The sequence below is a fragment of the Helianthus annuus genome, chromosome 8, assembly GCF_002127325.2.
Source record: "Helianthus annuus cultivar XRQ/B chromosome 8, HanXRQr2.0-SUNRISE, whole genome shotgun sequence".
Taxonomy (NCBI): domain Eukaryota; kingdom Viridiplantae; phylum Streptophyta; class Magnoliopsida; order Asterales; family Asteraceae; genus Helianthus; species Helianthus annuus.
In genome coordinates, this window is record NC_035440.2 from 30750718 (window position 1) to 30822806 (window position 72089).

The window sequence follows — 72089 nt, forward strand, 5'->3', positions numbered from 1 at the left end:
TCATCGTTTGGTGCATATCAGCACGACATTAGCGGTGATGTCGTTTGATAACACTCAAAGGATTTTAAATTGTTGTCTTTTAATTTCAAAAATGCCAAAAAGATTTTGTTTCTACTTTATTTTCGATCGTACGATGTTGGAGCTCAAGTCTTCGTTACCTGAAACCTGACTGAAAACCGAATTGACTAAATCTTCATAAACGGTCGAAATTTGCATGTTTGAAAGTTAAAGACTAAAATTGAAAAATTTATTAAACTTTCAAATTGTCGGACGGTGTTTGATTATGACATGGTCATTCGTGTGTCATTTGTTTATGCTATATTCCAAGCAGTTGTTCTCATTACGCGTTTAGATTTCTTGCATGTGCAGATTCTAAAGGCTAGGAGAACATGGTCGATGACAAGCTTTGGAATGAAGACACGACGAGAAGGCGCTCAAAAGATGAAGATGATCGAGTTGCCGCTGGCCATCATCAACACCACAAGGATCTCACTTCATAAAGATAAAGTCTTTTCACGAGCATAACTCAAGGGGGAGCTTATGTTAAGGGGGAGTTTGTCAACACACTTCCTACATGATACGGGTAGTTTGTTGATACACTCTCTACTTTCAAGACGTGAAGACTTTGAAGATCCTCCGGCATTGAAGACATGATAGGACATCAGAGTCTTGAAGACCTGAAGACCAAAGACTGTCGAAGTTCCAGACAAGTCTACACTTTTAGAAGAACAAGACAAAGCTTAGAGATCAAAGACAAAGCTACAGCCAAGGGGGAGTTTGTTGGTGCACTTGTGTCTGTACTTTGTCTGTATTCGGTCTGATATAAACGATGTCCTGATTTGTGTTGTAAGTTGACCAAGTCAACCATCCTCCGGTTTGACTTGGACAACAGTTGAAAGATGTTCTGATCGAAGGATAGCCTCGAAGGATACACCTGATCCTTCGAGGTGATCGAAAGATATGGTTCGACCATGGTTCGACCATTAGACCTCGAAGGATGATCCTTCGAGGTCCACGCTGATCTTTCGTGTAACATGTGGTCGACAGATGATCCTTCGGACCATCTGTCGAATCCTTCGAGCAGACCTGCTGAGCTGGGTATATATACCCATGCATGTGTTGAGAGTTCCAGAGTTCTGCCATTCCCACACACCCGAGACATAGAAGCTTAGAGAGCATTCTGCCCAGAACTCACTCACACACTTAGAGAGTTTATAGAACACTTCTGTAAACATTGAGCTTGTAACCGAAACCCTCATTGCATTAATACGACTAGTGTTAATCGGTGAATCTTTGTGTGTTTGTTTCTCTACTTGCTACTAACTCGGTTTGCTTGCTAGCTTGGATTCCGCACTCGCTAGTAGGTTTGTATAACAAGGTTTAGGTTCGTAATCCTCCGCGAAAAGGGACCTACAGTAATTAACTCTATTTTTAAAACTGAATTAATATATAGAATGCATGATAATTAACTATAAACTAGGGCATGCACGGTTCGGTTCCGTTTTTAGTCTCAACCAAAACCGAAACCGAAGTCATCGGTTAGTTTTTTTATTAACCAACTAGTTTTCAGTTAATTGGTTCGGTTTATGCGGTTAGTTTGTCGGTTTTGGTTCGGTTAATTTTGGTCAATAACCAAAGCCAAACATGTGCTAAAATTTTTGCTTAGAAACACATGAAATGGAGGCATAAAACATGAAGTACATATATGGAAGTACAAACCTGAAATTAAATGAAAATATGAATGGGTTGGTTTGATTCAGTTTAATCCGGTTAACCTAAAAAAACAATAGCTGATTTTCGCTTAATTGATTTCGCTTGTGGTTTGTGAGAAGTCGAAGGGGAGGATTTCACATGTTGGTGACCCATTGTACAGGTACGTACGTTTATTACAGTAATTATTGTGATTATTATTATTATTATTATTATTATTATTATTATTATTATTATTATTATTATTTATTAGTTTCTGTTTCTATATTTCACTAACACTATCTGCAGGTATCTACATAGGATGCTCGCTACTTCTATTACAACTCGCGGTCATAGCCGTGAGTGGTCTACGAGCACGGACGTTTTTTTTCTTTTATTGTTTGTTGTACAGGAGGTCGTGCGCACTAGCACACCAGTACTTCACCTCCGCCCATCACCGGTAGCAGTACGGATTTTTGTATGGCGGGGCGTACGTGACCGTCATTGACCGTTCATTGGGCCTCGTACCAGAGGAGGACCCACAGTTACTGCCGCCCATAACGCCGACGCGGATGGGTTTTCAGATGTTGTGGGGGATGGGACTGATTAAGAGGTTCGACGTCCTCGGCGAGCAGTTTAAAACCCGCGCAGGTCTTTTATTTCAACCGCAGGACCTATCAGAGCAGTTCGATCTAGCCTATCCTCCGCCAGATCTTGCTGCAGCGGTCGTGCAGGACCCTCCGGACGGTCCAACGATGCCACAACCACCACCACCTCTGGGGGTGCCTCATTTTCCACGACATGTTATTCCAAGTCATGCCCCGAGAGCTGCAGTACATCCGCAGATACGAGCCGAGCTTGACAGGCTGAACGATTTGATAGGTTGGTTGGTTCGGGAGGCGGATGATAGACGAGAGGGAGAGGGGTTACCCCCATACCGCTCCCACCACCTCGAGCACCAGATCAGAAGCAGTAGCCGGATCTAGACTCGGACTCGTTCCCGGAGGCATAGACCAGCTACGTGAATATATTTTGGTATTTAGTGTTCAATTGTAGTTTTTATTTTTGTTATGGATGTACAAACTTATCTTACATATTTTTGTTATGGTTGTTCAAATTGTCTTATATATCTCATATTTAAGTTTGCTTTCAGTTATTCGGTTACTTAATGATTGTTTGTCTTAAATTGATATAATACGGAAACAATACAAGTTTTGAATATAATACGGAAACAATATAATTTTCAAAATGTTAAATAATATTTAAACAAGATAATATTTTAATGGTAGGATAATATTTAAAAAATAAAATGTTAAAAACAATATAATATTTAAACGATCGAATATATTTAAAGAGCCGATCTTGAAAACGGTAAAATTTTTTATAGTGCAAAAAATAACTCTTTTTTTAACAAATTTTTTCACTCAAAAAAACATCACCTCCAAAAACCATTAAATTACCCCACCAAAACACCACTTCTTTCAACCAAAAAAATACCCAATACCTATACGCCTCGTATAAGCCTAGACGAGGTGTCTAGGTTTTTTAAACTTTGTGTCTGACATCTCACAGAGACCCTTTTGAATTCCGTGCCTAGACAACTCGTATAGGCCTATACAAGGCGTCTAGAGTTTGCAAGGTGTCTAAATAGGCCGGATGACTGTATGAATAGATCCAGCCTTCAATAATAAAGTTTAATTAACATAGGTACACAAGGATCTATATAATTAACATTTGTTCTTACTAACAATTCAAGTATTTTTCTGACATCTCGCCAAATCAGGTATTTCTGACAGGTATGAATAGATCCAGCCTTCAATAATAAAGGTATTTCTGATTTGGCGAGATGTCACAAGGGGGGGTATAATCAGGAAGAGGGGGGGTGTGTATAGAATTAGCCTTTTCTAACAATTCAACCCATTAAAATTGAATTTGAAATGGTACTTCTGACATCTCGCCAAATCAGGTAAAGAAGTACACATACAACACACATTTATGTAATTGATATGGATACATCAGTACACAAGGATCTATATAATATTACATTCATTAATGACTACATTTATTCTTATAATTAACAACATTCGTTAATTAACATAAGTACACAAGGATCTATATAATTAACATTTGTTCTTACTATCTACCATCTACTTGACTTAGTGTTACTCCATTAACTGATGACGCCGGTAGAGGAAGAACTGAGGTGGAGTTGATTTCACTTTCTTGTATATAGAAAGCTGGTTTTTTGGGTGAAGGAAGTGATCCTTCACCACCCAACATTGCAACCACAGTCTGCGTGTTAGGTCTATCTTCTACTCGTTGTTGCACACACAATAAGCCAACATGTACTGATCGCAACACTTCACAAGCAGAATAGGACGTGCGTAAACATTCATCAATCAGACTAAGAGACTTTCCTTCTTTGTAAAGCCTCCATGCCTATATGGATCCAGATAAAAACATATCAGAAGGTGCACCTGTCTTCCCTAGTAGTACAGTTTAGTTCTATTTAAAATAGGTGTATTTTAGAGCTTCACTAGGCTCATTGGCACATACATGGAGGGAGGTTAAAGTAAGAACCTCATCAATAACTGGAACAAAAGAAACCACTCTTTAGCATTTGATCATGAAGCACACGAAAAGGCAGGGGTAATCATGATTCATGAATTGAAGCAGACATAACAGAGTAATATTTGAGTGAGTGATTCTTGTACCCTTGAATCAATACACACAAGACATATATAAATTACAAATGTAGTTTCTTCGGTTCCTCAATATTAAATGGTTCTCGTATGAACTCACACTTACATACATGAATGTATATTCTAAATGGGTGCATAGTATATTTTCATCAACAAATATTATAATCAAACCACTTACATGTCCAAGAAGGTTATCATCATGGTTTTCGTTAACAAAATCTCTATTTTTTATCCCACTCACAATCTCCAACACTAAAACTCCAAAGCTGAATATATCTGACTTTACCGAGAAGAGACCTTTCATTGCATACTCTGGAGATATGTATCCCCTGAATCAATACACACAAGACATATATAAATTACAAAATGTTGTGTACAATATGATCAAAGTTCAGGAATTCTTACAAAGTTCCCACGACTCTCTTTGTCGTTGCTTCACTCTGTTCCTCTTTGAACATTCTGGCCAAACCGAAGTCTGATATCTTTGGATGCATCTGATGATCAAGTAATATATTCCCTGCTTTTAAGTCCCTATGTACAACTTTAAGCCGGGAATCCTGATGAAGATAAAGAAGACCTCGAGCAATCTCATGAATGATCTGGAAGCGTTGTGGCCAATCGAGTAACAACTTTCTCGATCCATCTGCTCAATATGCAACAACTTGGTTAAAAAAATTTATTCCTTAGCACTTGCATTTAATCTGTATTTGTAGGATTGTAAGAGAGCCCAACCAAATAAAAAACTGTCAAGACTTTTGTTTGGCATGTATTCATAAATTAACATTTTGTCATCCCCTTGAATGCAATATCCTAAGAGCTTCACAAGATTTCGATGCTGAAGTTTAGCTATGCATATAACTTCATTCTCAAACTCAAGAAGACCCTGTCGAGAGGACTTTGATAGCCGCTTCACAGCAATCTCTTGTCCTCCTTCAAGCACACCCTGGTGGATCCAGATTTTGCCATTATTAATTGTACATACATGAAAATCCGAAGGTTTTAAATATGTACTTATTCAATTGTGTCACGAGTTTGAGTTGGTGAATTGGATGGTTAATCCTGACCCACATACTAATCCATGTCAAAGACATCAACCCTAAACTAGTATCACTTAAAACTTTGTAGCCCAAGCATGAAACCCGGTTAGCTAAACGTGTGAAACGGGTTGGTGGGTTGTTGTAATCCAGTTGTAAATAAGTTAAACATGTTGGTGGATTGAAATAAATGGGTTAAACGGTCTGGTAAACATTTTTTTAAAAGATAGGTTCGCCGGGGGTCCACCGTTTAATTAAATATATAGATCAACTCGAACATGGCCAATATATATACAATGGGTTAGATATGACAACCCAATATGTGATGTTGTGTAGGAAATGGTCACCCATACAACTAATTCATATTAATCAGTTACCTTGTACACCGGTCCAAACCCACCTTCTCCCAGCTTGTTGTTGACTGAGAAATCGTCGGTAGCCCTAGAAATTTTAGACAGGCTAAACAAAGGAACCTCTGCGCTTCCCATCTGGCTGCTGCTCTCCACGTCTGATCTCTTCTTCCATTTTCTCTTAATGTATACAAGGCCCAACAAAGTCAACACAGCTGATATTGACAAAGTTACTACCATAACCTGTACCCGTTTCTTTCTGTGGAACCTGGAATGGAGGCCTAAAGATGTTACAGAGTTAAAGGAACTACATATTGTCTAGCTAATTCATATCAACAAACAACATGTATGTTTCGGCTACATATTGCTTACAAACGGCTGTTATTTTAGTTTATAGATCATATTTATCCAATACAAACATGTATTGATAAACCAATATGCTGTAAAAACATTGTTAATAGACTGGAATGGAACAAATATAAAATTGGCTTGCCTGAATTCTGAGGCCGCAAGTCTAATATATAGATCTTGTCCGTTTAGTGGGAACACTCGAACATCGATCAAATCCCCAAACCATAGCAAGCACCCAAGTCCACCTGGAGTGATGTTTGGATTTGCATAGGCGGTGCACGAGCAATTATTCTTGCAAGCTGCCTCGCAATCTAGTAGGCTCATGTTGCTACTATAGACAGCATTCTGAGTGTCTGGTAATTTCATGCTTGAAAACTTTTGAAATCTCTCTCCAGGCCCACAATCCAAGGCTGTGCTTCGTGTACAAACACTTGAATCATTCTCAGAAGTCGTTTCATCTAAGGATTCGCGTTCAAATCCTTTCAAGCACCCACAATTAGGAGAAGTGGCGGTATTACAGATCCCATATGGGCCACATACCCCATATATGTCACAATAATCTACTGGTAAGGTGGCAATTAGAATCCATTCCGGGTTTGGTAGTTTTCGCTGCAAGATCTCAAGCTTACCATCAGGAGTCAATACTGTTCTTAATGTAGTGGTGTTACTTTTTGAATTATAAGCGATATACGTCTCGTTCTGATTCACAATCACGATAGAAGCGGTCGCCGGATTAGCATCAGTTGCATAGTTTTCCCGGCCAGAAAATGATATGCCATTATAGGGCCCAAGCCTTGTTTCAATAGCAGCGCTTTTCCTAATATATACTTGTTGATATTTACCCTTAATTGCTAAAAGCTTTAATGTATAATCACCTGGGGAAGGATCATCTGTACTCCTCCACGAGGACAGATAAGTTTCTCTTCCAGTTATGAAGTTCTTGCCCAGCTTCATTCCTGGTAAGCTGGTATCTCCAGGGTAATCAAAACTTTGCCAAATAACAGTATCATTGTTGGTTTTATTTCCGATTTTAATTACCAGATTTCCTGTATCCAAAAGTTGTGCTACAGGATTGATATTTGTACCAGATGTCGAGGAGTTGGATGACCAAATGATTTTGCCGCTACCATTAACAAGAGCCAGGTTCCCTTGGCTATCCAGTTTGACGGTACCTGAGGTGTCTGTAAGTGGGGTTTCCCGGTTTGCAACCCATGCAATCGTTTGTGGTGAAGTGTTCTTATACCATATCCCCAGGTACCGATTTTTGGAACTGCCCGGGCTAAAGAAACCTAGCTCAAATTTTGCGTTCCCTAAAACAATGTTTTGAGCATCTGTGATGTTTTGATGCACCGCTATGGTGTCTGATGATCTACAAATTCCTAGCACTAGAAAGAAGAAGGTGATATAAGGGAATAACATTTTATTTTGGCCTTCCTCACAACTTGATGGCACTTTTATGGATTATGAAAAAACTCAAAGTGCATATACTTTCAGTCGTTTTTATGGTCAAAAGAAAAACAATTAAATTAATACTTCATGTTAACGAAGACCTTTTAAACGCCAGCTAATCATATTTAATAAGGCTAACACTAGATTCATATAATCTTTGTATGATCTCACATGGGACACTTGGCACATTTGTGCTCTTTATAGTAGAGCCCACAGATCTAACCAATAACTCATTGACAAGTTAACCAAATTCATTTTGACCTTCAACCAATTTGAATAATATATTTTTTTTTTTTGGATTCAAACACTGAATCTTGCCAACAGGTTTTTTCTTTGAGTGGGTCAAACATTAAAGCTTTTCCTCTAGAGAATCCCCACTAAAGACTAATCAGATCAATACCCGGGCATTCATCGAACAGCTTAAAGGCAGAGTCACAGGATATATACAATATAAATCTGCAATCAGTGGCGAAGCCACACTTTGAACGACACCATTGAATTTTGTTTAGCAAACACAACGTATAATAGAAAAATTCGAGCGACATCATTCTTTTTTTACGAGCGACACCGTTGTCTCTTTACAAACCACACTATTGTTTTGTTTTCTTCTAAAAGAATTAAATAATAAACAAATTTATATTTTAAAAATTAAGCCAAGTTACTTGAAATTAATTAGTATACTTTAAATCATTAAAGGTCCATGCTTAATTTTTATTTTTCTAATCCAGTAAGCATTATAGCCCCATGTCTAATTGGTTTAATTTGTTTCAATTGTTCAACCTACCAGAATGTTTGATGATCATTGCGTGCACTTGTTTGTTATAAAGAAAAAGAGGTTTTTTTTTTTTTTTTTTTTTTTTTTTTTGCAAGTTGCCATTGAAAACATTATGAATCGTTTTCAAAACATGAAAATGCTTATAGAGCAAGTATTAAATGCATTTTTTATATATTTCAAATGACTTTGTAATTTTATTATGTGTTTTTATTCAATGACATTGTACTTTTACTGTGATATTTGTTTTTATTATGTTATTTGACTCGACTAGATCCGAACTGATCCAACGGCAGGTTATTAGAAACCGGGGTATCCATATAAAATGACACCATAAGAAAAAATTTCTGGCTCCGTCACTGTCTGCAATCCATGCATTTGAGTATGTCCCAAGGTATATTAATATTAACTGTAAACATAGAGCATACGCATATAGTCATATACATACACGGAGACAGAATAACTAGAAACATACTATCTAAGGGGGTGTTTGGTTCGCGGAATGATTTGGAATTAGAATTGGAATTTGTATAGGAATTAAAATTTGAAGGAATTGGATTTGGAATTTAAACATTTCAATTGGAATTGGAAACTGTTGTAATTGGAATCTCAATTCCCTTTTTGTTCTGTTTGGCTGTCAAATAAATTGGAATCCATCACCCCGGCACCCAAAACCACCGGTTCGGTTCGAAACGGTTGGGATTGAAATGATTTCGGGTTGAAGCAGTTCGATTCGAAACAGTACGGGTCGAAACGGTTCGCGTTGAAACGGTTCTGATCGAAACGGTTCACGTCAAGTGTTTTCTCGGGGATGGCTTAGACGCAAATGTAGCACACACTAGTGTAAGAAAAAAAATTCGACCTTTTATATTACACTTGTAGTAAAACCCGTGTGTGCACACGGGTGGTTTTTAGAATTTTATTCCAGAGAGTTTAGTGATAGCACATATGACCTGATTGACAAAAATTGTCAATTTTAGAACTAACAAAGACGCTCCATCCACTTTGAAGCAGATGCGTTGTTGGTTGACCTAATATTGACAAAGTATAAGTTACATAAAGGGCAGAGGCATACTTAGTTGAATACTTTATGTATAATAACAAACAAAAAATAGCTCCAAAATTCAATAGTTAGTTGATTCAATCTGCTAAATATAAATCAAATTATACGAAATCAAACTCTACAAGAAGTTGCCTATTAACTCGAAATATGTGCCTGAAACGCCATTCTTTTCCATGCAAATCCTTGGCTTCCAGCTCCTGTGTTGGAGGCTGCCTTGACATGTCCTATCACAAAACCAGATGATCATTTTTAGGTTTTTGAAATTCAGAACAAAACGGAATTTAAACAAAATAATTTAAACCTTTACAGGGTAAGGTACTAACCAATGGTGGAAGACATTCATCAGCATGGTGTCTCAAAACAGAAAAACCACCATGAGTACCAACAACACATATACATACCAAATTGATTAACCGCCCAAAAGGTAAACAACATAAGCAGCCGGAGTAGCGACCTCTCCGTCCTTCCCGCAGCTCATGGCGGCATTCTCCGGCGGATCCACTGTCACACCCCCAAAATCCACCATGCGGAGTATCACCGCTTGGAGGCGTGACATGACCAGGATCGAGCCACCAATTATATTGAACAACGTAATAAGTAAACAAAATCAACCACAATACAATTGGTGACCAAAGCTAGTTAACCAAGTTTTTAAATTAAAAAGCGGAAGCATAAACGTAAATCCAAAACATAAGTCCATAGTTTATAAGTTTAAAGTCCAAAGCGTAAGTTTAATAAGTTCATAAAGATTTAAATATTAAGTACGGAACATAACAGTCTGTATCCCACAACGACTCCTTCCTCGTGCAAGCTCCAAGCATTTAACGACCTGTAAGGCATGTAACAACGAGTCAACAACAAAGTTGAGTGAGTTCACGGTTGGTTGATTAGTTTTAAGTTGTTTCTGAAAACGTGGTTTGTCTTTCGTTGGTGTAATTGCCATGGGGGTTACCCCGTAGTTGAAAGCATGATTAACCAGTTCATTCTTTATTACCCAAACCATATCCATGATCAGTGGGGGCTTCCCCATGTGAACCACTAGACCGTTACCATATCGACTACTAACGCAAATAAGTTGTGCCCTACATTAGTGTCTATCATCAATGACAGTTTGCCATAGTCCATTAGTACACGCCCGTCCGACTGGCACGGTGTGAGGTTTGTTAAACCCAATAGCGCTATTAACTATTGACCCGCTCGCCATTGGCCTCAGCGATTAAGTCGATATAAATTGAGGGACTTCATGATAGAGTTTTGTCTACTAAGTTTTAAGGTTGTTGTCCTACCCAAGGAGGACGAACGTACGTATTCTACCCAAGGAGAATACGCAGGATTTATATTGGCATCCTACCTATGGAGGATGGCTGTACATATCCTACCCAAGGAGGATATGTAGGTTTCGTTTTAATTCTTTAACCCATTCCCAAACCACCAGGAATCCCATGCCTTAGAAAGTGTGTGAACTCACCTCGGTTTGCTCGGTTAGATTGTCAAATAAAGCTAACAGTCAAAGTCGGCCAATCACGTCCTAGTAGGATTACCACTTAGTTTATTAGTGACTTCAAATAAGCACAAAGTTCCTACACGCGTCTATCACATAACAACCATCACATCAACAGTTCATGCTCATATCAACATTCCACCTATAGCTACTCAAGAACAGGCATACGATATTGCACATATTACTTTCATTGACATATGACATGTTAGATCATCCTCAGATAATATACTCGTCATTTAGACACGCAAATTACTACTTCTGTCATTTCAACTTAAATATCCAAAACTGGGCTGTTTTCGGGCATTTTAATAAAATAGTTATCTTACTTAAAAAATTCCCAACTTTTTACAGAAGGTGCTAAGAGATCCAAATATTATTGTGTAAAAATCTCGGGGTCCAATTCATCACCAATATTTTATAAAAATTCATTTTCCGGACTGCAATCAGATTCATTACTTTCTGACTGCAGTCCATGGAATAATTAATTAAAAATTCATTGTAAGTCGGATTGACGAAATTCCAGTGGGACAATTACTACGACATCAGTGTCCATCTACAGTACCAATTTCGTGACCTAGTTCTACTCAGGTTTCAAGTTATGATGAAGAATATAACACATATTTTCAGCAGCAAAAAATGCAGCTTTAGCTGCTGTTACAAAACGACACTTTAAAAATAGTAAACGAAGTCCAAAAATTATGATTCCAGTGCCATTAGAACCGTATTTCATAATACATAAATCTAGGCTTCAGAAAATACAGTTTTCGTGTTATTAAGGTCCTGTTACATCCAACTGAAGTTGGCTGTAATCACCAAACAACCTTCTGTTTTCAGTTTTTAACATTCTAAAGTGCGTTCGATTGATTCCGTCAACATGTTTAGCGATAAATAACGATACTTACAGCAGATTATAAGTCCTTCATATCAGCACATAATCATCATACACCAAACAACATCATTCTAACATCATTTCTTCATGTATTATCTTGTTTAAGCTTATGTTCAAGTTTTAAGTGTAAGATCTTATGGTGTTCATATAATTTCTTCATAATACATCTATTAACCACCAAAACAACATGTAAAATGCAAGGATCTAAGTTCTTACCACTAGTTCAAGACTAGGGAAGTTCAAGTGTAGAAAAGTGATGGTTAATAGCAAATGGAGAAGGTCCTTCCACTTCCGAGAACACCGAGCTTCGTTGTGCACCTTGTATCACCTATGTATGGCCTTGGAAAGCTTGAAGGAAAATCGAAAAGGGTGGTGGTGACAAGAGGGGTGTTCGGCCGAGAGTAATGGAGGGAGAGAGAGAGGTGTTTGTGATGAAGAAGATGATCAAGAGTGAAGGACTTGTGGATTAAATAAGAAAACTCCCAACACTCATTTGTCCAATGTATAACATGCTCCCTACTTACCAACATGATTTAATAAAAAAAATAAAAGAAATCCATGGGTGAGTTACCCATGGTAACCGTCCCAAGTGGGGGGGGGGTATAGGGTTGGTTACTAATGGCATAGTTACTATCTAGTTAGAGAAACAAATGTTGAGTTACCCATGGTAACCGTCACGAGCGAGTAGTGGTTTGAGCATCTCAACTGGAATTTCTTCACTTTCTTCTATAACCAACACCATTATACTTCCCATCGATGGAAAAACGGAGTCTAAATGATAGTCCCTGAAATTCAAAAATATATAATTACATATTGTTACGAAAATGAAGCATAACTTAGCACTAAGAACTCTATAACACACCTTACTGATTTTAGAAAATGCTCAAACATTTCCACAATTAACGCATCACATTCAAGATCAAGCATGATGACACATGACCTGACTTTCGAAGCATTTTCAAGAATTGAAGCTCTTTTGGCGTAAGCTCAGCTGGACTGGTCAGCTAAACCCTCAGACGTAGAAACAATTAACTTAAATACATCCTGTGCATAAAAAAAGTTTAGAATACAATACAATATACATAAACATATATGTAAATATCAAGTTGTGTGTATCATGTCATGGTATACCCTCATTTGGTTATCATAGTAAAGTGCATCAGGAGCTGTAATTCTCGTTATTTCGCTTATGCAGGAAGCAACTGCAACCTTCACATCAACATCAGAATGTTTTGAAAGACCGTCTTTAATCAACGCCCTCATCGACGGCCTAAGCGCATCAATCATCGACCTTTTCGGCGACCGGTCAACCTTCGATAAAAGCTTCTCCACTTTCTGCAACCCACAAACCATTACACACAATCACACAACCCAAACACAAGCAAACAAACATCAAACATTCACTCAGGCATTTTATCAAACACCTTGTCTACACTCAACCAGTAACCACATTCCTAATCCCACCGTTTCTAAATTCTAAAACCCATGAATCAGAATAACAACTCGTTGTTTAGCTTATATTGGATTATGGAGGAACATAAACATCCCCCGTTATCTTAACAAAATAAATCACAGAATTAATCGATTCAAAACCAGAAATTAGAAGTTGAAAATTAAAAGAACTTACCATCTTTATTGAGATCTAGGGATGATGATTCACGGTTGAAGGTGGAAGATTAGTGTGTTTATACAAGCAAAGAAGATATTTATTCCATTGATCAGCGAGATATCTTCACGTCGCCGGAGAACTAAGGCCATGCTTTTGACATTTTCGGAGGTAAAGAAGCCGTGATTCTTGGAATCGGTGCTTCAAAGACATGTTGTGTTGCCAGAAATCGATGCGCAATTGGATAGAGAGCGATGGATGGAGGGGAATGGGGCAAAAATGTAGGTTTAAGACTGCTTTAAAAGGAAGTGTACATGGGAAGTTATAGGAACGTGGGTAGGAGACGACGTGGGAGAGACTAAATCAAGAAAACCGTTCAAAACTTCCTTTTAGGAGAGAGAGAGAGAGTATAACTTTCCTGAACTGCCAATATTACGGTTTTTTATTTGAGTTTAAAGGGTCAAGATCAAAAGCTGATAAGTTTAGATGGCTAAGATTATTCTAAAAGTTGGTTAGACTTAATGGGTTCCATATATATATATATATATATATATATATATATATATATATATATATATATATATATATATATATATATATATATATATATATATATATATATATATATATATATATATATAAAATTAACTATAAATTAGGGCATGCACGGTTAGGTTCCGTTTTTAGTCTCAACCAAAACTGAAACCGAAGTCATCGGTTAATTTTTTTATTAACCAATTAGTTTTCAGTTAATTGGTTCGGTTTATGCGGTTAGTTTGTCGGTTTTGGTTCGGTTAATTTTGGTAAATAAACAAAACCAAACATGTGCTAAAATTTTTGCTTAGTAACATATGAAATGGAGGCATAAAACATGAAGTACATAAATGGAAGTACAAACCTGAAATTTATGAAAATATGAATGGGCTGGTTTCATTCAGTTTAATCCGGTTAACCTAAAAAAACAATAGCTGATTTTCGCTTAATTGATTTCGCTTGTGGTTTGTGACAAGTCGAAGGGGAGGATTTCACATGTTGATGACCCATTGTATAGGTACGTACGTTTATTACAGTAATTATTGTGATTGTTATTATTTTTTATTAATTTCTGTTTCTATATTTCGTTAACACTATCTGCAGGTATCTACATAGGATGCTCGCTACTTCTATTACAACTCGCGGTCACAGCCGTGAGTGGTCTACGAGCACGGACGTTTTTTTCTTTTATTGTTTGTATAATACAGGAGGTCGTGCGCACTAGCAAACGGTCTAGCCCAGTACTTCACCTCTGCCGGAGGAGGACCCACAGTTACAGCCGCCCATAACGCCGACGTGGATGGGTTTTCAGACGTTGTGGGGGATGGGACTGATTAAGAGGTTCGACGTCGTCGGCGAGCAGTTTAAAACCCGCGCAGGTCTCTTATTTCAACCGCAGGACCTATCAGAGCAGTTCGATCTAGCCTATCCTCCCCAGATCCATATCCTGCTGCAGGGGTCGTGCAGGACCCTCCGGACAGTCCAGCGATGCCACAGCCACCACCACCTCCCGGGGCGCCTCATTTTCCACGACACGTTATTCCAGGTCATGCCCCGGGAGCTGCAGTACATCCGCAGATACGAGCCGAGCTTGACAGGCTGAATGATTTGATAGGTTGGTTGGTTCGGGAGGCGCACGATAGACGAGAGGGAGAGGGGTTACCCCCCATACCGCTCCCACCACCTCGAGCACCACATCAAAAGCAGCAGCCGCAACAGTCGGATCCAGATTCGGACTCGGACTCGTTCCCGGAGGCATAGACCAGCTAAGTGAATATATTTTGGTATTTAGTGTTCAATTGTAGTTTTTATTTTTGTTATGGATGTACAAACTTATCTTATATATTTTTGTTATGGTTGTACAAACTTATCTTATATATGTCATATTTAAGTTTGTTTTCAGTTATTAATGATTGTTTGTCTTAAATTGATATAATACGGAAACAATATATGTTTTGAATATAATGAGGAAACAATATAATTTTCAAAATGTTAAATAATATTTAAACAAGATAATATTTTAATGGTAGGATAACATTTAAAAAATAAAATGTTAAAAACAATATAATATTTAAACGATCCAATATATATAAATAGCCGATCTTGAAAACCGTAAAATTTTTTAAAGTGCAAAAAATAAAACTTTTTTAACAAAATTTTCACTCAAAAAAACATCACCTCCAAAAACCATCAAGTTACCCTACCAAAACACAACTTCTTTCAACCAAAAAAACACCCAATACCTAGACGCCTCGTATAGGCTTAGACGAGGTGTCTAGGTTTCTTAAACTTTGTGCCTGACATCCCACACAGACCCTCTTAAATTCCGTGCCTAGACAACTCGTATAGTCCTATACGAGGCGTCTAGGGTTTGCAGGGTGTCTAAATAGGCAGGATGACTGTGTGAATAGATCCAGCCTTCAATAATAAAGTTTAACATAAATGACAATCTGGGCCAAGCCCCTCCCACACGTTTGAAGCTCCAAGTATTTTTCTAAGGGTAAGGGGTATGGTTAATCACTCTAGGGTGATTGAGTGATTCTCTACCCAATAATATTATGCCATGTCAACTCCATATTCCACTGCCCATTTTGCACTCAATCACTAGGTACTGTTCAATCACTCTAGGGTGTTTGAGTTATATATTTTTTATTTTCTAGAAATTACAAACTATGCATAAATAAATAAAACATATTTTAAACTAAATAAAAGTACTTTTAATTAAAAAAACAGATTACATTTAAAACTAAAAAATTAAACCATAATAAACCTAATATTTAGAAATTGCATGGCCAATTATATTTTTTTGCGATATCTCGTTTCCTCGCCAGAATAAACGGCAACATCTCGGGTGAAGCATGGTCGTGTGGCTTAGTAAATGTCTTCAAAAATCCCGATCATACATAAGTTGTTTCACCGCCTCGCGTTGTTCCGCCACTAACGCTATGGTGTATTCCTCGCGTTTCTTTCTTACATTCGTCAACTCTATCGCCCGTGCTTTTTTTTTCATCTTTCATAAGAATGTATTGCGCGAGCTTCTCGGTGAGGGCCTCTTTGCTATCGTTTGATGATGTTGCGGGCCTCTTTCCTTTCTTTTTTTGTCTTGTTGGTGAGGGGTCTACGTTTCCGGTATATCGCTATTGAACTCAGTTCCCGGTGTACCCGTATTGTAGTTATCCGAATCAGACGACTTTCTTTTTTGTCCTGAACTTCCACTATCTTCACCCAACAATGGTACTGGCGCCCATTTGTCATATTTACGAACGACCTCCCATGCCTCAATATGTTGAAAACCACTCGGATATTTGGGTTTGAAATCACTTAAAGACCTATTCATGACGTCGAGGTCGCTATACCCACTACGACGAATACGATCCTACATAGATAACAAATATAAAGTAAAAAAAAAAATTAAACATAAACAGTGTTATCGAAAATATTTTTTAAATGTTCAAATAAAATATTACCTCTTGATGCCAAAGACGGTTGAAGTGGTTTATCTTAGTCAACATAGGCATCCATTTTGAACGTACTTGATGAACTGTTCGAGTACTTCCGCCAACCGTTTCGTTGTAATGGTCGAGAACTTTTTCCAAAAACTGTCCCCCTTTTGTTGGTTTCCTTGTTTCTTGTTTAAAGAACAATGAACCTATGCCTTGGCTAAGGCCTCTTCATGTTTTTCGTCCAAGTTTGACGCTCCGCCTTGACTCCCTTTTGTTTCGGCTCACTTGCTTCACCAATATCATCGTCTTCATCCTTATATTCTTCTTCGTCCTCGCCACTATCTACATCCAAATGTTGTGTTTCGGGGACAACCTCTAAATCTTGGTCTTCATTGTAGATAGGAAGTGGGCGCTCGACATTCTCTCTTGGTGATTGAATTGGCAGGGTTCTAAATGCAAATGGATCGAACTCGGTTGTGAAGTTTGGGTGTGAAAATATTTGTGGTGGAAAATTAGGTTGGGTGCTAAAAAAGTTGGTTGTGAAGTTTGGGGGTAAAAAAATTGAGGTTGAGAGGTTGGTGAATATCCGTAGGAGGTTTGAACCGGTGCAGTCGGATCTTGTCTCGTTTGCGGAACCTTTTTTCTTGAATCCGATCCTCGGCTAGCGGAACCTTTTTTCTTGGGTTCACCTTTGTTTTGTTTATCCATGGTGTTTGTGGGTGTAGAAAGAGAGATGTTTTGAAAGAGTTGTGTGTTTAAAATTGATTAAAAATTGTGGGTTTTATATAAAAAATGCAACGGTGAAAAAAATTATGCAATGTACAATATGGCAACGGTAAAAAAAATAACCAACGGTCAAAAAAATATATTGCAACGGTCGAAAATGGCACACCTTTCTCATCAATCAAATAGGTGACTATACACCGATTTCATTCACCGAAACACAACTCACCGATTGTCTTCATCACGACGGTGTGGTCACCGATCGGTGACTCCACTTCCCCGAATGAGTCCCCAAAACCATACCCCCCACCCTAACAATTCAACCCATTAAAATTGAATTTGAAATGTTACTTCTGACATTTATTCTTATAATTAACAACATTCGTTAATTAACATAAGTACACAAGGATCTATATAATTAACAACATTTGTTCTTACTATCTACCATCTACTTGACTTAATGTTACTCCATTAACTGATGACGCCAGTAAAGGAAGAGCTGAGGTGGAGTTGATTTCACTTTCTTGTATATAGAAAGCTGGTTTTTTGGGTGAAGGCAGTGATCCTTCACCACCCAACATTCCAACCACAGTCTGCGTGTTAGGTCTATTTTCTACTCGTTGTTGCACACACAATAAGCCAACATGTACTGATCGCAACACTTCACAAGCAGAATAGGACGTGCGTAAACATTCATCAATCAGACTAAGAGACTTTCCTTCTTTGTAAAGCCTCCATGCCTATATGGAACAGATAAAAACATATCAGAAGGTGCACCTGTCTTCCTTAGTACAGGTTAGTTCTAATTAAAAATAGGTGTATTTTAGAGCTTCACTAGGCTCATTGGCACATATATGGAGGGAGGTTAAAGTAAGAACCTCATCAATAACTGGAACAAAAGAAACCACTCTTTAGCATTTGATCATGAAGCACACGAAAAGGCAGGGGTAATCATGATTCATGAATTGAAGCAGACATAACAGAGTAATATTTGAGTGAGTGATTCTTGTACCCTTGAATCAATACACACAAGACATATATAAATTACAAATGTAGTTTCTTCGGTTCCTCAATATTAAATGGTTCTCGTATGAACTCACACTTACATACATGAATGTATATTCTAAATGGGTGCATAGTATATTTTCATCAACAAATATTATAATCAAACCACTTACATGTCCAAGAAGGTTATCATCATGGTTTTCGTTAACAAAATCTCTATTTTTATCCCACTCACAATCTCCAACACTAAAACTCCAAAGCTGAATATATCTGACTTTACCGAGAAGAGACCTTTCATTGCATACTCTGGAGATATGTATCCCCTGAATGAATACACACAAGACATATATAAATTACAAAATGTTGTGTACAATATGATCAAAGTTCAGGAATTCTTACAAAGTTCCCACGACTCTCTTTGTCGTTGCTTCACTCTGTTCCTCTTTGAACATTCTGGCCAAACCGAAGTCTGATATCTTTGGATGCATCTGATGATCAAGTAATATATTCCCTGCTTTTAAGTCCCTATGTACAACTTTAAGCCGGGAATCCTGATGAAGATAAAGAAGACCTCGAGCAATCTCATGAATGATCTGGAAGCGTTGTGGCCAATCGAGTAACAACTTTCTCGATCCATCTGCTCAATATGCAACAACTTGGTTAAAAAAATTTATTCCTTAGCACTTGCATTTAATCTGTATTTGTAGGATTATAAGAGAGCCCAACCAAATAAAAAACTGTCAAGACTTTTGTTTGGCATGTATTCATAAATTAACATTTTGTCATCCCCTTGAATGCAATATCCTAAGAGCTTCACAAGATTTCGATGCTGAAGTTTAGCTATGCATATAACTTCATTCTCAAACTCAAGAAGACCCTGTCGAGAGGACTTTGATAGCCGCTTCACAGCAATCTCTTGTCCTCCTTCAAGCACACCCTGGTGGATCCAGATTTTGCCATTATTAATTGTACATACATGAAAATCCGAAGGTTTTAAATATGTACTTATTCAATTGTGTCACGAGTTTGAGTTGGTGAATTGGATGGTTAATCCTGACCCACATACTAATCCATGTCAAAGACATCAACCCTAAACTAGTATCACTTAAAACTTTGTAGCCCAAGCATGAAACCCGGTTAGCTAAACGTGTGAAACGGGTTGGTGGGTGTTGTTATCCAGTTGTAAATAAGTTAAACATGTTGGTGGATTGAAATAAATGGGTTAAACGGTCTGGTAAACATTTTTTTAAAAGATAGGTTCGCCGGGGGTCCACCGTTTAATTAAATATATAGATCAACTCGAACATGGCCAATATATATACAATGGGTTAGATATGACAACCCAATATGTGATGTTGTGTAGGAAATGGTCACCCATACAACTAATTCATATTAATCAGTTACCTTGTACACCGGTCCAAACCCACCTTCTCCCAGCTTGTTGTTGACTGAGAAATCGTCGGTAGCCCTAGAAATTTTAGACAGGCTAAACAAAGGAACCTCTGCGCTTCCCATCTGGCTGCTGCTCTCCACGTCTGATCTCTTCTTCCATTTTCTCTTAATGTATACAAGGCCCAACAAAGTCAACACAGCTGATATTGACAAAGTTACTACCATAACCTGTACCCGTTTCTTTCTGTGGAACCTGGAATGGAGGCCTAAAGATGTTACAGAGTTAAAGGAACTACATATTGTCTAGCTAATTCATATCAACAAACAACATGTATGTTTCGGCTACATATTGCTTACAAACGGCTGTTATTTTAGTTTATAGATCATATTTATCCAATACAAACATGTATTGATAAACCAATATGCTGTAAAAACATTGTTAATAGACTGGAATGGAACAAATATAAAATTGGCTTGCCTGAATTCTGAGGCCGCAAGTCTAATATATAGATCTTGTCCGTTTAGTGGGAACACTCGAACATCGATCAAATCCCCAAACCATAGCAAGCACCCAAGTCCACCTGGAGTGATGTTTGGATTTGCATAGGCGGTGCACGAGCAATTATTCTTGCAAGCTGCCTCGCAATCTAGTAGGCTCATGTTGCTACTATAGACAGCATTCTGAGTGTCTGGTAATTTCATGCTTGAAAACTTTTGAAATCTCTCTCCAGGCCCACAATCCAAGGCTGTGCTTCGTGTACAAACACTTGAATCATTCTCAGAAGTCGTTTCATCTAAGGATTCGCGTTCAAATCCTTTCAAGCACCCACAATTAGGAGAAGTGGCGGTATTACAGATCCCATATGGGCCACATACCCCATATATGTCACAATAATCTACTGGTAAGGTGGCAATTAGAATCCATTCCGGGTTTGGTAGTTTTCGCTGCAAGATCTCAAGCTTACCATCAGGAGTCAATACTGTTCTTAATGTAGTGGTGTTACTTTTTGAATTATAAGCGATATACGTCTCGTTCTGATTCACAATCACGATAGAAGCGGTCGCCGGATTAGCATCAGTTGCATAGTTTTCCCGGCCAGAAAATGATATGCCATTATAGGGCCCAAGCCTTGTTTCAATAGCAGCGCTTTTCCTAATATATACTTGTTGATATTTACCCTTAATTGCTAAAAGCTTTAATGTATAATCACCTGGGGAAGGATCATCTGTACTCCTCCACGAGGACAGATAAGTTTCTCTTCCAGTTATGAAGTTCTTGCCCAGCTTCATTCCTGGTAAGCTGGTATCTCCAGGGTAATCAAAACTTTGCCAAATAACAGTATCATTGTTGGTTTTATTTCCGATTTTAATTACCAGATTTCCTGTATCCAAAAGTTGTGCTACAGGATTGATATTTGTACCAGATGTCGAGGAGTTGGATGACCAAATGATTTTGCCGCTACCATTAACAAGAGCCAGGTTCCCTTGGCTATCCAGTTTGACGGTACCTGAGGTGTCTGTAAGTGGGGTTTCCCGGTTTGCAACCCATGCAATCGTTTGTGGTGAAGTGTTCTTATACCATATCCCCAGGTACCGATTTTTGGAACTGCCCGGGCTAAAGAAACCTAGCTCAAATTTTGCGTTCCCTAAAACAATGTTTTGAGCATCTGTGATGTTTTGATGCACCGCTATGGTGTCTGATGATCTACAAATTCCTAGCACTAGAAAGAAGAAGGTGATATAAGGGAATAACATTTTATTTTGGCCTTCCTCACAACTTGATGGCACTTTTATGGATTATGAAAAAACTCAAAGTGCATATACTTTCAGTCGTTTTTATGGTCAAAAGAAAAACAATTAAATTAATACTTCATGTTAACGAAGACCTTTTAAACGCCAGCTAATCATATTTAATAAGGCTAACACTAGATTCATATAATCTTTGTATGATCTCACATGGGACACTTGGCACATTTGTGCTCTTTATAGTAGAGCCCACAGATCTAACCAATAACTCATTGACAAGTTAACCAAATTCATTTTGACCTTCAACCAATTTGAATAATATATTTTTTTTTTTTGGATTCAAACACTGAATCTTGCCAACAGGTTTTTTCTTTGAGTGGGTCAAACATTAAAGCTTTTCCTCTGGAGAATCCCCACTAAAGACTAATCAGATCAATACCCGGGCATTCATCGAACAGCTTAAAGGCAGAGTCACAGGATATATACAATATAAATCTGCAATCAGTGGCGAAGCCACACTTTGAACGACACCATTGAATTTTGTTTAGCAAACACAACGTATAATAGAAAAATTCGAGCGACACCATTGTTTTTTTACGAGCGACACCGTTGTCTCTTTACAAACCACACTATTGTTTTGTTTTCTTCTAAAAGAATTAAATAATAAACAAATTTATATTTTAAAAATTAAGCCAAGTTACTTGAAATTAATTAGTATACTTTAAATCATTAAAGGTCCATGCTTAATTTTTATTTTTCTAATCCAGTAAGCATTATAGCCCCATGTCTAATTGGTTTAATTTGTTTCAATTGTTCAACCTACCAGAATGTTTGATGATCATTGCGTGCACTTGTTTGTTATAAAGAAAAAGAGGTTTTTTTTTTTTTTTTTTTTTTTTTGCAAGTTGCCATTGAAAACATTATGAATCGTTTTCAAAACATGAAAATGCTTATAGAGCAAGTATTAAATGCATTTTTTATATATTTCAAATGACTTTGTAATTTTATTATGTGTTTTTATTCAATGACATTGTACTTTTACTGTGATATTTGTTTTTATTATGTTATTTGACTCGACTAGATCCGAACCGATCCAACGGCAGGTTACTAGAAACCGGGGTATCCATATAAAATGACACCATAAGAAAAAATTTCTGGCTCCGTCACTGTCTGCAATCCATGCATTTGAGTATGTCCCTAGGTATATTAATATTAACTGTAAACATAGAGCATACGCATATAGTCATATACATACACGGAGAAAGAATAACTAGAAACATACTATCTAAGGGGGTGTTTGGTTCGCGGAATGATTTGGAATTAGAATTGGAATTTGTATAGGAATTAAAATTTGAAGGAATTGGATTTGGAATTTAAACATTTCAATTGGAATTGGAAACTGTTGTAATTGGAATCTCAATTCCCTTTTTGTTCTGTTTGGCTGTCAAATAAATTGGAATCCATCACCCCGGCACCCAAAACCACCGGTTCGGTTCGAAACGGTTGGGATTGAAATGATTTCGGGTTGAAGCAGTTCGATTCGAAACAGTACGGGTCGAAACGGTTCGCGTTGAAACGGTTCTGATCGAAACGGTTCACGTCAAGTGTTTTCTCGGGGATGGCTTAGACGCAAATGTAGCACACACTAGTGTAAGAAAAAAAATTTCGACCTTTTATATTACACTTGTAGTAAAACCCGTGTGTGCACACGGGTGGTTTTTAGAATTTTATTCCAGAGAGTTTAGTGATAGCACATATGACCTGATTGACAAAAATTGTCAATTTTAGAACTAACAAAGACGCTCCATCCACTTTGAAGCAGATGCGTTGTTGGTTGACCTAATATTGACAAAGTATAAGTTACTTAAAGGGCAGAGGCATACTTAGTTGAATACTTTATGTATAATAACAAACAAAAAATAGCTCCAAAATTCAATAGTTAGTTGATTCAACCTGCTAAATATAAATCAAATTATACGAAATCAAACTCTACAAGAAGCTGCCTATTAACTCGAAATATGTGCCTGAAACGCCATTCTTTTCCATGCAAATCCTTGGCTTCCAGCTCCTGTGTTGGAGGCTGCCTTGACATGTCCTATCACAAAACCAGATGATCATTTTTAGGTTTTTGAAATTCAGAACAAAACTGAATTTAAACAAAATAATTTAAACCTTTACAGGGTAAGGTACTAACCAATGGTGGAAGACATTCATCAGCATGGTGTCTCAAAACAGAAAAACCACCATGAGTACCAACAACACATATACATACCAAATTGATTAACCGCCCAAAAGGTAAACAACATAAGCAGCCGGAGTAGCGACCTCTCCGTCCTTCCCGCAGCTCATGGCGGCATTCTCCGGCGGATCCACTGTCACACCCCCAAAATCCACCATGCGGAGTATCACCGCTTGGAGGCGTGACATGACCAGGATCGAGCCACCAATTATATTGAACAACGTAATAAGTAAACAAAATCAACCACAATACAATTGGTGACCAAAGCTAGTTAACCAAGTTTTTAAATTAAAAAGCGGAAGCATAAACGTAAATCCAAAACATAAGTCCATAGTTTATAAGTTTAAAGTCCAAAGCGTAAGTTTAATAAGTTCATAAGGATTTAAATATTAAGTACGGAACATAACAGTCTGTATCCCACAACGACTCCTTCCTCGTGCAAGCTCCAAGCATTTAACGACCTGTAAGGCATGTAACAACGAGTCAACAACAAAGTTGAGTGAGTTCACGGTTGGTTGATTAGTTTTAAGTTGTTTCTGAAAACGTGGTTTGTCTTTCGTTGGTGTAATTGCCATGGGGGTTACCCCGTAGTTGAAAGCATGATTAACCAGTTCATTCTTTATTACCCAAACCATATCCATGATCAGTGGGGGCTTCCCCATGTGAACCACTAGACCGTTACCATATCGACTACTAACGCAAATAAGTTGTGCCCTACATTAGTGTCTATCATCACTGACAGTTTGCCATAGTCCATTAGTACACGCCCGTCCGACTGGCACGGTGTGAGGTTTGTTAAACCCAATAGCGCTATTAACTATTGACCCGCTCGCCATTGGCCTCAGCGATTAAGTCGATATAAATTGAGGGACTTCATGATAGAGTTTTGTCTACTAAGTTTTAAGGTTGTTGTCCTACCCAAGGAGGACGAACGTACGTATTCTACCCAAGGAGAATACGCAGGATTTATATTGGCATCCTACCTATGGAGGATGGCTGTACATATCCTACCCAAGGAGGATATGTAGGTTTCGTTTTAATTCTTTAACCCATTCCCAAACCACCAGGAATCCCATGCCTTAGAAAGTGTGTGAACTCACCTCGGTTTGCTCGGTTAGATTGTCAAATAAAGCTAACAGTCAAAGTCGGCCAATCACGTCCTAGTAGGATTACCACTTAGTTTATTAGTGACTTCAAATAAGCACAAAGTTCCTACACGCGTCTATCACATAACAACCATCACATCAACAGTTCATGCTCATATCAACATTCCACCTATAGCTACTCAAGAACAGGCCTACGATATTGCACATATTACTTTCATTGACATATGACATGTTAGATCATCCTCAGATAATATACTCGTCATTTAGACACGCAAATTACTACTTCTGTCATTTCAACTTAAATATCCAAAACTGGGCTGTTTTCGGGCATTTTAATAAAATAGTTATCTTACTTAAAAAATTCCCAACTTTTTACAGAAGGTGCTAAGAGATCCAAATATTATTGTGTAAAAATCTCGGGGTCCAATTAATCACCAATATTTTATAAAAATTCATTTTCCGGACTGCAATCAGATTCATTACTTTCTGACTGCAGTCCACGGAATAATTAATTAAAAATTCATTGTAAGTCGGATTGACGAAATTCCAGTGGGATAATTACTACGACATCAGTGTCCATCTACAGTACCAATTTCGTGACCTAGTTCTACTCAGGTTTCAAGTTATGATGAAGAATATAACACATATTTTCAGCAGCAAAAAATGCAGCTTTAGCTGCTGTTACAAAACGACACTTTAAAAATAGTAAACGAAGTCCAAAAATTATGATTCTAGTGCCATTAGAACCGTATTTCATAATACATAAATCTAGGCTTCAGAAAATACAGTTTTCGTGTTATTAAGGTCCTGTTACATCCAACTGAAGTTGGCTGTAATCACCAAATAACCTTCTGTTTTCAGTTTTTAACATTCTAAAGTGCGTTCGATTGATTCCGTCAACATGTTTAGCGATAAATAACGATACTTACAGCAGATTATAAGTCCTTCATATCAGCACATAATCATCATACACCAAACAACATCATTCTAACATCATTTCTTCATGTATTATCTTGTTTAAGCTTATGTTCAAGTTTTAAGTGTAAGATCTTATGGTGTTCATATAATTTCTTCATAATACATCTATTAACCACCAAAACAACATGTAAAATGCAAGGATCTAAGTTCTTACCACTAGTTCAAGACTAGGGAAGTTCAAGTGTAGAAAAGTGATGGTTAATAGCAAATGGAGAAGGTCCTTCCACTTCCGAGAACACCGAGCTTCGTTGTGCACCTTGTATCACCTATGTATGGCCTTGGAAAGCTTGAAGGAAAATCGAAAAGGGTGGTGGTGACAAGAGGGGTGTTCGGCCGAGAGTAATGGAGGGAGAGAGAGAGGTGTTTGTGATGAAGAAGATGATCAAGAGTGAAGGACTTGTGGATTAAATAAGAAAACTCCCAACACTCATTTGTCCAATGTATAACATGCTCCCTACTTACCAACATGATTTAATAAAAAAAATAAAAGAAATCCATGGGTGAGTTACCCATGGTAACCGTCCCAAGTGGGGGGGGGGTATAGGGTTGGTTACTAATGGCATAGTTACTATCTAGTTAGAGAAACAAATGTTGAGTTACCCATGGTAACCGTCACGAGCGAGTAGTGGTTTGAGCATCTCAACTGGAATTTCTTCACTTTCTTCTATAACCAACACCATTATACTTCCCATCGATGGAAAAACGGAGTCTAAATGATAGTCCCTGAAATTCAAAAATATATAATTACATATTGTTACGAAAATGAAGCATAACTTAGCACTAAGAACTCTATAACACACCTTACTGATTTTAGAAAATACTCAAACATTTCCACAATTAACGCATCACATTCAAGATCAAGCATGATGACACATGACCTGACTTTCGAAGCATTTTCAAGAATTGAAGCTCTTTTGGCGTAAGCTCAGCTGGACTGGTCAGCTAAACCCTCAGACGTAGAAACAATTAACTTAAATACATCCTGTGCATAAAAAAAGTTTAGAATACAATACAATATACATAAACATATATGTAAATATCAAGTTGTGTGTATCATGTCATGGTATACCCTCATTTGGTTATCATAGTAAAGTGCATCAGGAGCTGTAATTCTCGTTATTTCGCTTATGCAGGAAGCAACTGCAACCTTCACATCAACATCAGAATGTTTTGAAAGACCGTCTTTAATCAACGCCCTCATCGACGGCCTAAGCGCATCAATCATCGACCTTTTCGGCGACCGGTCAACCTTCGATAAAAGCTTCTCCACTTTCTGCAACCCACAAACCATTACACACAATCACACAACCCAAACACAAGCAAACAAACATCAAACATTCACTCAGGCATTTTATCAAACACCTTGTCTACACTCAACCAGTAACCACATTCCTAATCCCACCGTTTCTAAATTCTAAAACCCATGAATCAGAATAACAACTCGTTGTTTAGCTTATATTGGATTATGGAGGAACATAAACATCCCCCGTTATCTTAACAAAATAAATCACAGAATTAATCGATTCAAAACCAGAAATTAGAAGTTGAAAATTAAAAGAACTTACCATCTTTATTGAGATCTAGGGATGATGATTCACGGTTGAAGGTGGAAGATTAGTGTGTTTATACAAGCAAAGAAGATATGTATTCCATTGATCAGCGAGATATCTTCACGTCGCCGGAGAACTAAGGCCATGCTTTTGACATTTTCGGAGGTAAAGAAGCCGTGATTCTTGGAATCGGTGCTTCAAAGACATGTTGTGTTGCCAGAAATCGATGCGCAATTGGATAGAGAGCGATGGATGGAGGGGAATGGGGCAAAAATGTAAGTTTAAGACTGCTTTAAAAGGAAGTGTACATGGGAAGTTACAGGAACGTGGGTAGGAGACGACGTGGGAGAGACTAAATCAAGAAAACCGTTCAAAACTTCCTTTTAGGAGAGAGAGAGAGAGAGAGAGAGAGAGAGAGAGAGTATAACTTTCCTGAACTGCCAATATTACGGTTTTTTATTTGAGTTTAAAGGGTCAAGATCAAAAGCTGATGAGTTTAGATGGCTAAGATTATTCTAAAAGTTGGTTAGACTTAATGGGTTCCATATATATATATATATATATATATATATATATATATATATATATATATATATATATATATATATAATTAACTATAAATTAGGGCATGCACGGTTAGGTTCCGTTTTTAGTCTCAACCAAAACTGAAACCGAAGTCATCGGTTAATTTTTTTATTAACCAATTAGTTTTCAGTTAATTGGTTCGGTTTATGCGGTTAGTTTGTCGGTTTTGGTTCGGTTAATTTTGGTCAATAAACAAAACCAAACATGTGCTAAAATTTTTGCTTAGTAACATATGAAATGGAGGCATAAAACATGAAGTACATAAATGGAAGTACAAACCTGAAATTTATGAAAATATGAATGGGCTGGTGTCATTCAATTTAATCCGGTTAACCTAAAAAAACAATAGCTGATTTTCGCTTAATTGATTTCGCTTGTGGTTTGTGACAAGTCGAAGGGGAGGATTTCACATGTTGATGACCCATTGTATAGGTACGTACGTTTATTACAGTAATTATTGTGATTGTTATTATTTTTTATTAATTTCTGTTTCTATATTTCGTTAACACTATCTGCAGGTATCTACATAGGATGCTCGCTACTTCTATTACAACTCGCGGTCACAGCCGTGAGTGGTCTACGAGCACGGACGTTTTTTTCTTTTATTGTTTGTATAATACAGGAGGTCGTGCGCACTAGCAAACGGTCTAGCCCAGTACTTCACCTCTGCCGGAGGAGGACCCACAGTTACAGCCGCCCATAACGCCGACGTGGATGGGTTTTCAGACGTTGTGGGGGATGGGACTGATTAAGAGGTTCGACGTCGTCGGCGAGCAGTTTAAAACCCGCGCAGGTCTCTTATTTCAACCGCAGGACCTATCAGAGCATTTCGATCTAGCCTATCCTCCCCAGATCCAGATCCTGCTGCAGGGGTCGTGCAGGACCCTCCGGACGGTCCAGCGATGCCACAGCCACCACCACCTCCCGGGGTGCCTCATTTTCCACGACACGTTATTCCAGGTCATGCCCCGGGAGCTGCAGTACATCCGCAGATACGAGCCGAGCTTGACAGGCTGAATGATTTGATAGGTTGGTTGGTTCGGGAGGCGCATGATAGACGAGAGGGAGAGGGGTTACCCCCCATACCGCTCCCACCACCTCGAGCACCACATCAAAAGCAGCAGCCGCAACAGTCGGATCCAGATTCGGACTCGGACTCGTTCCCGGAGGCATAGACCAGCTAAGTGAATATATTTTGGTATTTAGTGTTCAATTGTAGTTTTTATTTTTGTTATGGATGTACAAACTTATCTTATATATTTTTGTTATGGTTGTACAAACTTATCTTATATATATCATATTTAAGTTTGTTTTCAGTTATTAATGATTGTTTGTCTTAAATTGATATAATACGGAAACAATATATGTTTTGAATATAATGAGGAAACAATATAATTTTCAAAATGTTAAATAATATTTAAACAAGATAATATTTTAATGGTAGGATAACATTTAAAAAATAAAATGTTAAAAACAATATAATATTTAAACGATCCAATATATATAAATAGCCGATCTTGAAAACCGTAAAATTTTTTAAAGTGCAAAAAATAAAACTTTTTTAACAAAATTTTCACTCAAAAAAACATCACCTCCAAAAACCATCAAGTTACCCTACCAAAACACAACTTCTTTCAACCAAAAAAACACCCAATACCTAGACGCCTCGTATAGGCTTAGACGAGGTGTCTAGGTTTCTTAAACTTTGTGCCTGACATCCCACACAGACCCTCTTAAATTCCGTGCCTAGACAACTCGTATAGTCCTATACGAGGCGTCTAGGGTTTGCAGGGTGTCTAAATAGGCAGGATGACTGTGTGAATAGATCCAGCCTTCAATAATAAAGTTTAACATAAATGACAATCTGGGCCAAGCCCCTCCCACACGTTTGAAGCTCCAAGTATTTTTCTAAGGGTAAGGGGTATGGTTAATCACTCTAGGGTGATTAAGTGATTCTCTACCCAATAATATTATGCCATGTCAACTCCATATTCCACTGCCCATTTTGCACTCAATCACTAGGTACTGTTCAATCACTCTAGGGTGTTTGAGTTATATATTTTTTATTTTCTAGAAATTACAAACTATGCATAAATAAATAAAACATATTTTAAACTAAATAAAAGTACTTTTAATTAAAAAAACAGATTACATTTAAAACTAAAAAATTAAACCATAATAAACCTAATATTTAGAAATTGCATGGCCAATTATATTTTTTTGCGATATCTCGTTTCCTCGCCAGAATAAACGGCAACATCTCGGGTGAAGCATGGTCGTGTGGCTTAGTAAATGTCTTCAAAAATCCCGATCATACATAAGTTGTTTCACCGCCTCGCGTTGTTCCGCCACTAACGCTATGGTGTATTCCTCGCGTTTCTTTCTTACATTCGTCAACTCTATCGCCCGTGATTTTTTTTCTTCTTTCATAAGAATGTATTGCGCGAGCTTCTCGGTGAGGGCCTCTTTGCTATCGTTTGATGATGTTGCGGGCCTCTTTCCTTTCTTTTTTTGTCTTGTTGGTGAGGGGTCTACGTTTCCGGTATATCGCTATTGAACTCAGTTCCCCCCGGTGTACCCGTATTGTAGTTATCCGAATCGGACGACTTTCTTTTTTGTCCTGAACTTCCACTATCTTCACCCAACAATGGTACTGGCGCCCATTTGTCATGTTTACGAACGACCTCCCATGCCTCAATATGTTGAAAACCACTCGGATATTTGGGTTTGAAATCACTTAAAGACCTATTCATGACGTCGAGGTCGCTATACCCACTACGACGAATACGATCCTACATAGATAACAAATATAAAGTAAAAAAAAAAATTAAACATAAACAGTGTTATCGAAAATATTTTTTAAATGTTCAAATAAAATATTACCGCTTGATGCCAAAGACCGTTGAAGTGGTTTATCTTAGTCAACATAGGCATCCATTTTGAACGTACTTGATGAACTGTTCGAGTACTTCCGCCAACCGTTTCGTTGTAATGGTCGAGAACTTTTTCCAAAAACTGTCCCCCTTTTGTTGGTTTCCTTGTTTCTTGTTTAAAGAACAATGAACCTATGCCTTGGCTAAGGCCTCTTCATGTTTTTCGTCCAAGTTTGACGCTCCGCCTTGACTCCCTTTTGTTTCGGCTCACTTGCTTCACCAATATCATCGTCTTCATCCTTATATTCTTCTTCGTCCTCGCCACTATCTACATCCAAATGTTGTGTTTCGGGGACAACCTCTAAATCTTGGTCTTCATTGTAGATAGGAAGTGGGCGCTCGACATTCTCTCTTGGTGATTGAATTGGCAGGGTTCTAAATGCAAATGGATCGAACTCGGTTGTGAAGTTTGGGTGTGAAAATATTTGTGGTGGAAAATTAGGTTGGGTGCTAAAAAAGTTGGTTGTGAAGTTTGGGGGTAAAAAAATTGAGGTTGAGAGGTTGGTGAATATCCGTAGGAGGTTTGAACCGGTGCAGTCGGATCTTGTCTCGTTTGCGGAACCTTTTTTCTTGAATCCGATCCTCGGCTAGCGGAACCTTTTTTCTTGGGTTCACCTTTGTTTTGTTTATCCATGGTGTTTGTGGGTGTAGAAAGAGAGATGTTTTGAAAGAGTTGTGTGTTTAAAATTGATTAAAAATTGTGGGTTTTATATAAAAAATGCAACAGTGAAAAAAATTATGCAATGTACAATATGGCAATGGTAAAAAAAATAACCAACGGTCAAAAAAATATATTCCAACGGTCGAAAATGGCACACCTTTCTCATCAATCAAATAGGTGACTATACACCGATTTCATTCACCGAAACACAACTCACCGATTGTCTTCATCACGACGGTGTGGTCACCGATCGGTGACTCCACTTCCCCGAATGAGTCCCCAAAACCATACTCTGGAGATATGTATCCCCTGAATCAATACACACAAGACATATATAAATTACAAAATGTTGTGTACAATATGATCAAAGTTCAGGAATTCTTACAAAGTTCCCACGACTCTCTTTGTCGTTGCTTCACTCTGTTCCTCTTTGAACATTCTGGCCAAACCGAAGTCTGATATCTTTGGATGCATCTGATGATCAAGTAATATATTCCCTGCTTTTAAGTCCCTATGTACAACTTTAAGCCGGGAATCCTGATGAAGATAAAGAAGACCTCGAGCAATCTCATGAATGATCTGGAAGCGTTGTGGCCAATCGAGTAACAACTTTCTCGATCCATCTGCTCAATATGCAACAACTTGGTTAAAAAAATTTATTCCTTAGCACTTGCATTTAATCTGTATTTGTAGGATTGTAAGAGAGCCCAACCAAATAAAAAACTGTCAAGACTTTTGTTTGGCATGTATTCATAAATTAACATTTTGTCATCCCCTTGAATGCAATATCCTAAGAGCTTCACAAGATTTCGATGCTGAAGTTTAGCTATGCATATAACTTCATTCTCAAACTCAAGAAGACCCTGTCGAGAGGACTTTGATAGCCGCTTCACAGCAATCTCTTGTCCTCCTTCAAGCACACCCTGGTGGATCCAGATTTTGCCATTATTAATTGTACATACATGAAAATCCGAAGGTTTTAAATATGTACTTATTCAATTGTGTCACGAGTTTGAGTTGGTGAATTGGATGGTTAATCCTGACCCACATACTAATCCATGTCAAAGACATCAACCCTAAACTAGTATCACTTAAAACTTTGTAGCCCAAGCATGAAACCCGGTTAGCTAAACGTGTGAAACGGGTTGGTGGGTTGTTGTTATCCAGTTGTAAATAAGTTAAACATGTTGGTGGATTGAAATAAATGGGTTAAACGGTCTGGTAAACATTTTTTTAAAAGATAGGTTCGCCGGGGGTCCACCGTTTAATTAAATATATAGATCAACTCAAACATGGCCAATATATATACAATGGGTTAGATATGACAACCCAATATGTGATGTTGTGTAGGAAATGGTCACCCATACAACTAATTCATATTAATCAGTTACCTTGTACACCGGTCCAAACCCACCTTCTCCCAGCTTGTTGTTGACTGAGAAATCGTCGGTAGCCCTAGAAATTTTAGACAGGCTAAACAAAGGAACCTCTGCGCTTCCCATCTGGCTGCTGCTCTCCACGTCTGATCTCTTCTTCCATTTTCTCTTAATGTATACAAGGCCCAACAAAGTCAACACAGCTGATATTGACAAAGTTACTACCATAACCTGTACCCGTTTCTTTCTGTGGAACCTGGAATGGAGGCCTAAAGATGTTACAGAGTTAAAGGAACTACATATTGTCTAGCTAATTCATATCAACAAACAACATGTATGTTTCGGCTACATATTGCTTACAAACAGCTGTTATTTTAGTTTATAGATCATATTTATCCAATACAAACATGTATTGATAAACCAATATGCTGTAAAAACATTGTTAATAGACTGGAATGGAACAAATATAAAATTGGCTTGCCTGAATTCTGAGGCCGCAAGTCTAATATATAGATCTTGTCCGTTTAGTGGGAACACTCGAACATCGATCAAATCCCCAAACCATAGCAAGCACCCAAGTCCACCTGGAGTGATGTTTGGATTTGCATAGGCGGTGCACGAGCAATTATTCTTGCAAGCTGCCTCGCAATCTAGTAGGCTCATGTTGCTACTATAGACAGCATTCTGAGTGTCTGGTAATTTCATGCTTGAAAACTTTTGAAATCTCTCTCCAGGCCCACAATCCAAGGCTGTGCTTCGTGTACAAACACTTGAATCATTCTCAGAAGTCGTTTCATCTAAGGATTCGCGTTCAAATCCTTTCAAGCACCCACAATTAGGAGAAGTGGCAGTATTACAGATCCCATATGGGCCACATACCCCATATATGTCACAATAATCTACTGGTAAGGTGGCAATTAGAATCCATTCCGGGTTTGGTAGTTTTCGCTGCAAGATCTCAAGCTTACCATCAGGAGTCAATACCGTTCTTAATGTAGTGGTGTTACTTTTTGAATTATAAGCGATATACATCTCATTCTGATTCACAATCACGATAGAAGCGCTCGCCGGATTAGCATCAGTTGCATAGTTTTCCCGGCCAGAAAATGATATGCCATTATAGGGCCCAAGCCTTGTTTCAATAGCAGAGCTTTTCCTAATATATACTTGTTGATATTTACCCTTAACCGCTAAAAACTTTAATGTATACTCACCTGGGGAAGGATCATCAGTACTCCTCCATGATGACAGATATGTTTCTCTTCCAGTTTTGAAGTTCTTGCCCAGCTTCATTCCTGGTAAGCTGGTATCTCCAGGGCAATCAAAACTTTTCCAAATAACAGTATCATTATTGGTTTTATTTCCGATTTAAATTACCAGATTTCCTGTATCCAAAAGTTGTGCTACAGGATTGATATTTGTACCAGATGTCGAGGAGTTGGATGACCAAATGATTTTGCTGCTACCATTAACAAGAGCCAGGTTCCCTTGGCTATCCAGTTTGACGGTACCTGAGGTGTCTATAAGTGGGGTTTCCTGGTTTGCAACCCATGCAATCGTTTGCGGTGAAGTGTTCTTATACCATATCCCCAGGTACCGATTTTTGGAACTGCCCGGGCTAAAGAAACCTAGCTCAAATTTTGCGTTCCCTAAAACAATGGTTTGAGCATCTGAGATGTTTTGATGCACCGCTATGGTGTCTGATGATCTACAAATTCCTAGCACTAGAAAGAAGAAGGTGATATAAGGGAATAACATTTTGATTTGGCCGTCCTCACAACTTGATGGCACTTTTATGGATTAAGATAAACTCAAAGTTCATTAAAGGGAAAGTCATATACTTTCAGTCGTTTTTCCAAGCATGAAATTTCCATGGTCAAAAGAAAAACAATTAAATTAATACTTCATATGTTTACGAAGACCTCTTAAACGCCAGCTAATCATATTTAATAAGGCTAACACTAGATTCATATAATCTTTGTATGATCTCACATGGGACACTTGGCACATTTGTGCTCAGTAGAGCCCACAGATCTAACCAATAACTCATTGACAAGTTAACCAAATTCATTTTGACCTTCAACCAATTTGAATAACATATATATTTTTTTGGATTCAAACACTGAATCTTGCCAACAGGATTTTTCTTTGAGTGGGTCAAACATTAAAGCTTTTTCTCTGGAGAATCCCCACTAAAGACTAATCAGATCAATACCCGGGCATTCATCGAACAGCTTAAAGGCAGAGTCACAGGATATGTACAATATAAATCTGCAATCAGTGGCGCCACACTTTGAACAATGGTGTCGTCCGACACCATTGAATTTTGTGTAGCAAACACAACGTATAATAGGAAAATTCGAGCGACACCATTGTTTTTTACGAGCGACACCATTGTCTCTTTACAAACGACACTATTGTTTCTTTTTCTTCTAAAAGAATTAAATAATAAACAAATTTATATTTTAAAAATTAAGCCAAGTTACTTGAAGTTAATTAGTATACTTTAAATCATTAAAGGTACATGCTTAATTTTTATTTTTTCTAATCCAGTAAGCATTATAGCCCCATGTCTAATTGGTTTAATTTGTTTCAATTGTTCAACCTACCAGGATGTTTGATGATCATTGCGTGCACTTGTTTGTTATAAAGAAAAAGAGGTTTTTTTTTTTTTTTTTTTTTTTTTTGCAAGTTGCCATTGAAAACATTATGAATCGTTTTCAAAACATGAAAATGCTTATAGAGCAAGTATTAAATGCATTTTTTATATATTTCAAATGACTTTGTAATTTTATTATGTGTTTTTATTCAATGACATTGTACTTTTACTGTGATATTTGTTTTTATTATGTTATTTGATTCGACTAGATCCGAACTGATCCAACGGCCGATTACTATAAACCGGGGTATCCATAAAAAATGACACCATAAGAAAAAATTCATGGCTCCGTCACTATCTGCAATCCATGTATTTGAGTATGTCCCTACGTATATTAACTAGAATATAGTCATATACATACACATACACATACACGGAGACAGAATAACTAGAAACATACTATCTAAGGGGGCGTTTGGTTCGCGGAATGATTTGGAATTAGAATTGGAATTTGTATAGGAATTAAAATTTGAAGGAATTGGATTTGGAATTTAAACATTTCATTTGGAATTGGAAATTGTTGGAATTGGAATCTTAATTCCATTTTTGTTCTGTTTGGCTGTCAAATGAATTGGAATCCATCACCCCGGCACCCACAACCACCAGTTCGGTTCGAAACGGTTGGGATTGAAACGATTTCGGGTTGAAGCAGTTCGATTCGAAACAGTACGGGTCGAAATGGTTCGCGTTGAAACGGTTCTGATCACGTCAAGTGTTTTCTCGGGGATGGCTTAGACGCAAATGTAGGCACACACTAGTGTAAGAATTTTTTTTTTTGACCTTTTATATTACACTTGTAGTAAAACCCGTGTGCAAACACGGGTGGTTTCTAGAATTTTATTCCAGAGAGTTTAGTGATAGGACATATGACTTGATTGACAAACAAAGACGCTCCATCCACTTTGAAGCAGATGCCTTGTTGGTTGACCTAATATTGACAAAGTATAAGTTACATAAAGGGCAGAGACATACTTAGTTGAATACTTTATGTATAATAAAAAACTAAAAATAGCTCCAAAATTCAATAGTTAGTTGATTCAACCTGCTAAATATAAATCAAATTATACGAAATCAAACTCTACAAGAAGCTGCCTATTAACTCGAAATATGTGCCTGAAACGCCATTCTTTTCCATGCAAATCCTTGGCTTCCAGCTCCTGTGTTGGAGGCTGCCTTGACATGTCCTATCACAAAACCAGATGATCATTTTTAGGTTTTTGAAATTCAGAACAAAACTGAATTTAAACAAAATAATTTTAACCTTTACAGGGTAAGGTACTAACCAATGGTGGAAGACATTCATCAGCATGGCGTCTCAAAACAGAAAAACCACCATGAGTACCAACAACACATATACATACCAAATTGATTAACCGCCCAAAAGGTAAACAACATAAGCAGCCGGAGTAGCGACCTCTCCGTCCTTCCCGCAGCTCATGGCGGCATTCTCCGGCGGATCCGCGAACAGAGCGTTGTACAAAAATTTAACGTCTTTCTGACTTTTCCCGTTATTACATGTGTGCTAACTTTTCCTTCAAACGTAACAGAGCCACCAAGATCCTTTATTATCTGTCATCAACATTAAAATTAAGTCATTAACCTTACAGAAAGCAATTAATGGAGAATAGAATTATTATTAAACTGTATTACCTTTGTCAAATCTGATATTTTAGCATCATCCACAATGTTCATCAACATGGTATTATAGCAACTTATTTTTTGAGTATTGTCGTTGCTCAATGGACCTCCAAGTGTAGGTGTAATATCTGCCAAACCTTTGTTCATCGAAATGGATATAGGGCTTACATCCATACAACATTCATTACTTTTTGAAACACAACAACTGTCTGATTGGCAAACGATCAGATGTCCACCTTTGACTTTCTTTGACTTCAGTGAAGTGAAGTATGAGAGGCTTCCCATGTCCTCTTTTTCGCACCCGATGAAGAACACGAACAACGCTTTTCATCTACACCGTTTCCCGTATTAACACCTTCTTGACTGTACAAACAAACTACATCCTCGGAACCTATTTACAAGAATAAAACCGTGTAAATTTAAGGGCGTACAAAAAAATCAGTTTATTCCATATATAAAATTACGCACTTTCTATTAATGAGTTATTTTTCAACATCTTTTCATCTCCGGGCCTTAAGAGAGAAGACGACTGTAAAGTGTTTGTGGAGTTCTCTGAATTTTCCTTCGTTAAATGAGCAACCATGAGGGTTGAACCACCGAGAAAACATAAAGATTTCCTTATATCTGCTTTAATCGGTAACTTTCTAGCTCTACCCTTATCATCTACTTTCCCAACAGATACAAACCCCTGTCATTTTCGAGAAAGTAATAGAACCACCTTAAAATAACAAAAGCAAGCCACACATATAGTCATATAGAGGCATGATTTATTAACAGAGATGTTAAATCATCTAAGGATATAGATGCTTTGTTAATCAACTAAAGATAACTATTTCTTTGAAAAGAAACCAGGTACAACAGTAGTTGCGTGTTACCTGTCTGACCCAAAATTCTTCGGATTCAGCCCAATAAAATACAGAGTGTACATCGACACTCTGGAGTCTTTTCCGCATTTCCGAATATGTTAGTTGGCCAATTCCCTGTTTTAAAAGCCTTGAAGAAACTGATGGTCCGAGGATTTCAAACACTATTTTAAAAGAGTAAACCACTCTTTTAGTGGTTCAACAATGGTTTCAAAACACTGTTTTAAGCCAATAGTGGTTTCGGTATCCCACTGTTTTGGGTTAAAACAGATGTTAGAAACAGTGTTTTGAGTTAAAACATATGTTAGAAAATAAAACAGTGTTTGAAACCACTACTGGGTTAAAAAAGTGTTTTATGGAGAAAAAGTGAAACCACTGTTTTGAGTTAAAATGGATGTTAGAAACAGTGTTTTGGGTTAAAACATATGTTAGAAAATAAAACAGTGTTTTAACCCAAAACACTATTTATAACATCTGTTTTAACCCAAAACAGTGGTATACCGAAACCGACAACACACCAAACCGATACAAACATCAAATCTACATTTCAAATCACGAAACTGATAACATAATAACATATTCACATACATGTTTGAAAACTTTCGGATCGACTCCAACATTGAGCTTCTTTAGTTTTTTAGATCGAGCAACCAACAGATTCTGCAAATATCCAAATTCAGCTTCAAGCTTTTCTGCATACGTCTCCACTTTGTTACCGATTCCATTTAAGTATTCGAATGACATTTTCTTACATACAAGAAAAATAGAACTTCAATCTTACATTAAAAAAAATCATGATTCATAATTTATTAAAATTAGCTTACTGATGGTGATTGCCAAAACATTAGAACATGAACTTTTTATGTTTACAAAGTTAAGACTCGCATGATCTCCACCACTATATTTGGGCATGGAGACAAACAATAGAATATTTATGTACAGTTAATAAAAAATTTAATTGAATCAAGCCATTTATTGAGACCTTTAGAATCTGTATGAACAAAGAACAGAAAAACAACCACTCCATAAAACCTTAACATGGGTTCTATGTAATCTCATGATTCACAAACAGGACCACATGAAACCAAAATCAACTTAGATTGTGGTAACTTAAGATTAGATTACATGTGCTTTGTACTTCTCAGGATAGTTTTTAAGTATCAGCTTTTTATATAAATTATATACGTTAAAAAGCGTTACTTTAAACCTACACAAACACACTCTAAACAATTTCCGATGCATACTTTATATTTGTTATACCTACGTGCCTCAAAGTTCCAACTAAAATCAATGAAGTTAACGTTTCAAATACTTAATGAAGATATATGATTTGTGTTTTCTTGTTTTTGAGGAAAACACTACCTTGGAGAAGTGATTCTGTAGGTCCCGAGTCTCGGAGGATTGATTATGAAACCAAATCCTTGTTTATCACAAACACGGTTACGAGTGCGGAATCCCCGTGATAATGCCAAACCAAACACAGATACTTATAACAAACACAAGATAACCAATGAATCACACTCAATTGATTAGATGAGAACAAGGCTCAAACAGGTATTTATATAGGCAGCATGACACAAGATATGACGAAACTTGAAAGGGGGCCGACGAAACTTCAAAGGTTGACGAAACTCCTAGAGTTTCATCACTTAGCATGGTGAAACTTAGAGTTTCATCACAAGGAAGTTTCATCATGGTGAAACTTAGAGTTTCATCACAAGGGAGTTTCATCATGGTGAAACTTAGATGAAACTTGGGAGTTTCGCCATACAAGAGATCGACGAAACTTGGAGTTTCGTCGAGAGCTGCCAAACAGGATATGCTGCAAACTGTTAATAGTTTGCTGCCGAGTGATATAAACACACAAACAGACATAAACCAAGTATGCAACATGCATTGTTCATTTATACTTTACATTACAAACGAGACAAACTTGTCGAACCCAAGTAGGATAGGAGGATATCCTACTTGGTCTTCATTCCGAAATAATGTCGAACCGAACGTGCCGCGTCCACACAAAATGTATCAACAAACTCCCCCTTGGATGCTGCTCGTGATGGTTCGTCTTCCATGTCTTTCATGTCGGAGGATCTTCAAGGTCTTCACGTGTCGTAAGTAGAAAGTGTATCAACAAACTCCCCATTTCATTTAGGAAGTGCGTTAATAAACTCCCCCTTAACATAAACTCTCCATTGAGTTATGCTCGTGAATCTTTTGATCTTCGAATCTCTAGATCCTTGTGGTGTTGATGAAGGGTCATCGGCAGCTCGATCATCTTTATCCTTTGATTGCCTTCACGTCATGTCTTCATTCCAGAGCTCGTCTTCTATCACGTTCTCTTCGCCTTTAGCTGGATTGAATGTAACATCTGCACATACAAGAAAGCTAAACGCGTAATGAGAACAAACACTTGGAATATAGACAAATTAAACAAACAACACATATGAGATCAAATCTCAATCAAACACCGACCGACAACAGTTTGAAAGTTTAGAAAATGTTTAGTTTTAATCCTTTAACTTTCAAAATCTGTCAACTTCGACCGTTTATGAAGATGCAATTATTTTCCGGCTTATAATCAGGATTTTGGGTAGGATAGACTCGAGTTCCAACATCGGTCAATCAAAAATAAACTAGAAGTAAAATCTTTTTGGCTTTTACAAAATTTAGATTAAAACACACCTAAAATCTTTTTGGTATTTTTTATTTTTCAAATGTAAAGACGGAAAGCAATAAATAAATATATACAAAGATGCAGAAACTGAAAGCAGTAAATAAATATTTACAGACATTCTTTTTGCGAGTTTCGAGGGTAAGAGAATCATATCAGTGTACGGTCACGCCAAAACGCTCTTGTTGTTCAATTAGTTAGCATTTAGATAAGCATCCTATAACGATTATCGGTATTGTTGTCCACATAAGCTCAACTTATCAGATGTAATCATGATTAGGGGATACGTTAAGGTATGATTTATACTTACCGACCGGTGTTTATCCACACACGACACATTCCCGTATCAAGGTATGCACGAGAGTTCATCTTACCGGTGAGTATACCGTTTATCATCTGTTTGACCGTATAAAAGAATGTGAGATACTCACTTATTTTTTATTGAAAACAAGCCATATGTGATAGAATCACTTATTGATGAGGAACTTGATTTTCATATGCATGAGAGCACAGGAGCAAGTCCGTGAATAGGTCAGTACTAACGTACAACAAAGAGACGAACTTGACTCCCGAATAAATATGATATTTTATCACTTATTTTGTTTAGACATGTGATTGTTGATCACTTATTGAGGTCGAATGCAATATGTACACGTATGTATAGTATCATGGAAGATCTAGACTTCGTCTCCGTTATTTAACATGCTTTATATAGACCGTAAAGACATGAATATGTGAATAAACGACATATGAAGAATGGTTGAATAAATTCGCCTTCAATATAAAAAACTAATTATTAAAGTCATTAATACATACCCAATTAAAAAGTTGCCAAAGATTGGAAATCATAAAAGAAATACATAAAAGATATGTCTTCACCAAGTGATGTAAGAATTTAGCCAAGCATGGCCTTTGTTTGACAAAGATTCTTACTATCAATTTTGGATCCCGAGACTACACACACACTCTAAAAGATGGAAAATGGATGATGGTGGTGGATGATGGTGTGGTAGTGGTGGTGGAGTGGTGGCAAGTGAGAGAGAAGTGGTTTGCCAAGGGATGAGTTGAAGTGAAACCAAACATCCCTATTTATAGCTAAAAACAGGACGTCCACCACGGCCCGTGCCCGCCTGGCACGGCCCCATGGCCATCAGTCTCTCTCTTCTACATTAACTGCAGTGTTAGACTTGTACTAACATGGCCCCGTGCGTCAATGGCACGGCCTGTGGCCAATGTTCTTGCTGTACTTCGTCAGATTCTTCTGGAAATCCAAGAGTTGACCACGCCCCATGTTGCTTTAGCACAGCCCAGTTTTGAGCTTGGAATTTGTCTTTTGTTGTTGTCTCTTTCAGCTGCAGTAAATTCCCACCGGGCACGACCCGTGCTAGGTGAGCACGACCCCGTGCAAGAGCTTATATTCCTGTTATTTCTTGGGTTTGGATGTGGACGAGGGCTCGACAAGTTGGTCAAACCTTCTTTATTGCATTTTATGTTGGTTTTTGTTGTTATTTTGCTCCTTTTGTTCATTTAAGCTCTTTTAACCCTGTTTATTAAAAAGGAACAAAAACACAAGTTTTTTTCCAACATTAGTACTAAAAAAGGTTTGCTTTTACGTGTTATTTGATATAATTTATATGTTGTATTTTAAGCACATCAGCATTATAAACCCGTTCTTTAAGAAAAGAGAGTCGCAATTATTTACCTTTAGTAGTGGAGGATGTAACACGCATAGCAACTATCTTTTAATAAGGCAAGGAGATCGACGTTGGTGGAGAGACTACAAGGTTTATCAACTGGTCGTTTGTCTGAGTTTTCTTTCTCTTTAATGAAATGGGATTTGTTTTAAAGTAAAAAAGAAAACTTAAACCCGTTTTCCTTGATAGCAGAATTCGTTCGATTTGATGGTTCTGAACACTATATAGACTGACATATCGAAACCCTAATGTGTGAATATTAACTCAAAAAAAAGGAAATTATTCGAGAACTATATCCATTCATTATCCCCTAGATTTCATTAGGGTATTATAGTTCCCCTAATATCAGGCCCATCGTTTCATTAGGGAATGCTATCAATTGGACATCAATTGATGTTGATATCCTAGTTTGGTCGTTTGTTTGAGTTTTCTTCTGATAGGTAGATAAACAAAGTCATAAGCAGACTTGTTACCACCATTGTTGAGCTTCCTGTTCTCATGTTCACAATGATTATCAAGAGTCTGTATCAATAACTTCCGAGTATCTCTTGCATCTGTTTAATGTTTATTAACTGGTCATTTGTCTGAGTTTTCTTTCTCTTTAAATAAATGGAATTTGTTTCAAAGTAAAAAGAACACATGAGTTGTCCTTGCTGTAGGAAACCGCGTTGCGTCAGCCGACGCAAGTAGTTTTGCAACGGAGTTGTGGTCCACCATCTTTTCGTGTGGACAAATGAATTTTTTTAAAAGTAAAAAGAAAGCTGAAACCAGTTTTCCTTGATTGCAGAACGTGCTGAGTTTTCTGAGTTTTCTTTCTCTTTGATGAAATGGAATTTGTTTCAAAGTAAAAAGAAAACTGAAACCAGTTTTCCTTGATAGTAGAAACCGTTCAATTTGATGGTTCTGAACAATATATAGACTGCGAGATCGAAACCCTAATGTGTGAATATTAACTTAAAAAACAAAAAAAGGAAATCCTATCTATACGGGCCGTATACCATTATACGGCTCGTATAAAACTATCCTATACGTTGTATACGACCTATGTTTGTTTTAACATGGTGTATACGGGCCGAATAAGGTTATATGACCCATATAGAATAAGATAAACTGATAAAGGCCCCGCCCACAGGCTTTGTCAGTTTATCTATTTAATAGGATAAGTTATTTTGTTTTATAAAGGAGTGTGGTCCGGGTTGTTATTTTGTTTTTATAAAGGAGTGGATCCCACAAATAAATAAATCTATTTAATAGGTTAAGTTATTTTGTTTTATAGTAAGGAAATTTTTGTCATTTCACATACTCTTAACTGAGAAAACTAACTGATGTTATGCCTAGTGACTATCCGGGAACGAAATTGCAAAAGTTGGGGACTATAGCTGTAATTTTAGAAAGCTAGAGTCTAAAGGTGAAAAAATAGCAAACCACAGGGACTATCCTGGCGTTTAACTCAATAATAAATTAATAAGTCCCAATTTCTGACTTATTAACTTTTAAGAGAAGCTAAAAATGAGTTAAAATAAGGAATCCCAAACACCCTCTAAATAGATAACTGATCAGATAATTTGGTTGGGGATTAGGATCAAATACAAAGTCTCCTAAAAATAAGAAGTGTAGGTCCCTTCTCGGAGGATGACGAACCTAAACCTTGTTATACTAACCCACTAGCAAGTGCGGAATCCAAGCTAGTGAGCAAATCGGGATGAAACAAGCACAAATACAAACACACAAAGATTCACCGATTAACACCACTGTATTAATACGTATGAAAGGTTTCGGTTACAAGCACTATGTTCACAAATCTGTTCCGCGAACTCTCAAGTGTGTGTGTGTGTGTTCGGACAGAATGCTCTCAAACTCTCTATCTCTCTATCTGTGTGCATCTATCCAACACAACACACTGCATGGGTATATATATACCCATACACAGCAGGTCTGACCGAAGGATCCGATAGATGGTCCGAAGGATCATCTTTCGAATACAATGCTTTCGAAGGATCAGCAAGGACCTCGAAGGATGATCCTTCGAGGTCTATCAATCGAAGCATATCTTTCGAGTTGATCGAAGGATCTACATTATCCTTCGATCACTCATCCTTCGAGACAGACAACTTACATCAAATTTACTAACTGTTGACTGAGTCAAACCAGGAGGACGGTTGACTTGGTCAACTTACAAGACTGACAAGGACATAGTTTACATCGTGACCGAATACAGACAAAGTACAGACACAAGTGCACCAACAAACTCCCCCTTGGCTGTAGCTTTGTCTTTATCTTCTATAGTTGTAGACTCGTCTCGAACTTCGATGGTCTTTGGTCCTCGAGTTCTCAAAACTCTGATGTCCTTTCAAGTCTTCAATGTCGGAGGATCTTCAAAGTCTTCACGTCTTGAAAGCAGAGAGTGTATCAACAAACTACCCGTATCATGTAAGAAGTGTGTTGACAAACTCCCCCTTAACATAAGCTCCCCCTTGAGTTATGCTCGCGAAACACTTTATCTTTATGAAGTGAGATCCTTAAGGTGTTGATGATGGCCAGCGGCAACTCGATCATCTTCATCTTTTGAGCGCCTTCTCGTCGTGTCTTCATTCCAAAGCTTGTCATCGACCATGTTCTCCCAGCCTTTAGAATCTGCACATGCAAGAAATCTAAACGCGTAATGAGAACAACTGCTTGGAATATAGTTAACATAAACAAATGACACACGAATGACCATGTCATAATCAAACACCGTCCGACAGGTTGAAAGTTTAATAAATTTGTCGATTTTAGTCTTTAACTTTCAAAACATGCAAATTTCGACCGTTTATGAAGATTTAGTCAATTCGGTTTTCGTTCAGGTTTCAGGTAACGAAGACTCGAGCTCCAACATCGTACGATCGAAAATAAAGTAGAAATAAAATCTTTTTGGCTTTTATAAAGTTTATATTAAAACACGCCTAAAATCTTTTTGGTATTTTTGAAATTAAAAGACAACAATTTAAAATCCTTTGAGTGTTATCAAACGACATCACCGCTAATGTCGTGCTGATATGCACCAAACGACGAAACTGTTTAAAAGAAGACAATAAAGGTTAAGCAGCAAATAAATATATACAGACATTCTTTTTGCGAGTTTCGAGGGTAAGAGAATCATATCAGTGTACGGTCATGCCAAAACACTCTTGTTGTTCAGTTAGTTAACATTAAGATAAGCATCCTATAACAATTATCGGTATTGTTGTCCACTTAAGCTCAACTTATCAGATGTAATCATGGCGAGGGGATACGTTAAGGTATGATTTATACTTACCAACCGGTGTTCATCCACATCACGACACATTCCCGTATCAAGGTATGCACGAGAATTCATCTTACCGGTGAGTATACCGATTATCATCTGTTTGACCGTATAAGCTGTGAGATACTCACTTATTTTGATTTGAAAACAAGCCCTATGTGATATAATCACTTATTGATGAGGAACTTGATTTTCATATGCATGAGGGCACAGGTGCAAGTCCGTGAACAGGTCAGTACTTCCGTACAGCAGAGAGACGAACTTGACACCCGGATAAATGTGATATTTTATCACTTATATGATTATGGACATGTGATTGTTTATCACTTATTGAGATCGAATGAAGTATGTATTATGTACACGTATGTATAGTATCATGGAAGATCTAGACTTGCGTCCCCGTTATTTTTCGGTAAAAGATACAACCATGATACCCAGATGATAAGCAGCATAAAGACCGAATATCTCAGAACCTCGGCAATCTATCAAACGAAATTTCGGTACTAAGACCATATGCCAATGAATGGTTCCCACCTGGTCTTCAGTCGATTAAGATTTATATCACCCTGCACACTTTAAAATGATTGTGAGCCTACCGATACATCTTATATAGAGCTGCTTATCGTTTTTCATTTAAGGTTTAAAGAGGTTTGGATAGACCACTGATGTACTATCATTTTCTCTTTTGCTCGCCAGGAAACTCATTTTTGTTTTTCTATTGTTTTAGTGATTTTGAATTTTTCGATGTTTTTGGATTTTCTGATTTTCCGATTTTTGGATTTACTCCCCCTAAAATCAATAAACTAAGACAAATTTAAAACACAAAGATATTTACAAAAATGATTTTCCGATGTTGGTTTTACTCTTGCTTGACCTTAATGCCGTTCACCAATAGTAAAAAGTCAAATCTTGATTTGTCAAATGCTTTGGTAAATAAGTCGGCACGTTGGTCATCGGTGTGGACCTTAACAACATCGATTAGCCTTTTCTCAAAGCAATCACGTATGAAGTGATATTTGATTTCGATGTGTTTGGTCTTTGAGTGCTGCACCGGATTTCTAGTGATATCTAAAGCAGCAGAATTATCAACGTAAATAGGAGTAGTTAGGAATTCAAAACCGTAGTCCCGCATTTGTTGTTGGATCCAAAGAACTTGGGAGCAACAACTTGAGGCAGCAATGTATTCAGCTTCGCATGTTGATGTAGCGACGCATGTCTGCTTCTTGCACTGCCAGGTGACTAGGCGATTTCCTAAAAACTGACATCCAGCCGTTGTGGATTTTCCGTCGATTTTGCATCCGCCAAAATCAGAATCACTGAAAGCTACCAAATCAAAGTTATTATCCCTAGGGTACCACAGACCGGTGTCAGGGTATGCCTTCAAATAACGAAAAATCCTTTTGACAGCTGCAAGATGTGAGGCCTTCGGGTTAACTTGATATCTGGCAAGTAGGCACGTAGGGTACATTATGTCTGGCCTTGATGCTGTGAGGTACATAAGAGATCCGATCATTGCGCGATAGTTTGAGGGGCTAACAGCTTCACCCTTCAAGTCAGGAGTAATTCCGTGATTAGTTGGCAATGGGGTACCAATGGGCGTTGCATCAGACATCTGGAACCGGCTCAAGATGTCACCAACATATTTAGTCTGATGGATGAATATCCCAGACTCTGTTTGTTGTACTTGTAGGCCCAAGAAGAAGGTCATTTCCCCCATAGCACTCATCTCGAATTTATCCTGCATTATGCGCTCGAAATTCCTACACAAGACATCATTAGTAGAACCAAAAATAATATCATCAACGTATACCTGTACCAGAAGAAGATCTCCATCTTGTTCTTTGATGAAAAGAGTACAGTCGATAAGACCTCTACGAAAACCGTTCTCCAGCAGATAGTGTGATAAGGTTGCATACCAAGCTCCTGGTGCTTGATGAAGACCATAGAGAGCTTTGTTGAGCAACCAAACCCGATCGGAATGGATAGGATCTTCAAAACCTGGAGGCTGTTCGACATACACCTCTTCTTCAACCACACCATGTAAGAATGCACTTTTCACGTCCATCTGATAAACCTTGAATCCTTTGAAGGAGGCATAGGCTAGAAAGATTCGAATTGCTTCGAGACGTGCCACTGGTGCGTACACTTCGTTGTAGTCGATCCCTTCAATCTGACGAAAACCTTGAACGACTAAACGTGCTTTGTTTCGGATAACAACTCCGCGGTCATCCTTTTTGCATTTAAACACCCAACGGGTACCAATCTTCTTATATCCAGCAGGTTTCTCTACTAGTTTCCAGACACCCAGCTTCTGGAATTGTTGCAGTTCTTCCTGCATTGCTTCAACCCAAGCGTTATCTTTCAAGGCTTCTTTCCACGTTCTTGGTTCTTCCTGTGAGACATAACACGCGAAGGACCAATCGTTTTGTTGCCCGAATTCTCGAATAGCTGCATACAAGCCTGCATTGTTGTTATTTCGCAACATGTTTCTTGTTTGAACGCCACTTTGCACATTTCCAATGATGTTTTGTTGAGGATGGGTATTATGAATCCTTGTTTCTGGATTATCTGGAACTGGAATATTTAAACCCAGGTTGTTGAGATTGAGATCAACAACCAAATCAAGGCCCGGAATTGACGAAGAGGATGATGCAGTAGCCTCGGCTGTTCTATGGGCATCCACTGGAGGAGTACCCTCTGAAGTACCATGAACTGCTGTTGTTGGGGCTTCTTGATCTGCATCTACAAATTCATCATCCTCTGAAGATTCGTTCAATTCGTTTGCATCATGAAAATCCTCATTGTTGAGAGTATTATTGTTCACCGAAGAAGATGGTTCTTGATTAACAAGAATTGGACGAACCACCGGTGAAACTGTTGCATTGTCACTCTCGAAAAACATCCTAGCCGCAGCACTTTCTTCAACGGCTTCAACATTGATCGAATTGAAGAAGTCATCGTACTCAAACATCCAAGGTTGACCCGGATTTTTGACTGGCAAGGTGTGCCTTTGTACTCTGACCTCAGACCATTCCTCGACCCTTTTAGTCTCTAGAATCCAGACTCGTAAGTTAGGGGTGGCATACCCAAGAAAGTATCCATCAATTGCTTTTGCCCCAAACTTTCCATTAGGATCGATGATTGTGCATGGAGCTCCAAACGGTTCGAGATAAGACAAATCTGGTTTCCGTTTTTGAAGAAGCTCAAAGCAGGTCTTGTTGTGCCTTTTGACTGTAAGGACTCGGTTCAATGTGTAACATGCAGAGGCCACAGCTTCAGTCCAGAATGGAATGGGCAACTGTGACTCTACCAACATTGTCCTAGCAGTCTCGATCAATGTGCGGTTCTTACGTTCAGCGACACCATTCTGTTGAGGAGTATAAGCTGCACTAAACTCATGAAGAATACCCTTTGAAGTGCAAAACTCCGTCATGGAATGATTTTTAAATTCAGTACCATTGTCGCTACGTATCCACCTAACCTTTAATTTATACAAATTCTCAATCTGAATGATCAAGTTTTTGATAATGCCAAAGGTTTCACTCTTGTGTGCCATGAACGCCACCCAAGAAAATCTGGAATAATCATCAGTTATCACGAGGCAGTATTGATCACCCCGAATAGTCTTGTGTTTGACAGGACCGAACAAATCCATGTGCAAACGTTCAAGAGGAACTGCCACCGTGTTGATCTTCTTTGTAGGGTGCTTCTTCTTTGTTTGTTTTCCTTTCTGGCACGAAACACAGACGTCTTGAAGATGGAAATTTTTGAGGGGAACACCATTCACCAATTCATTTGAAACCAACTGATTCATCTTGCGTAAGTGAATGTGACCCATTCGTCTGTGCCAAGAGATAGTGTCTTTTTCTGTGGCTTTGGAAACGAAACAAGTTGCTTGTGCAGACGTAGTAATAGCTTGGCTCATGTCAAGGACGTACAAATCATTTATCCTTGGAGCCGACAAGAGAATCCATTCTTTTGGAATTTTGAAGCCCGGCTTCAGCACATAACATCCATTAGCATCAAAGTGTACTGAGAACTGCTTGTCACAGATTTGAGAAACACTAAGAAGATTGTGATCAAGTTGTTGCACAAAGTTGATCTTGTCAAAGCTGACAATCCCGTTGGATATCATTCCTTCACCCGTTATATATCCACCTTTATCTCCAGCAAAAGCAACATAACCTCCTCTAATAGATTTAACGTCGTAGAGAAGCTTCATGTCGCCTGTCATGTGCCTGGATGCCCCACTATCAACAATCCAATGACTACTGACAGTTCCTCCTGAAGCACCCTGCACATGAACTCAAATGAATTAGTTGGAGATGGGGACCCAAGCCATTGTGGTCTTGGGTCTTCCATTTTCATCAATGACAATAACCTCTTGTCTTTGATGGTTGGTGAATTGTGATGGTCCCCCTGATTCAGTAACCGATTTAGGTTTCCAGGTCTGTTTTGTTTTACCAGTGTCTTTCTTTGAAATTTTAACTTCTTGATTGTTTGAAGTTTTAGAATTGTCTGGTTTTACAGCAACAGATTGTTTTTGAACCACATCGATTTTAATTGCTTTCTCAATCTTCTTGACCTGTTGGCGTTTCTGTTTCTTTTCCCTTTCTTTTACAAGTCGGGGATCTTGTTTTGTGGAAACAGATGGCTTACGGTCAGTCTTGCCACGGGGATCATCAACCTTTTCTTTTTGCTTATGAAGATATGGACAATTACGAATAATATGTCCAATGGTTCCACACTCAAAACATGATATTCGTTCTACAAACCCCGAAGTATCATGTGATTGCTTAGCCGATGATGTTGAACTTTGTGAACCCGAGGTACTAGGCTGTGAACTGTTTTGTTCATTTCTTTTCAAAACAGTAGCTTTCTTGACAAAATCTAAGTTAGATTTATTTTCAAACGTTTCAATGTTGTCCGTTCCCGTTGATTTCACAAAGTTTACATTCTTGTTTTTCTTCTGATTCGGCTTCTTTTGAGTTTGAGCCGGTGATTTTCCTTTGGGCTTGGTGTGATTTTGCTGTTTTGGCACTGTTGGTAATTTCTTGTTGCCAAATTGTTTTCGAATTTCAGCCTTTGGAATAGGAGGACACTGTGTAACTGTAACACGTGGTCCTGTCTTTCCCAAAAACTTACTTGTCGAATTTTCAAAGACTTTGCAGATTAAGGATTGATTAACATTCTTAATGGGAAAATCTTTGTCTGAGTAAATTTTATCATCACCAACTAGAGTGTACAGCAAATTCACACTCTCCGGCTCTTCTGCAGATGAGGACTCAGTAGCAACAGTCTTAGCGGGTTTTACAGGTGGATCACATAGAATGTGATTCTCGAGAGGTATGTCCTCATTTTTGGCTACCGCATCAGACTTTGCTGGGACAGTATCATCAGATTCATCATCAGAAGAATCAGCATCCTCAATCACAACTGGAGGATCTTGATTCTGTTCAGCACTTACAAATGTATCTGCTGACACATCTGAATCTGAGGATACTTCCTTTTGGTATCCGAGTCCTGCAGCAAACTCCTTAACATCTAGAGCCACAGAAGGTTCAAATAGCACTCTGTCCTCCTCATCTGGCATGGCATCATAATTGTGTCTCACAGGAGGTGGACATTTCTTATATCCCAAACACGTCATGTCCCTTTTCTCCTTTTGGACATCAATGATGTGATCCAACACATAGCTAGAACTCAAATAGCTATCTAGCTTGAGTTGGATTGCCTCACTTTCCGTTTTTACACAGACCATTTCTTTTTGCATTGTCTCAAGACGAGAGATATACAAATTAATGTCTGTTTGTTTTCTGGAAACCATTTTTGTCAATTCAGTTTTATCTTTCTTTAATGTCTCAATCATTGACTTAAATTCTTTTTCATGGTTTTCGTAAAACATGTTGGCTTCTGTGCATTTGGAAAGGTCCACAGTCAATTTCTGATTGTGGAGAAAAGTCACATCATACTTTTCTTGCAAAGCGTCATGCTTACTTTGCAAGTCACTCAAATTCTCATTCACAGTAGTATGTTTGTCTTGCAAGTCAAACAAACTAGCTTGTAAAGCATCATGTTTGCCTTGCAACTCAGACATACTTTTCTCCATATCAGCACATCTAGCATGCAACCTAGTACATTCATCACAATTAACAGCAGTGGGTTCATCGACACATACCTGACTTGATGAACCGTCGACATTAGCCATAAAGGCTGAATGGAGAGAAGACGAAGTATAAACAGCTTGATCCACCAAAATAGATCTTCTTTGAGTTTCTGCTGCAGCTTCCTCCAAAAGCTCATCAAAGTCAGCATCATCCGAAACATTAGATGTCTCACCCACATGATCATCACCAGAATTGGATGATTCTTCATCAACACTTCTGCTGTACCCAGAAGAGTCTTCATCTTCAGACGATTCACCACCACTGGCAGAAGATTCTCCACCACTGGTGTGAACTAACTTCTTCACAACTTGAGCAAAACATGCTGTTCCATCGGGAGCATCACCACCCAACTGGATTGACCAGTCACAACCTTCATCCACCTGAACCGCAAGTGCCCGGTTGGTTTGGTTGTTGACGGGTACCATTGTACGATCATTGTTTCTGTTCTGCTGGTTGCCTTGGTTTCTGAAGGGGTTTTGATTCCCGTGTTGTGCTGGCTTTGTACATTCCCGTTTAAAGTGACCCCGTTCACCACAGTTGAAGCACTTTACAGCCTGCTTATCGAACCCATACTTGGTGTCTCGCTTACTTTCCAAGCTGGTTCTGCCAGTACTTTCCATCCAATCCTTGGCCCTTCTCACAGCACTAGCAAAGGCCCACTTGATGTCCATCAAGTCCATCTCTTCTTTATCAATCTGCCGGTAGTCTTCTTGCGTCAGATTAATGTTGCCAATCTGACCTTCTATTAACCCACAGTACGCGCTCACTACAGTGTTAAGCAGCTCCATGTGTTCCTTAGCTACTTCTACACTGATTTTAGAGAAGCTTGACGTGTCGAGCTGTACGGTACCTGACTTTGATTGTTGACCAGCAGATGATGTTCCTCCATAACATGCACGTTGTTGTTGAGCAGGAGGAGGAGGAGGAGGTGGTTGTATTGGATTTCCGTACATATCTGTGGTGGGAGGCGGCTTAACAGGAACTTGCACAGGGTTGCCATACATATCCGTGCTAGTAACAAACGCTGTTTGAAGTGGAGCATGTGGACCTGTTCTTGCAGACGAAGAATTAGAAGTTCCACAATACATCTCTGGATTTTGCGCCACTGGAACTCTTTTTGCCTTTAATGTTTCCTCCTGATCCTTGTTTTCCAAAAGCTGCACGAAGTCGTTGATATTAGTGGTTCTCAACACTCCGTTGTACTTCAGGATTTCCAAGAAACTACTCCATTGAGGAGGCAAAGCATCAGCAAATTTCTTCACCACTTCAGCTTGAGTTGTCGTTACACCATAATTGTCCAATTCCGTAAGCAAATGATAAAACCGGCTTGTCATATCTCCCAAGGACTCCTTATCCATACAAGTGAAACCATCAAATTCTTTCTTGAGAAGATCATGACGCATTTGACGTGTTGCTGCATTTCCTACTCCTCTGGTTTTCAATCCGTCCCACAACTTCTTTGTTGTCTTGAAACTGACAAACTGGTGGTAGATATCCCTGCTTAACGCCTCAGTGAGAATGGCGTATGCCTTCTTTTCCAGATCATAGGTTTTCTTTTTATCTTCTGGAAGATCGGCAAACGTAGCAGTATCTGAAGCAGCAACCTCTATGGCTTGATCGAAATCTGTAGTGAAACGTATCCACAATTCGGTATTTTGACCAAGAACATATGTTTTAAATCTCTCAACCCATCCTGAATATTCATTCAAATGCATCAACTTTGGAGGTCGATTCAAACTTCCTGTTTCGCTTTCGCTTAATAAGATACTTTGAATGCTCGGAGTTTGATTCGATACCAATGCCCATTGATTTCCCTGAGAAGATGTCGATACCGGAGACTCGGCCCATGAAGGAGATGACCTTGTATTCGTGTATTTTCCATCGTCTGGAGCCGGTGTACCCCACCATGAGGGAGTGACACCTGAACTTGTATATTTACCACTATCTGGAGCCGGATTCCACCAATTCGGATTCATGATTGATAAGCAAAATAAATGCTAAGTGAATATTCCGAAAGATCACACAGCCGAAGGATCCTGTTCGAAAGATCTAAAATCACAAAAATTTGTTAACAACAAACAGACCACAATCGAAAGATCAAATCTTGTTCGAAGGATCAACAGTGCTCGAAAGATCACTGTTGTATCTCGAACAATGATTTCGAAAGATTCACAAGCTCGAAGGATTCACTATTTGAAAGATCCTTATCTTTCGAGTATATATCCTTATCTTTCGATGAACTGTCTTTCGAATAGATTCCCTGGTCGAAAGATATGTTTCGGACTCCGAAGGATGGGTCGAAAGATGATGATCTGTCGATCCTTCCTTGATCGAAAGATATCTTTCGAGCGACTCTGACACACTGACACTGATGTGAAAGGTTGGTGAAAAGGTGATGTGATAGGTAAGGTCAACTTTCGGCAAAAGGGTATGGCAGACTGTACTTTCTTACCAACCCAAGATTTTCAAACAAAACTTACCCAAAATGGACAACAACCAGTCACCGGAATAATGACCGGAAATTGGCCGGAAAACACCAAATCACTTAAAAACAAGTTTTCAAGTTAGCCAACCCAACCTAGAACACTCCCGAAGGTTTAGAACTCGTTTTTCAGTTTAAAAGTGTAATAAAAACTCCAAAAACGGGTGCAAAAGCAAATGTCCAAACACACCAAGAACTTGAATAAAACCCGGTTTTAAACAAGGTAAAGAGCCTTAGCTCTGATACCACTTGTAGGTCCCTTCTCGGAGGATGACGAACCTAAACCTTGTTATACTAACCCACTAGCAAGTGCGGAATCCAAGCTAGTGAGCAAACCGGGATGAAACAAGCACAAATACAAACACACAAAGATTCACCGATTAACACCACTGTATTAATACGTATGAAAGGTTTCGGTTACAAGCACTATGTTCACAAATCTGTTCTGCGAACTCTCAAGTGTGTGTGTGTGTGTTCGGACAGAATGCTCTCAAACTCTCTATCTTTCTATCTGTGTGCATCTATCCAACACAACACACTGCATGGGTATATATATACCCATACACAGCAGGTCTGACCGAAGGATCCGATAGATGGTCCGAAGGATCATCTTTCGAATACAATGCTTTCGAAGGATCAGCAAGGACCTCGAAGGATGATCCTTCGAGGTCTATCAATCGAAGCATATCTTTCGAGTTGATCGAAGGATCTACATTATCCTTCGATCACTCATCCTTCGAGACAGACAACTTACATCAAATTTACTAACTGTTGACTGAGTCAAACCAGGAGGACGGTTGACTTGGTCAACTTACAAGACTGACAAGGACATAGTTTACATCGTGACCGAATACAGACAAAGTACAGACACAAGTGCACCAACAAGAAGTGTATAAAGGCTCATAAATGTCACACCCCAACCGATGGCGGAATCATCGGGGCTCGGGACTGAGCGAAACAGATTGTCCAGGAGAAATCCATAACAACTATTATTACCAAATATTCTTAAGTCATGTCCCATACCACAACATATTCAGCAAGTATAATTATTACAGACCAAACATCTCAAAGACAAATAAAAGTTGTTCCGACAACTCATAAATTAATTGTTTTTTTCTAGACTCTCCTAAGCTCGATTCCATGATAGCAAGCAAAGCACAGCATCCTAAACACATGTCACATACGTTAAAATAGAGGTCAATACATATAGTGTAAAGGTGAGCATACAAGTTTAATAGTATAATAGATAGCGAAATCATTACGCATAACCAGCATGTAACATGTAGCAAGTGAAGCTAGTAGGTTATCGACAATGAAATATGCACAGACGTGACTGCGAGTTGTAGAATGCGCAACACATATCACCACTGTGACACGTGAAGTAAAGCCCTTAACAACCCCTGTCCACGACAGGTGCTGAGTCCAAACTATAGTACTATCGTTGCTAAGGTGTCAGGCAACAATCACTGTGTAAACATAACATACAAGCATTCATCGAATAACACGTATAACATGCAATAACAGTCAGCGTATAAAAGTGTTGTGTGTCGATTGTGATTTGAATAAGTAACGTATGTAACACCCAAAAGTGCGTAAAGCAAAAAGGTTTCGAGTATACTCACAGATTGTGTTTAGTAAATAAACACTCTCTTGGATTGAAGGGAGCGCTGGAAAGTTCGCCTGATTACAGAACGATAGCATAAGCGATGAACGGTGCGTCAAACGGTGACGAGCATGCTGGATGACGAATGGTCATCCGATCGGATGACAATCCGGACGGATGGTCATTCGATCGGATGACAATCCGGGCGGATGGTCATTCGATCGGATGACAATCCGGACGGATGGTCATCCGGTCGGATGGCCATTCGGTCGGATTGTCATTCGTCTGGGATGGATGTGTTTGTGTATGATGCCTTTGATGTTTTCGTTGTAGCATTTTAAAATCAGAGAAGTATCTCTACCTTTCAGGTCATTCGATCGAACGGTCGTCCGGTCGGATGGCCGTTCGCTCGGATGGTGATCCGTTCTAGCGAGACATTTCTCAGAGAACAAGTTCACAGCAGGATGGTCATTCGATCGGATGCTCATCCGATCGGATGGCCATTCACTGGGTATTGATATATACTGAAAATGTTTAAAATGTTTAAGTGTTGAGATCACAAGTCATCTGATCAGATTGTCGTTCGATCGGATGGCAATCCGATCGGACGACCGTCCGTTTGGTGACTTGCTCGTTTTGAAATTTGCTAAGTTTGATAGTTCGCGGTTTGATCGAGACGGTATGACAACGTGTTAAACAACGGGAACCCATCAAGTCCGAGTCATCCGATCGAAGTGGGAATCACCCTAGTCCGATCAGTTAACGGTTCTTGACGGTTGTTCATGTTCAACCTGCTAAGTCGGTTATCTCGTTGATAGAAATCAGATCTCAGACCGACACATCACTAGAGAAAAGTGGGAGGCCTGAATGAGCTCCGACTCTATCGGTTTTGAGTGCAAGAGTGTAAAAGAGTTGAAAGAAAAGTTATGAAAACATCTTATAATCCTTCAAATCTTGAAAATGTTTAGATTCATGCGAAATCAGTGTTTAAACAAGTTGAAATCTCTTAGATCGGAGTTGTTCTTGGTGGCATGAGGTCAAACCTTGAAGTTCATAAGAATCTCCATGATGACATCATCCTAGAACACCTCAAATCAGCCGATTTCATGATGAAAAGTTAAGATTCAAAGGTGAAAACGATGAAGAAGTGTGTGTAGATGATAGAAGTACAAGATTTGAGGAAGAAACTTACAAGAATCGCGAGGAATCGAGAGAAAATAGACTGAGAAGTCGAAGGGTCGCACCAATGCTGTCACATCACTGTTCAAGTGATGTGACAGGTGGTATTTATAAATGCCAAAAGAGGAAAGGCAGTGTAGTGTGACGGATCGGAGGGCAGTCCGATCGGATGGCCATCCGATCGGATGGTCATCCGTTTGGATGACCATTCGATTGAATGGTCATTCGATCGAACGTCTCCGGCGAGTTGTGTTTTGACGTTTCGTTTCGCTTGTTGAGCATTGCGATGCGTTTAAGCGAGTGTCGAATAAGCGATGCAATAGATTTAAATAATAGTCACACAAATAACATAACTAACTTATATCAACATAAATAAACTTGCGTTTCCAGTTCGCGATGAGATTGCGTTGCGATAGAGTTGCGATTGCGTTTTTGATTAATCACCATAAACATAATATAAACATGCACAAGTAAAACATAGATAGCACACACACGTAAAATAATATACAGAACCTTACGATTCAAGTTGCGGTGCGATTAACGATAAGGCGGCAATTAGTTTAGCGAGTATCATCGATTAACTGCGATTATTACAGATACTCCACATAATACAACTAAAGTTCACAAATTAAAGGATTAGATTACAAGTCAAGAAGTACAATCAATAATTAAGCAAGAAGTAACAGATCGCATTTAACAATCTTTTCTTCCTTTGACTTTGACTTGTACCTTGACTTTCAAAACGCGGGTTGTTACAATAAAAATAAATCCACTTCACACAAAAAAAGAAAAAAAAAAAGAAAAACATAAACACCCACCACCACCCAAAAACCTAACCCCCCCCCCCACCCACCCACGAGGGGTGGGGGGTTTAGCTTTGTGGTGGTGGTGGGGTAGGTGTTTAGGTTTTTGGTGGTAGTGTAGTGGGTTTAGATTTTAGGTTCTTGGACACTTGTCACTCTATAAAGACTTCTTACACTTCTTACAATTAGGAGCCTTTGTAGAATAACTTAACCCTTTGGTTGGGTTGTTTTAGTTTTCAATTTAATCCGTTCACAGGGGCGTAGGATTTAAGGGGCGGGGAGAGGCGTCCGACCCTCGAACTTTTCGGACAGTAGTGTTATATATGTGCGTTTCGTATAGGATTTTGTAGGTATATACGTTTTCGACCCCCCGGTTTTATAAAAAAAATTTAGGTATATACGTTTTCGACCCCCGGTTTTAATTTTTTTTTATTTATATAGCCCAAATAAAATATTTAATTAGCCAAATATTATAGGTCAAATCACTATATTTGGTAGAATACTAGAATGTATATTATATAACCCAAATCAAATCATTATATAGCCCAACTTAAAAGCCCATCCTATCCAAAAAAAAAAAAAACCAAATTCGTTTACTTTGAGACATCGACCAGAAGAACAGAAGCCACAAGTCAGAACTGCAAAGGGGGGAAAACGCAGGTTCCAGAACTGTTCGACTTCAGCTTCTTGTTCGAGAACAGAAACTACTAGAAAACTACAACTATTCCTACCAAAATTTCATTGGAACTGTGTAGGAAAAAAATATTTCCGTAGGAACTATGTAGGAAAAACAAATACATTCCGTTGGAATTGTGTAGGAATAAAAAAAATTCCGTAGGAATTGTGTAAGAAAATTAAAATATATAAAATAAATATAATAAATATAAATATAATTGATTTAACACAAATTTTTTATAAATAAATATTCCGTGGGAAATGCGTCGGAAAGTTAAGAAAATTAATTCCGTGAGAAATAAGTGGGAGAATTCTAACCAAACATTTCTGTGAGAAATGAGTAGGAGAATCCGTAGGAAATACGTCAGAAAAAAATTACCCACGAGCATAATTCACACAACCCATTTTCGTGGGAAATCCGTGGGTAAACGCAGTTACCCACGGATTTCCCATGGAAATTGACGTAGGAATAGCAGCAGGATAAAGGTATGTGTTTTTTATCTTTAGGTTTAATTTAGGGCTGCAATTTATGTGATTTAGGTTGAAATTAGGGGTGAAATTGGTCCGAATTTTTGCCCTAAACTTGTTGAATATTTTTGTAACTATGTCTAATTTTATTTGTTTAATCTTATTGTGATTTGATGTAGATAGAAATTAGAATTTGAAACGACCTAGAACGAGGCTCTTAAGTTAAAAACAACCATAACTATTAATCTATTTTACACTACATGAACGTTAGATGTACTTGATTCGAAGTTATTCTCTATAATGTTTATTCATTCAGGCCATTAAAAAATGGGTTTTATCACTTTGTGTTTGCACTTTGTTCAGCGCGAACTTTAAAAAACATGCTAAAACGTAGGTAGCCTTTAAATACTTAATGACCGGGTCAAGCTTCTTCCGGTTTGTGTTTATTAAACTGGACCCGGTTTATAGTCACAAAATAAACAGGTAAATATTAAAGTTTGTCACAAACATCAAATACTAAAGTTTGTCACGTAAACCAACATGCATGTATGCATGATACAAAACACACGAATAAATGCGCAAGATCATGAAACAATATTGTAAGGGCATGTGCATAAATCGCTTTGACCATCATCACATCACTTTTTTGAACCAAATATGTCAACACTAAAATGCTAGAAAGATTAGGCTATGCCGTATACCTCCCACAAGCCCCCCCTGATGATGTGGAGGGACAGGGACCAGGGAACATTGTGCCGCCTCCCCTATCCCGCTACTTTCGCTGGTGACCGTGGCTATGGTCCTGAGTCCCCGGCAAGCGCTCTCTCTCTCTCTCTCTCTCTCCCTCTCTCTTTCTCTTTATATAAATTTAAAAACAAATAGAAAAGGAGTGAGCGATGAGAGGAGATAGTGATATAGCGTTAAGGAAGGAGTTATGAAAGAATATAACGCATAGCCTTATAGAAAAATTTAGAAATGCGATCATGAAAGAATATAACGCATAGCCTTATAAAAAAATTTAGAAATGCGATCTTTAATTAAGTAAATGAAAAATATAATTCAAGGTTTAAACACAAGGATAATTCCAAGCCTTTCACCGTCACCGCATCACTTCTTATGTGTAAACTAATACACTAACATAAAATGTAAGAGTGACAAAGCATAATCCGAATCCGAATCTGAAAAAGTCATAAACAATAATTCGAGGTTTAAACACAAGGATAATTCCAAGCCTTTCACCATCACCACATCACTTCTTACGTGTAAACTAATACACTAACATAAAATATAAGAGTGACAAAGCATAATCCGAATCCGAAAAAGTCATAAACAATAATTTTTAAATAAAATAGAGTAACAAAACCAAACAAATTTATTAACACACCTTCAAACTTAACATTCTTTATATAACTAGTTTAGTCATATACATGTATATAAATACTGTTGGTGCACTTGTGTCTGTACTTTGTCTGTATTCGGTCTTTATGTAACGATGTCCTGATTTGTGTTGTAAGTTGACCAAGTCAACCATCCTCCGGTTTGACTTGGACACCAGTTGATATGTTGAAAGATGTTCTGATCGAAGGATAACCTCGAAGGATACTGTTGATCCTTCGAGGTGCTCGAAAGATATGCTTCGAATGGTAGACCTCGAAGGTTCATCCTTCGAGGTCCCTGCTTATCCTTCGAAAGCTTTGTTTCCGAAAGATGATCCTTCGGACCATCTTTCGAATCCTTCGAGCAGACCTGCTGAGCTGGGTATATATATACCCATGCATGTGTTGAGTTTCAGATAGACAGACACAAAGACAGAAAGAGAGAGCATTCTTTGAGAGCATTCTGTCCAAACTCACACACACACTTTAGAGAGTTTATAGAACACTTCTGTAAACATCGAGCTTGTAACCGAACCCTCATTGCATTAATACAAGTTGTGTTAATCGGTGAACTTGTGTGTTTGTTTCTCTACTTGCTACTAACTCGGTTTGCTTGCTAGCTTGGATTCCGCACTCGCTAGTAGGTTTGTATAACAAGGTTTAGGTTCGTAATCCTCCGCGAAACAGGGACCTACAAGTGGTATCAGAGCTAAGGCTCTTAACCTTGTTTAAAACCGGGTTTTTACAAGTTGTGGTGTGTTGAAACACTTGGTTTTGCACCTGTTTTTACTTGTTTTCTTGCATTTTCTTTGAGTAAAAACGTGTCTAAACTAATCGGGAGTGTTCAGGGTCGGTTTGGGTAACATAAAAATCGTGTTTGTGAAACTTTGATTTTTCCGGCCATATTCCGGTTATCATTCCGGTGAACTGGACTTGAGGATATGGTTTGCCTATTTTGGTAAAATTTTTGAAAGTCAAAAAGTTTGGTGAAAAGTTGTTGCAGAACCATCCATTCTGCCGAAAGTTGGTACACCAACCCATCACCTTTTCACCAACCTATCACATCAAAGTCAGTTGTGTCAGAGCCTCTCGAAAGATATCTTTCGACATCGAAAGATTATCCTTCGACATCTGTCGATCAAGGAAGGTTCGAAAGATTGTTATCCTTCGACCCATCCTTCGGAGTCTGAGTCATATCCTTCGAGAAAGGAATCTTTTCGAAAGACTAGTGTCCGAAAGATTAGGATCCTTCGTATTGGTGAATCTTTCGAGATCTGTTGTTCGAAAGATAAGGATTTAGCTCGAAAGATAAGGATCTTTCAAAGGAGAATCCTTCGAGCTCTTGAATCTTTCGAAATCATTGTTCGAGAGTCAACAGTAATCTTTCGAATACTGTTGATCCTTCGAACAAGGTTATATCTTTCGATTGTGGTCAGTTTGTTGTTAACAAGTTTCTGTGATTTCAGATCCTTCGACCAGGATCCTTCGGCTGTGTATCTTTCGGATCATTCTTACTTAGCATTTATTTTGCTTATCTATCATGAATCCAAGTTGGTGGGGAAGTCCGGCTCCAGACAGTGGAAAATACATGAATACCAGTCAATCTCCATCATGGGCCGAATCTCCGGTATCTACATCCTCACAAACAAATGCCACTCAAGCTGGTCAATGGGCGTTTGTTTCAAATCAAACTCCGAGTATTCAAAGTCTTCTTCTAAGCGAAAGTGAAACCGGAAGTTTGAACAGGCCTCCAAAGTTGATGCATCTTAATGAATATCCGGGATGGGTTGATCGTTTCCATACATATATTCTTGGTCAAAATACAGAGTTATGGTTGCGTTTTACTACGGAATTCGATCAAACTATCGAGGTTGCTGCTTCTTCTACAGCTACATTTGCCGATCTTCCTGAAGATCAAAAGAAGACGTATGACTTAGAAAAGAAAGCATACGCTATTCTTACTCAAGCACTGAGCAAGGATATTTATCATCAGTTCGTCAGTTTCAAGACTACGAAGAAGCTGTGGGATGCATTGAAGACAAGAGGAGTAGGTAATGAAGCCACACGTCAACTACGACGAGATCTACTGAAGAAAGAATTCGATGGCTTCACATGTATGGATAAGGAGTCCTTGGGAGATATGACAAGCCGCTTCTATCACCTACTTACTGAGCTGACCAATTTTGAAGTCACAACGACTCCAACAGAGGTGGTAAAGAAGTTTGCAGATGCATTGCCTCCTCAATGGAATAACTTCCTGGAAATCTTGAAGTACAACGGAACGTTGAAAACCACAAATATCAACGATTTCGTGCAGCTTCTGGAGAACAAGGATCAGGAAGAAACGTTGAAGGCAAAGAGAGTTGCAGTGCCACAGAATCCAGAGATGTATTATGGCACCTCCACTACTTCATCTGCAAAAGCCGGTTCACATGCTCCACTTCAAACGGCATTTGTCACAAGCACGGATATGTATGGCAATCCAGTGCAAGTTCCTGTCAAGCCGCCTCCAACCACAGATCTGTATGGAAATCCAATACAACCACCTCCTCCTCCTCCTGCTCAACAACCACAATATGCGTGTTATGGAGGAACATCATCTGCTGCAGGTCAACAATCAAAGTCAAATCCAGTACAGCTTGACACTTCAAGTTTTTCTAAAATCAGTGTAGAAGTAGCTAAGGAACACATGGAGCTGCTTAACACTGTAGTGAGCGCGTACTGTGGGTTGATAGAGGGTCAGATTGGAAACATTAATCTGACACAAGAAGATTACAGGCAGATTGATAAGGAAGAGATGGACTTGATGGATATCAAGTGGGCCTTTGCGAGTGCTGTGAGAAGAGCAAAGGATTGGATGGAAAGTACTGGCAGAACCAGCTTGGAAAGTAAGCGAGACACCAAGTATGGGTTCGATAAGCAGGCTGTTAAGTGCTTCAACTGTGGTGAACGGGGCCACTTTAAAAGGGAATGTACAAAACCAGCACAGCACGGGAATCAAAATCCCTTCAGAAACCGAGGCAACCAGCAGAATCAGAACAGAAACACTGAGCGTTCATTGGTGCCTGCAAATAACCAAACCAACCGAGCACTTGCAGTTCAGGTGGATGAAGGTTGTGACTGGTCAATCCAGTTGGGTGCTGATGCTCCTGATGAAACAGCATGTTTTGCTAAAATTGTGGAAGAGTTGGTTCACACCAGTGGTAGAGAATCTTCTGCCAGTGGTGGTGAATCGTCTGAAGATGAAGACTCTTCTGGTTATAGCAGGAGTGCTGATGAAGAATCATCCAATTCTGGTGATGATTATGTGGGTGAGACATCGAATGCAACAATCGATGCAGATATTGATGAACTCTTGGAGGAAGCAGCAGCAGAAACTCAAAGAAGATCTATTTTGGTGGATCAAGCTGCTTATACTTCGTCTTCTCTCCATTCAGCCTTTATGGCTAATGTCGACGGTTCATCAAGTCAGGTATGTGTCGATGAACCCACTGCTGTAAATTGTGATGAATGTGCTAGGTTGCATGCTAGATGTGCTGAAATGGAGAAAAGTATGTCTGAGTTGCAAGGCAAACATGATGCTTTACAAGCTAGTTTGTTTGACTTGCAAGACAAACATACTACTGTGAATGAGAATTTGAGTGACTTGCAAAGCAAGCATGAGGCTTTGCAAGAGAAATATGATGTGACATTCGTCCACAATCAGAAGTTGACTGTGGATCTCTCTAAATGCACAGAAGCCAACATGTTTTATGAAAACCATGAAAAAGAATTTAAGTCAGTAATTGAAACATTAAAGAAGGATAAAACTGAACTGACTAAAATGGTTTCAAGAAAACAAACTGATATTAATTTGTATATATCTCGCCTTGAGAGTATGCAAAAAGAAATGGCTTGTGTGAAAACCGAAAGTGATGCGATCCAACTCAAGCTAGACAGTTATTTGAGTTCTAGCTATGTGTTAGATCACATCATTGACGTTCAGAAGGAAAAGAGAGATGTCACATGCATAGGGTACAAGAAGTGTCCACCACCAGTGAGACATAATTATGACGCCATGCCTGATGAAGAGGACAGAGTTTTCTTTGAACCTTCTGTGCCTCTAGATGTTAAGGAGTTTGCTGCAGGACTCGGATACCAAAAGGAAGTATCCTCAGATTCAGATGTGTCAGCAGATACATTTGTGAGTGCTGAACAGAATCAAGATCCTCCAGTTGTGATTGAGGATGCTGATTCGTCTGATGATGAATCTGACGATACTGTCCCAGCAAAGTCTGATGCGGTAGCCAAAAATGAGGACATACCTCTTGAGAATCACATTCTATGTGATCCCCCTGTTCAACCCGCTAAGACTGTTGCAACTGAGTCCTCATCTGCAGAAAAGCCGGAGAGTGTGAATTTGCTGTACACTCTAGTTGGTGATGACAAAATTTACTCAGACAAAGATTTTCCCATTAAGAATGTTAATCAATCCTTAATATGCAAAGTCTTTGAGAATTCGACGAGTAAGTTCTTGGGAAAGGCAGGACCTAAAGTCACAGTCACACAGTGTCCTCCAATCCCAAAGGCTGAAGTTCGAAAGCAATTTGGCAACAAGAAATTGCCAACAGTGCCAACACAGCAAAATCACACCAAACCCAAAGGTAAAGCACCGGCTCCAGTGCAAAAGAAGCCGAACCAAAAGAAGAAGAAGAATGTTAACTTTGTGAAATCGACGGGAACAGACAAAATTGAGAAGTTTGAAAATCAATCTAACTTAGATTTTGTCAAGAAAGCTTTTGTCGAGAAAAGAAATGAACCAAGCAGTTCAAAACCTAGTACCTCGGGTTCACAAAGTTCAACATCATCGGCTAGACGATCACATGATTCTTCGGGGTTTGTAGAACGAAGATCATGTTTTGAGTGTGGAACCATTGGGCACATTATTAGAAACTGCCCATATCTTCATAAACAAAAAGGAAAGGTTGATGATCCCCGTGGGAAAACTGACCGTAAGCCAACTGTTTCCACAAAACAAGATCCCCGCCTTGTAAAAGAAAGGGAAAAGAAACAGAAAAGGCAACAGGTCAAGAAAATTGAAAAGGCGATTAAAACCGATGTGGTTCAAAAACAATCTGTTGCTGTAAAACCAGAAAATTCTAAAACTTCAAACAATCAAGAAGTTAAATTATTAAAGAAAGACACTGGTAAAACAAAACAGACTTGGAAACCTAAATCGGTTACTGAATCAGGGGGACCATCACAATTCACCAACCATCAAAGACAAGAAGTTATTGTCATTGATGAAAATGGAAGACCCAAGACCACAATGGCTTGGGTCCCCATCTCCAACTAATTCATTTGAGTTCATGTGCAGGGTGCTTCAGGAGGAACTATCAGTAGTCATTGGATTGTTGATAGTGGGGCATCCAGGCACATGACAGGCGACATGAAGCTTCTCTACGACGTTAAATCTATTAGAGGAGGTTATGTTGCTTTTGCTGGAGATAAAGGTGGATACATTACGGGTGAAGGAATGATATCTAACGGGATTGTCAGCTTTGACAAGATCAATTTTGTGCAACAACTTGATCACAATCTTCTTAGTGTTTCTCAAATCTGTGACAAGAAATTTTCAGTACACTTTGATGCTAATGGATGTTATGTGCTGAAACCCGGCTTCAAAATTCCAAAAGAATGGATTCTCTTGTCGGCTCCAAGGATAAATGATTTGTACGTCCTTGACATGAGCCAGGCTATTACTACGTCTGCACAAGCAACTTGTTTCGTTTCTAAAGCCACAGAAAAAGACACTATCTCTTGGCACAGACGAATGGGTCACATTCACTTACGCAAAATGAATCATTTGGTTTCAAATGAATTGGTGAATGGTGTTCCCCTCAAAAATTTTCATCTTCAAGACATCTGTGTTTCGTGCCAGAAAGGAAAGCAAACAAAGAAGAAGCACCCTACAAAGAAGATCAACACAGTGGCAGTTCCTCTTGAGCGTTTGCACATGGATTTGTTCGGTCCTGTCAAGCACAAGAGTATTCGGGGTGATCAATACTGCCTCGTGGTTACTGATGATTATTCAAGATTTTCTTGGGTTGCGTTCATGGCACACAAGAGTGAAACCTTTGGCATTATCAAAAACTTGATCATTCAGATTGAGAATTTGTATAAGTTGAAGGTTAGGCGGATACGTAGCGACAATGGTACTGAATTTAAGAATCATTCCATGACGGAGTTCTGCACTTCAAAAGGTATTCTTCATGAGTTTAGTGCAGCCTATACTCCTCAACAGAATGGTGTCGCTGAACGTAAGAACCGCACATTGATCGAGACTGCTAGGACAATGTTGGTAGAGTCACAGTTACCCATTCCATTCTGGACTGAAGCTGTGGCCTCTGCATGTTACACATTGAACAGAGTCCTTACAGTCAAAAGACACAACAAGACCTGCTTTGAGCTTCTTCAAAAACGGAAACCAGATTTGTCTTATCTAGAACCGTTTGGAGCTCCATGCACAATCATCGATCCTAATGGAAAGTTTGGGGCAAGAGCAATTGATGGATACTTTCTTGGGTATGCCACCCCTAACTTACGAGTCTGGAATCTAGAGACTAAAAGGGTCGAAGAATGGTCTGAGGTCAGAGTACAAAGGCACACCCTGCCAGTCAAAAATCCGGGTCAACCTTGGATGTTTGAGTACGATGACTTCTTCAATTCGATCAATGTTGAAGCCGTTGAAGAAAATGCTGCGGCTAGGATGTTTTTCGAGAGTGACAATGCAACAGTTTCACCGGTGGTTCGTCCGATTCTTGTGAATCAAGAACCATCTTCTTCGGTGAACAATAATACTCTCAACAATGAGGATTTTCATGATGCAACCGAATTGAACGAATCTTCAGAGGATGATGAATTTCTAGATGCAGATCAAGAAGCTCCTACAACAGCAGTTCATGGTACTTCAGAGGGCACTCCTCCAGTTGATACACATAGAACAGCTGAGACTACTGCATCATCCTCTTCGTCAATTCCGGGTCTTGAATTGGTTGTTGATCTTAATCTTAACAACCTGGGTATAAATGTTCCAGTTCCAGATAATCCAGAAACAAGGATTCATAATACCCATCCTCAACAAAACATCATTGGAAATGTGCAAAGTGGCGTACAAACAAGAAACATGTTGCGAAACAACAACAATGCAGGCTTGTATGCAGCCATTCGAGAATCCGGGCAACAAAACGACTGGTCCTTCGCGTGTTATGTCTCACAAGAAGAACCCAGAACGTGGAAAGAAGCCTTGAAAGATAATGCTTGGGTTGAAGCAATGCAGGAAGAACTGCAACAATTCCAGAAGCTGGGTGTCTGGAAGCTAGTAGAGAAACCTGCTGGATACAAGAAGATTGGTACCCGTTGGGTTTTCAAATGCAAAAAGGATGACCGCGGAGTTGTTATCCGAAACAAAGCTCGTTTAGTCGTTCAAGGTTTTCGTCAGATTGAAGGGATCGACTACAACGAAGTGTATGCACCAGTGGCACGTCTCGAAGCAATTCGAATCTTTCTAGCCTATGCGTCCTTCAAAGGATTCAAGGTTTATCAGATGGACGTGAAAAGTGCATTTTTACACGGTGTGGTTGAAGAAGAGGTGTACGTCGAACAGCCTCCAGGTTTTGAAGATCCTATCCATCCCGATCGGGTTTGGTTGCTCAACAAAGCTCTTTATGGTCTTCATCAAGCACCACGAGCTTGGTATGCAACCTTATCACACTATCTGCTGGAGAACGGTTTTCGTAGAGGTCTTATCGACTGTACTCTTTTCATCAAGGAACAAGATGGAGATCTTCTTCTGGTACAGGTATACGTTGATGACATTATTTTTGGTTCTACTAATGATGTCTTGTGTAGGGAATTCGAGCGCATCATGCAGGATAAATTCGAGATGAGTGCTATGGGGGAAATGACCTTCTTCTTGGGCCTACAAGTGCAACAAACGGAGTCTGGGATATTCATCCATCAGACTAAATATGTTGGTGACATCTTGAGCCGGTTCCAGATGTCTGATGCAACGCCCATTGGTACCCCATTGCCAACTAATCACGGAATTACTCCAGACTTGAAGGGAGAAGCTGTTAGCCCTTCAATCTATCGCGCTATGATCGGATCTCTTATGTACCTCACAGCATCAAGGCCAGACATAATGTACCCAACGTGCCTGCTTGCTAGATATCAAGTTAATCCGAAGGCCTCACATCTTGCTGCTGTCAAAAGGATTTTTCGTTATTTGAAGGCGTACCCCGACACCGGTCTGTGGTACCCTAGGGATAATAACTTTGAATTGGTAGCTTTCAGTGATTCTGATTTTGGCGGATGCAAAATCGACGGTAAATCCACAACGGCTGGATGTCAGTTTTTAGGAAATCGCCTGGTTACATGGCAGTGCAAGAAGCAGACGTGTGTAGCTACATCAACATGCGAAGCTGAATACATTGCTGCCTCAAGTTGTTGCTCCCAAGTTCTTTGGATCCAACAACAAATGCGGGACTACGGTTTTGAATTCCTAACTACTCCTATTTACGTTGATAATTCTGCTGCTTTAGATATCACTAGAAATCCTGTGCAGCATTCAAAGACCAAACACATCGAAATCAAATATCACTTCATACGTGATTGCTTTGAGAAAAGGCTAATCGATGTTGTTAAGGTCCACACCGATGACCAACGTGCCGACTTATTTACCAAAGCTTTTGACAAATCTAGATTTGACTTCTTATTACTGGTAAATGGCATTAAGGTCAAGCAAGAGTAAACCAACATCGGAAAATCATTTTTGTAAATATCTTTGTGTGTTTTTAAATTTATCTTAGTTTGTTGATTTTAGGGGGAGTAATTCCAAAAATCAGAAAATCCAAAAACATCGAAAAATTTCAAAAACACAAAAACAATAGAAAATCAAAAATGAGTTTCCTGGCGAGCAAAAGAGAAAATGATAGTATATCAGTGGTCTATCCAAACCTCTTTTAAACCTTAAATGAAAAACGATAAGCAGCTCTATATAAGATGTATCGGTAGGCTCACAATCATTTTAAAGTGTGCAGGGTGATATAAATCTTAATCGACTGAAGACCAGGTGGGAACCATTCATTGGCATATGGTCTTAGTACCGAAATTTCGTTTGATAGATTGCCGAGGTTCTGAGATATTCGGTCTTTATGCTGCTTATCATCTGGGTATCATGGTTGTATCTTTTACCGAAAAATAACGGGGACGCAAGTCTAGATCTTCCATGATACTATACATACGTGTACATAATTCATACTGCATTCGACCTCAATAAGTGATAAACAATCACATGTCCACATCAATAAGTGATAAAATATCACATTTATCCGGGAGTCAAGTTCGTCTCTCTGCTGTACGGAAGTACTGACCTGTTCACGGACTTGCTCCTGTGCCCTCATGCATATGAAAATCAAGTTCCTCATCAATAAGTGATTACATCACATAGGGCTTGTTTTCAAATCAAAATAAGTGAGTTTCTCACAATTTATACGGTCAAACAGATGATAATCGGTATACTCACCGGTAAGATGAACCCTCGTGCATACCTTGATACGGGAATGTGTCGTGATGTGGATGAACACCGGTCGGTAAGTATAAATCATACATTAACGTATCCTCTAAACATGATTACATCTGATAAGTTGAGCTTAAGTGGACAACAATACCGATAATTGTTATAGGATGCTTATCTTAATGTTAACTAACTGAACAACAAGAGTGTTTTGGCATGACCGTACACTGATATGATTCTCTTACCCTCGAAACTCGCAAAAAGAATGTTTGTATATATTTATTTATTTACTGCTTAATTTTTATTATTTCTTTTAAACAGTTTCGTCGTTTGGTGCATATCAGCACGACATTAGCGGTGATGTCGTTTGATAACACTCAAAGGATTTTAAATTGTTGTCTTTTAATTTCAAAAATACCAAAAAGATTTTAGGAGTGTTTTAATATAAACTTTATAAAAGCCAAAAAGATTTTCTTTCAACTTTATTTTCGATCGTACGATGTTGGAGCTCAAGACTTCGTTACCTGAAACCTGAACGAAAACCGAATTGACTAAATCTTCATAAACGGTCAAAAATTTGCAGATTTTGAAAGTTAGAATTTGAAATTGATAAATTTATTAAACTTTCAAACTGTCGGACGGTGTTTGTTTGTGACATGGTCATTCGTGTGTCATTTGTTTATACTATATTCCAAGCAGTTGTTCTCATTACGCGTTTAGATTTCTTGCATGTGCAGATTCTAAAGGCTAGGAGAACATGGTCAATGACAAGCTTTGGAATGAAGACACCACGAGAAGGCGCTCAAAAGATGAAGATGATCGAGTTGCCGTTGGCCATCATCAACACCACAAGGATCTCACTTCATAAAGATAAAGTCTTTTCACGAGCATAACTCAAGGGGGAGCTTATGTTAAGGGGGAGTTTGTCAACACACTTCCTTCATGATACGGGTAGTTTGTTGATACACTCTCTGCTTGCAAGACGTGAAGACTTTGAAGATCCTCCGACATTGAAGACTTGAAAGGACATCAGAGTTATGGTAACTCGAAGACCAAAGACCGTCGAAGTTCAAGACGAGTCTACAACCATAGAAGATAAAGACAAAGCTACAGCCAAGGGGGAGTTTGTTGGTGCACTTGTGTCTGTACTTTGTCTGTATTCGGTCTTTATGTAACGATGTCCTGATTTGTGTTGTAAGTTGACCAAGTCAACCATCCTCCGGTTTGACTTGGACACCAGTTGATATGTTGAAAGATGTTCTGATCGAAGGATAACCTCGAAGGATACTGTTGATCCTTCGAGGTGCTCGAAAGATATGCTTCGAATGGTAGACCTCGAAGGTTCATCCTTCGAGGTCCCTGCTTATCCTTCGAAAGCTTTGTTTCCGAAAGATGATCCTTCGGACCATCTTTCGAATCCTTCGAGCAGACCTGCTGAGCTGGGTATATATATACCCATGCATGTGTTGAGTTTCAGATAGACAGACACAAAGACAGAAAGAGAGAGCATTCTTTGAGAGCATTCTGTCCAAACTCACACACACACTTTAGAGAGTTTATAGAACACTTCTGTAAACATCGAGCTTGTAACCGAACCCTCATTGCATTAATACAAGTTGTGTTAATCGGTGAACTTGTGTGTTTGTTTCTCTACTTGCTACTAACTCGGTTTGCTTGCTAGCTTGGATTCCGCACTCGCTAGTAGGTTTGTATAACAAGGTTTAGGTTCGTAATCCTCCGCGAAACAGGGACCTACAAATACCTTAAATATGATCAGAACATTTCTTCTCATCATC

At 38.7% G+C, this 72089-nt stretch overlaps 4 protein-coding genes and 1 pseudogene across 4 annotated transcripts in view; all 5 read right to left on the minus strand.

Annotated features, from left to right (window-relative positions):
• Nucleotides 1–6156: 6156 nt before the first annotated feature.
• On the minus strand, nucleotides 6157–7545 carry LOC118480939 (G-type lectin S-receptor-like serine/threonine-protein kinase At4g27290). Its single transcript, XM_035975949.1, has one exon. It carries the CDS (start codon nucleotides 7543–7545, stop codon nucleotides 6157–6159), a length of 1389 nt encoding a protein of 462 aa, XP_035831842.1.
• A 9554-nt stretch (nucleotides 7546–17099) lies between these two features.
• Nucleotides 17100–20162, minus strand: LOC110869804 (annotated as a pseudogene).
• A 206-nt stretch (nucleotides 20163–20368) lies between these two features.
• On the minus strand, nucleotides 20369–21757 carry LOC118479282 (G-type lectin S-receptor-like serine/threonine-protein kinase At4g27290). The gene has a single exon (XM_035975950.1). It carries the CDS (start codon nucleotides 21755–21757, stop codon nucleotides 20369–20371), a length of 1389 nt encoding a protein of 462 aa, XP_035831843.1.
• Nucleotides 21758–31282: 9525 nt separating this feature from the next.
• Nucleotides 31283–34469, minus strand: LOC110869805 (G-type lectin S-receptor-like serine/threonine-protein kinase SD1-1). The gene is made up of 6 exons (XM_035975951.1): nucleotides 33658–34469; nucleotides 33192–33432; nucleotides 32513–32723; nucleotides 32186–32423; nucleotides 32011–32109; nucleotides 31283–31589 (listed from the first exon to the last, which is right to left on the minus strand). The coding sequence occupies exons 1-6, from the start codon at nucleotides 34467–34469 to the stop codon at nucleotides 31283–31285; spliced, it is 1908 nt and encodes a 635-aa protein (XP_035831844.1).
• Nucleotides 34470–72074: 37605 nt separating this feature from the next.
• Nucleotides 72075–72089, minus strand: part of LOC110872529 (G-type lectin S-receptor-like serine/threonine-protein kinase SD1-1) — a 1234-nt gene continuing 1219 nt past the window's right edge. The window contains exon 3 of the mRNA XM_022121339.2: nucleotides 72075–72089. This exon is cut by the window's right edge and continues 298 nt beyond it. Within this exon, the coding sequence (XP_021977031.1) occupies nucleotides 72085–72089 (5 nt within the window). The 3' untranslated portion in view covers nucleotides 72075–72084.

What these genes read in the sequence shown, in the direction of transcription:
- LOC118480939 (XM_035975949.1), bottom strand. Translation starts at nt 7,545, where the DNA reads ATGTTATTCCCTTATATCACCTTCTTCTTTCTAGTGCTAGGAATTTGT.
- LOC118479282 (XM_035975950.1), bottom strand. Translation starts at nt 21,757, where the DNA reads ATGTTATTCCCTTATATCACCTTCTTCTTTCTAGTGCTAGGAATTTGT.
- LOC110869805 (XM_035975951.1), bottom strand. Translation starts at nt 34,469, where the DNA reads ATGAAGCTGGGCAAGAACTTCAAAACTGGAAGAGAAACATATCTGTCA. An exon ending in CTTGCGGCCTCAGAATTCAG is followed by an intron (nt 33,433 to 33,657) that starts GCAAGCCAATTT and finishes CCTCCATTCCAG; the next exon opens with GTTCCACAGAAAGAAACGGG. An exon ending in AAGAGAGTCGTGGGAACTTT is followed by an intron (nt 32,110 to 32,185) that starts GTAAGAATTCCT and finishes GTATTGATTCAG; the next exon opens with GGGATACATATCTCCAGAGT.